The 72,089-nt window shown below is 37.3% G+C and overlaps 4 protein-coding genes across 4 annotated transcripts; 1 reads left to right on the forward strand and 3 right to left on the reverse strand.

Annotated features, from left to right (window-relative positions):
* Nucleotides 1–1,915: 1,915 nt before the first annotated feature.
* or90j1 (odorant receptor, family 90, subfamily J, member 1) lies at nucleotides 1,916–2,845 on the reverse strand (the record flags this gene model as incomplete). Its single annotated transcript, XM_084390264.1, has 1 exon — nucleotides 1,916–2,845. One exon carries the CDS (start codon nucleotides 2,843–2,845, stop codon nucleotides 1,916–1,918), a length of 930 nt encoding a protein of 309 aa, XP_084246390.1.
* Nucleotides 2,846–6,038: 3,193 nt separating this feature from the next.
* Nucleotides 6,039–12,843, reverse strand: fmodb (fibromodulin b). Its single transcript, XM_084390445.1, has 4 exons — nucleotides 12,685–12,843; nucleotides 12,446–12,502; nucleotides 8,892–9,844; nucleotides 6,039–7,718 (listed from the first exon to the last, which is right to left on the reverse strand). The coding sequence occupies exons 3-4, from the start codon at nucleotides 9,826–9,828 to the stop codon at nucleotides 7,567–7,569; spliced, it is 1,089 nt and encodes a 362-aa protein (XP_084246571.1). The 5' UTR covers nucleotides 9,829–9,844; nucleotides 12,446–12,502; nucleotides 12,685–12,843; the 3' UTR covers nucleotides 6,039–7,566.
* A 1,600-nt stretch (nucleotides 12,844–14,443) lies between these two features.
* Nucleotides 14,444–22,104, reverse strand: mapkapk2b (MAPK activated protein kinase 2b). The gene is made up of 10 exons (XM_084388382.1): nucleotides 21,809–22,104; nucleotides 19,984–20,123; nucleotides 19,349–19,413; nucleotides 19,173–19,252; nucleotides 18,254–18,380; nucleotides 17,979–18,054; nucleotides 15,743–15,867; nucleotides 15,571–15,656; nucleotides 15,299–15,379; nucleotides 14,444–14,932 (listed from the first exon to the last, which is right to left on the reverse strand). Exons 1-10 carry the CDS (start codon nucleotides 22,031–22,033, stop codon nucleotides 14,789–14,791), a joined length of 1,149 nt encoding a protein of 382 aa, XP_084244508.1. The 5' UTR covers nucleotides 22,034–22,104; the 3' UTR covers nucleotides 14,444–14,788.
* Nucleotides 22,105–22,542: 438 nt separating this feature from the next.
* Nucleotides 22,543–36,931, forward strand: eif2d (eukaryotic translation initiation factor 2D). The gene is made up of 15 exons (XM_084389470.1): nucleotides 22,543–22,797; nucleotides 23,442–23,632; nucleotides 23,714–23,797; nucleotides 23,868–23,958; nucleotides 24,802–24,909; nucleotides 29,209–29,468; nucleotides 29,551–29,668; nucleotides 30,487–30,532; nucleotides 30,627–30,733; nucleotides 30,917–31,072; nucleotides 31,172–31,261; nucleotides 32,252–32,347; nucleotides 34,397–34,517; nucleotides 36,402–36,576; nucleotides 36,668–36,931. The coding sequence occupies exons 1-15, from the start codon at nucleotides 22,742–22,744 to the stop codon at nucleotides 36,736–36,738; spliced, it is 1,770 nt and encodes a 589-aa protein (XP_084245596.1). The 5' UTR covers nucleotides 22,543–22,741; the 3' UTR covers nucleotides 36,739–36,931.
* Nucleotides 36,932–72,089: the final 35,158 nt, after the last annotated feature.

The raw sequence follows: 72,089 nt of genomic DNA on the forward strand, positions 1-72,089 counted from the left end.
CAGCTAGATGGTGGCATTACTTTCAGTTAGCTGTCATCCAAAAAATGTATTTAATTTTACTTTATTGTTCTTTAACTTCTTACTGCGCGTTTAATGTTATGTCTTTCAGTCTTCATTTATACTTATTGATTGTTTTCATTGGACTGATTGATTTGTTGCAATATATTAAGAAACTATCCTGAAATCGTAAGACATTTTCGTGGACAAATTTAAGTAGGCTACACAATGACAGCCATTAAACCATACGCACGCACGCACGCACACACACACACACACACACATTATGGGTGTTGTTCATAATCTGTTTTACACAACAAGCATATATTCCCATTGGGTTGTTGGGTTTTCATGTTTAATGGGAACTTTAGACATAATGATTTTTATACTGTACAAACTGTGTTATCCCCTAACTCTAATGTAACAGTTATGGGTAGGTCATCTACGGACATCTAATGTTACGGACATAGTACAGTTCAGCCTATTATTGACTTTTATCCAAAGAGATATTTGAACTATTTGCACTGTATTTATCAATGGGAAATACATCATGCTAAACTAATCTGTATGTCATATACTGTGGCTCACATCAAGCGAAAGCTTGCAAGAAGCAGCAGCACGAATTACGTGACCAGCAACATATTTCTGCTTCAAATATTGTGCGTAGTTAACAGTGAGTGGTGGTTTCAGACATTATTTTATTAAAGTGCATTTGTCAGTGCCGCACTCGTACTGACTCTTATTCTGCCTGGCAGAAAGAAAAGCTAGTAGCTTACTGAAGGCGGAGCGTTTTGACCAATCAGATGAAAGGGGCGTTTCAGCGCCGCCCACGTGTGCAAATGAAAGATCGAACCCATAAACCGATTTGTAAACCACAAACGAAAAATGATAAATCGAGCCAAAATCTCATTTTTCGTTTTTTAAACTAAACTAAAAAACGAATAAACGAGCTGGTTTTCATTTCTCGTTATTCCATTCCAAACAGGAAATGAAATGATCAAAAAGTACACGGACCGGGTTGCTTGGAGCAACTACCACTACCACCAACGAAGGGACAGACCACTTTCAGATTTCATTAAAATATCTTAATTTGTGTTTCAAAGATGAACGAAAGTCGTAGGCTACTGGTTTGGAGTGACATGAGGTTGTGTAAATGATGACAGAATTTTCATTTTTGGGTGAACTAACCGTTTAATGTGCACTTGCCTTCTTGCGATGGCCGCTGTGTTCATGCTTTTAAAGTCCACATAGTCGTAGGGTGCCCATTTGTCATTTTAGATAGACCAAAGACAGTATTTTGCAATACAGTTAATGTGATGAGCACACTTGAGGACCTACTTGAGAGCCTATAGTGGTAAAAACATATTACGGAGCCATCTAAATACCTTTTGGCTTCATCTCTATAGCTACATAGATACATCTATAAATAGTGTCATTAAAAAGCATTTATCCACAGTTAAAATGTAGAAAGTGATTGCAATAAATACTAAATATCAAAGCAAATTGCATTTATTTGATATAAGGCACTACACTACAGTCACTCTTTCCAAGCAAAACATTTAACAAAAAAAAAGTTTGTTTTAACTGATAGAACAATATAGATATACTCTTTAAAATTACAACAAAAAGTAATTGAAAACAATAAAAGGACATGCTCATAGTTAACATGATAAACTGCATCTGTGGTTACCTGCTTGAACTGAGGATACTTCATATAGTTCATCCAGTAAAACCATAGGCTATTACAAAATAGTACATATAAATACAATTTAAAATTTTTATGATTTGTGGATTTTATACAAAGTAACACTGGTTGAATGTCACTCACTATATAATCTACTCCATGTCTACGTTGAAATAAACATTATTTACAGAATTATAATTTTTTTGCAACTGCAGTCAGAAAATTCCTATTTTGCTAATCAGAAGGATCTATGGCTCTCTTGTTGGAGCCACACATCAGTGAACTCTTCATGTACTTCTTAAACTTTTGATCCCTCATGCCATATATGAGAGGACTCAGCAGACGTGGTAAAATGCTGGTGAGCGTGAAGGTGGTGAAGTAAATGACTGACTGATAGTTCGGAAAGAGAGCCGTTAAGGCCCCATCCAGGACCGTTGTAAACAGGGACAATGTACAGAGCAGTAACTGGACCCCATGCAGTAAAATTGTTCTCCTGGCCTTCTGGGCTTGAGCTGGTCCTGAAGCAGCTGCTTTAGCAGAGAACAGCACATTGAAATAAGTGTAGAAGAGCAGTACCCACACTGAGCACATGTAGCCAATGTTAAAAACAGCATGGCCTATTATATGGTACTCAGAATTGAACACATTTTGCTGGTAGCACATGCGACTAGTGGTAAAGAAGGAGAGTGGACGAAGAGCCAAAACGACAAAAAGGTCCACTATGCCAGGCAGAGCTCCCATCAGCCAGATGATGCCGATCAGGATTTTGGTGTTTTGGATGGTACATATTCGTGCATGATGTAGAGGGTAGCAGATGGCCACATAGCGCTCAATAGCCATGCCAGCCAGGTTTAGTGGCGTGTTCTTGTAGACGTTGCTTGCAATGAGGATTAAAATGCAGCAGATAGCAACATTCAAGTTTGGCACTAAGTATGTAAACACAAACAAAGTCACACATACTGTCAGTGTAATGATGTCATTGATGATCAGCTGCATGTAGAGGATATAGCGGGGCTCCTGAGCGAAGACTGGGTTCTTGAAGGCAGTATAAAGCAGCAAGCTATTGATAGAATTGATAATGACAGCAAATACAATCACAGTGAGGTTTTTGAGAACGGCTTCATCAAAAAAATCTTTGCGTTTGCTAAATTCTGAACTGTTCATTTCACAAAGATTTTTTTACTTAAATATCCCAGTAATAAAATGTCATATTGCTATAATGTAACAATTCAGTATGATTTAAGCTATAATTGGGAGAATCAGGCCTTGCACACTGCAGTATGATGCTAAGATGACATCAAATAATTCAAATGATTGGTCTGAGATCCTAAAATCTGCACGTCAAAGATATCAAATGTGTTTCTCAGGAATCTCTCTATAGTTCCTCTAGATGCCCTTAAATGAAATTTGGTCTTATATTATTGTTGAATATGCATTTTGAGGGTTGCCATATTCTCATGTGCTTTACTGAAATGTCATCATAGAGTCCCTCAAGTCAGGAAAAACAGGGAAGTTGAAGCAAACAACACTCAAGTTAAAAACAAATTAACCTTTTGGTTATTTTTAATCTTAATCAGGTGATACTGGGAGGATGATAATGATAAAAAAAAAGTCTGTTCATATCTAATGGGATATGTTAACCTGAGAAGGCTACTGTACAATATTGGAACGGTGATGTTTATTTTTTCTCCTCAAAAGAACATAAAGCTTCAGTACAGATTTTTTGGTAAAACAAATGTACAAAAAAAAATAAAAATACATTAAAAAAATTATATATAAATATATATAAACTCTGTCTTACTCTGAATCACAAAGGGCAGCTTAAGCAAAGCAAAAAGGGAAAGTATTGGACTGGCTTTTGAAAGAAGGTGATAATTCTTGAGATTTTAAACCATTTTAAACCCAAATGGTACTGTACTGTTTAAAACACCTCAACCCATCACATTCATCCGAGCTGTAGAGCTGAGCCGATGCCCAATTCTAATACCGGAGTGAACATGGCTGTGAACGACTTTTGCAGATTATGTGAAGTAAATCTACGCATCCACGGTACAATCAGTATCTACGTCACGGCTCTCAGCCCGCCCTCTGTTCGTTGATTGGCCGGCTGTTTTCAGGCCGGAGGAAAACGGAAAGCTATTACGCTGTCTCAGACTAAGTACAGAAGCGAAATGAAATTGAGCGGAAGTAAGAAGTCTGACGTAGTCAGGCTAGCCCAATTCACGTAATTACCAAAAACAATGTTCCTCCGCAAGTAACTTGTAACCTAAACCGCTGGATGGCGAAATCTTCCGTACTTATTTTTATATAAAAGAATAACTTTTATTGTATTAGTAATATTTCAAGATGAACACTCTCTGGACTGAAACTATTTCAAATAATTATTATTATTTATATATTTTTTGATAGAGCCCTGAAACTTATGTGCTCTCGTCCGCGTGCTTTGTTATTGTGTGGGACGTGGTGTTTGGATCGCAATACTCTTGTCAAGTTCGGTTTTGGTTCAGTGTAAGGTTTCGGAAATTCATGCTCCACATTTTGTCTTTTGTTGTGAGCGCACGGGTTGAGTTTCCGTTCACCTGCCGTGTGCTCTTGTCTCGTGTGTTTTTGTCGATCACCTGATTTTTGTGTTCATTGGTCAGGCATTCTTGCGTTGTGTTCTGTGTAGCTCATGTTTTTCATCGGTGTTATGATGAACCTGTGGGTTATCACCATGTGAACATCAGTGCACAGTGTTATTGGGTACATTGATTTATTGTTTAATGTTATGATTGTTTTCATATTGTTTACTTTTGATTAATTTAATTATTTGTGATTATGTTATCTGTTTAAATGCATATGTAAAAGCACTGACATTGAATGTTTTTCCGTTGTAATGGGAGTTAACCGACCCCTATTGTTGGTATGATCCGCTAGTGTTTGGTGGGAAGATATCATATACAAAGGAGTGAGGCTAGTTGAGCCAAGGGCCAGAGCTTGTGCAGCTAACATGCTGTAAGCTGTGAGTCGTCATTGTCAGAGGCTTATTCCTCGAGGCTAGATCTGATGCCTTGTTTTGCTGCTCCCAGCATGTATTATTTATGTTTTGTATCGTCTATTTGAGTATTTTTGATGATTTGTTTTGTTAATTTTGAACTTCCTTTGCAGGTGTGCAGAGACAGCTGTCCTAATAAATTCACTTGGACATAAATGATCACCTACATTGTGCTCAACTTATTCCATCTTTTCCCGGGCCTATCGGCAAACAAATTGACATTTCAACTCAGAGTGACTGTATACAACCAGCCCTCTGACAACTAGCCATTGTGGTTTTCTACATCAGGCGGTGGAGGTTGTAAAAGCATCCCGACAATCGGCCATATGTTTTGTGTGGACATGCAGTCGGAACTCTTATTGGCTGCATGTTTGTGTGAGCGGATGGCTTTGTTTTGTTTGTTTCTATGTGCCATGTGCTCCGCTATCTATTGTCTTTACCCTGCCCTTCTTGTTACCCGTTTATTGGTTCATTTACTACCTGTCCTCCCTCGTTACCTCCTCATTTCCTTCCCTATTTATTCCTTTTGTGTTGTCTGTCCTGTGCTGGTTTGTTTTGTTTCTCTATACTCATACTCCCATTGCTGGTTGCTTCCCAAGTCTTGACTTTGGAATCTTCTACCCATTTTTCCCTGTTATGTTTTATCATTTTTTGTGTTGCTTTTACATTTTTGTAAATTTTTTTGGGCTTCACTGGCTGTTCTTTGTTTAGGTTCTGTCTTCAAAAACCTGACAATGTTTATAGTACATCTCTCAACAATCATTGTATTGCATTGCATTACATGGTTTGCCCCCCACAATAGAAAATGTTATATTTTTGCTCAGTTTGGGCTTTTTTTGGGCAGTTTGTTTTTTTCCCCTCCTCAAATATGAGCTCCATATTCTCCTATATCATACTGTATGATCCATAAAAGCCTGATGTATCAAATATGATATGCAACAAAAACACAAATGCAAACTTTTGTTTCTTATTTTAAACATTTTGTCTAAAGGTTCAATAAAATAAAATAAAACATTTCTGACTATTATTTAATGTCAGGCTTTGCCGAGTTAAGAATCTCCAGTGGTTAAATATATATATATATATATATATATATATATATATTGCATAAATATGTATCTGCTCTGGTGATGTATAAAACAAAAAAAACATAATTACCTTTTAGTTTTGTTTTTCTCTGAGGCACAAGTGAATGTATTCAAGAATTATTCACATTTTGTACACCTCCTTGATAGCTAAACAAACACATACCAACAAGTATTTTTATATACAACTATATTTATTTCTTTTGGTTATGTGTATACATGCTCTGCACTTTTAGATTTTTGATGTTTATTTAATGCACAATTGCTCTGTTTCTGTCAGATGTTTAGTAATGGTGGACTGCAGTTTTAATATCATACACAGATTTTCAGTTACACTGACTTCAAATCAAATTCAAAAGGTTTATAGGGATTGGAGTTGAATGGTTGGGTGAAGTAGCTCTCTTTTGGAGTGACTGCTCAGAGACCCCAGTGCAAGACTTAAACTGAATGTTCATGTTTTACCAGGTTATGTTGACATTTCATCAGCTCCTTTGGGCAGTGTGTGACAAACTCATCTCCAGTAATTAATGTAAACACTGTCCTTGCGGATCTAGCTCCCTTTAGCTCTCAGTGAAGGTCAAGGCTGTTTATTAAGCCTAATGAATATGACTGGGATTAGCATGTTCTCAAGGGGAAACATTAAAGTTCATCTGATTAAAGATGGCTCAAAAAATTCCCAAGCAACAATGCATCACTATAAACATAGATGTACTGTGACAAGACAAGGTTTTTACAATATATGAAATTTTTTTTTTTTTTTTTTTTAAGAAATCCTCTATTATTTATCATGGGTTTTATTGTTATTATTAGATAAATGACAATGGCAGTGATGCAAGCTTTGATCAGGTTGTACAGTGTTGATAAACTGTTGTGGATCCAGATGGTATGTAAAGAGCTTCTCAAGGTCTTCATAACATTTTAAAGGAATTGAACTTCTAGAATCTAGATGTTTAACTTTCCCCAGTTTTCACACATTTATATTTTCTGGTCATCCTCATTAACTTCTCAAATGGTGATCTCAATGCAATTAACTTTCAGGCATACATTATTGTTCCACTGCCAGAAATCGTGACGTATAATTACAAAGCAAAGACCCAAAGTTTCCCAACAAACACCAGTAGTTGTACCATGCATTCACTAAAAGATACACACTGTTAACTATCAAATATATTTTAAAATAATAATAAAAAAATCATATGTCTATTGCTCCCAGTAGCCAAGTACACTGACTTCATGCAACTAACCAGCTAACAAAAAAAACCATTTTTTAGAACATTTTGCTAACACTGCCATTAAGTTATGAAAAAGTTATCTCTAAATGTTTAGGTTTTTTTTAGTGTTATCCGAAAGGTAAGGGAACAATCCATTTTTATCATTTTGTAATGCATAAATAAAGTTTTTGTGCTAACATCTTGATAACATTATTAAACAGATAACTGAACAAATGTTCTATTAACATTATTATAAGAATGTTTGATCATAACTTTGTTTAACATTCCTGTCCTGATTCAGAAGTAAAATGGATGCAAACAGAAATTCGCATTATAAAGGCTTGTTCATGCCTAAATAAATCAAATGGTTTCATAATGTTATAATCGTTATCCTAACATGTTCTGTTGATATTGGTAGGCTGGTTTCTTTATTAAAACACCCCAAAATCACATGACTATGAAATAGATAATACAAATGATAACTAAACTCTTATTTGTAAGATGTTGTCAATGGTCATGTGAGAAGAGGTTACTGTGGATGGCTTGTTGCCAGGCCTACAGGTCGATGTTGGTTGCCAGACGCAGACAGAGTACAGCTTCAGTGGGTATGTCTTGGGCGCTGATTTCATTGGCATCCAGGCGCAGTACACGCAGATTAGAGTAATTGTTTGTGTCCACAACTCTGCAAAAACTGCTCACTGAAAATTCTGAGAAATGTAGGGAAAGCAGTAAGTTATTGTCTTATCCAAGCACAAACAAAGCCTAAATAGGGACATGAATGATTTGCATTCGAATGATCATATGTACAAATGTCTACAAATCCCTGACAGTAAACTGATGCTGTTTTATTTATGACGTACTCCAATCGCTCGTGCTACTTCAAACGCGAAGAACAAATGGATTTGCAATGGTCGCTTTGTCGCATCCGGTGTAGACACGGTGTGTCACTGTCTACTACATGTGTCATTATTGTTTCCTGATGGAACTTGTTTTTGTTTTTATCTATTGTCATGTGATGTGCTAGAAGGATTACTATGAGGTTGGCTTCGACTTTGATATCACAAGAGACAATTGATATACATTTTTACACAGTAATCCATATTTTATTTACATTTTATTCACTTTACTGCTGTGAAAGTGAAAGCACTTATAAGAGTAAAAAAAGTAATAGAAGTTTAAAATTACTGTAAAGCAAATTAATTGTACTAAACATTTTTTATTTTATACAAAATATATATTTTACTAAATAATTTTTAATCTGAAAATGCTATCAAATCAAAGTCATGTCTAACTAATTTGTGTTCAAAATGTGAAGTTGATATCACAAAAAATTTTAGTCCCCATGAGATTTTGTTTAGGCACGTGATTGGAAAGGTCTGAGACTCAAGGTTCTATATTTGATGATTGTTTTTTTTACTGATATGTTTTGTCAAGATTAGAAAAGGTTTTGATTATAAAATAGTTTTGTAAATTTTGTAATATGAAACATGGCGCCACCCACTAGGGGGAGGAGCCCGCTGAAAGGAATTTAAGTACTGTTTCCATGGTAAAGCAATGTCTGATTTTAAAATGGTTTTCACGGATAAACACTGAGGATGTAAGCTTTCGAATGACACTTTAGGCCTAATTTATGATGACTAATATATGATAGTAAAAAAGGGCAATAAAAAAAGAGCACCAAGCATCCCTCTAGCGAGATGGTGAATTGAATTGCACCTTTTTTGTATATGGAAGCACATAAGCAATATACATTTCTAACAAATGACTGTTTTGAAGCGTGCCATAAGGACAGACTCATACTTTCAGGAGAAGATATGGAAATAAGCCTCTGGCATGCCTTATGGTCTTATGTGTAAGATTTTCAGGTGTTTTTTCTGTACCTTTGATCTTGTTGGCCTGGAGATACAGATTCTCCAGACTGGTGCTGATAGTGGGAATCCTCTCCAGTTTGTTGAAGGCCAGATCGAGTTCCACAAGTGTGCTGACATTGAAAGCGTTGGGTGGAATTCCTCCATTGGTGATCTGGTTGTGGGACAGCCGTACGAAGCGCAGCTCAGGCCGTTGGCTCAGGAAGTCAGCAGGAATGCTGGATATATGGTTGTACTCAAGGTAGAGTTGGCTCAGCTTTGGTGGCAGACTTTCTGGAATCTTCTTCAGTCGGTTTCCTCGCAAGTCTAACAGGGTCAAGGACAGCAGACCCTCAAGTGCGTTACCGAGGTCTTCAATGGCGTTCATTTGGAGATGCAGGGCCGTCAGGTTGCTCATTCCACGGAAAGAGTCACCCGGGACCACCGAAATATTGTTGTGGTTCATGTGTAGATCTCGAAGGGAACGTGGTAAACCCTGTGGAACACGGCTCAGGTTGTTGTTGTGTAAAAAGAGGCGCTCAAGGTTTGGTAGTTTAGCGAAGACTTTGTCAGCAATCTTGTCAGAGCTCAGTTTATTTGTCTGCATGCAGATCCAAGCTAAATTTGGAGCATTATCAAAGATGCCATTTGAGATTCCTGTGATCTGGTTATTTTGCAAGTATACATACTTAATATGAGATGGTACGAACGGCACGTGCTGTAGCCTGCGGGTGTTGCAGTACATTGCTTTGGGGTAGGTAGAAGGACAGTCGCACTCCAAAGGGCAGTCCAGGATAGAAGGCTCATCCTCTGTACTTAGAGAGGCGAGATTGTTATTGTGGCTACGACCATAACCATGACTGTAGGCTCGGTTGCGCAGATAACTTAGCCAGGTCAAAGAGTTGGTCTGTTGTGTCATGGAAAAATCGACAAGACTTGCCAGCAAAAGCAGAAAAATCCAGCCTCTCATTGTCACTACGAGTTGCCTGTCAAGACACAAATACCAGCCTGATCTCATGAAATGTGTCTCTAGCACGCATTGTATTTATCGAGCAATACGCGAAAATGAGTTTTTACATGTATTAGATACGCAGTTTTCGTGTGCATTTGATACGCACTTTATGCCGTGTAATTCACACGTACCCCACACCACTAATCCAACCCAAGGGGGTTACAGTGCGTATCATATGCACGTAAACACTCTTTTTAGCGTTTAAATTGCATGATAAATAATATGCATGCTATAGAGACGCATTTCATGAGTTAGGGTTGCAAATACATATGTAAATACTTTATCTTTATCATAAGAAATTATTTATAATCAATTCATGTTTTAAAAAATATATAAATTCTTTAAATTATCAAATTATCAAATAGTATTATTATTATTATTATTATTTACAATTTTTATAATTAAATAAGTATTGTTTCATTATAAATTATTCATAATTGTTCATTACATATAATTTAAATTATTATTCACATTATTAGTATTATTATTATTATTGATGATGATGATCAATAAAGAGCATATTGTGCATCAATGAAGAAAGAACATTCGACTGTCTGTATAAACAATCACATGATCAATGTAACACACATGATTAGTGACCCTGAAATTTCTTATTCATTTCATGTCAGAATATTTATTTATTCTACAAATGCTCATAAGTATAAAATCCCATATTTCCTAATTGGTCTCAGACTTTGGGACCCAACTGTATACAGTCAGTATAGACACATAACATTTCCTTGTGCTTCAGCAGTTTCAAAGAACATTATTACTGCTCACAAGCCTCAAGGATCAGACATGCATCTTAAATCTTCCTGAAAATAAACTATCATTACAAGAAATCATCATCATTATTTGCATGTGGTATGTTTAACAAGAGTTCTGGTTAAAACAGACATCATGAACATTCTCTCAGGTCTGGGCAAGTATGCCTCAAGTGATCTCATTTTTTCCTTTGTAAGAAAGCACAATGTTTAGGGGAGTTCTGCCTAAGGGAAGCTTTGGGACTGTTTACAGACATGATGATGGATAAATCCAGGTATTGTGTTATTAATTTGGTTCAGTGAGGGAGTGTTGTGTAACATGTTTATGAATTAAGCATATGTTTATGGATGTGTCTAAATGACTTACTAATTCATACTTTATATTAGCTGTCTTTAACTATTATGTACATCAAAAAAATTGTTAGGTACAATGTTGCAAAACACTTGCTGTTACGGGTACGGGTGAGGTTAGGTACAGGTTTGGTGGTATGGTTAAGTTTAAGGGTAGGGTAAGGAAAGGGTCAACAGTGTAATTACTGATGCAATTACAGGAATTAATTACAGATTAATACCAATACCATTAATTACAGTACCATAAAAAAATTAGTTTGCACACAATAAGTACATTGTATCAAATTATTCATTTTGATGTTAGTACATAGTAGTTTAAGAGACACTTTAGATTGGGACTGATTCATGTCTTTCTTCAAAACCCAATCAAAATCATAAAGACATTTGTTTATGTTGATGAGAAAGAACAATATACACTCTTAAAAAAAGGGTTCCTCTAGGTTCTATATAGAACCCTGGGGTTCAGTACTTGGCCAATAGAACCTTTTACCAAAAAAATGGTTCTATGTAGAACCCTTGCATAGCAAAGAACCTTTTTTTATTAAAATGGTTCTATAATTCATGTTTTATGACTGAAGTGTAAACTAAAGATTACACAACACATTCACAAAGCTTTTTGAGTCAAGACCCATGAGAATGACTGCTGTAGTCAAAAACAAGAGTAAACAAATATTAATATGAGCTGTACATTAGCATGAAACTTATATTTCCTAATATATTATAGTTTAACTTTTTGACAAATCATTTTGTGAAGAAAAAAATAAACTAACCAGGAGTTTTCTTTATTTTGTATACCATATTGTGATGGTTTTAATCTATCGAAGGGAACATTAAAAACAAATAATCGTAAAAATGCTCCCTGGTGGCGTACATGCGTTGCGTTCTGGATTGTTTATATTTTCTTATTTAATAATAACTCATTTAATTATAAAGAACCCTTAAATGGTTCTATTTAGAACCATCTAACTTGGATTCAAAGAACCATTCGGGGTTCTTTTTATGGAACCCTTTTAAATGGTTCTATATAGAACCATTTTGGAGTTCCATATATGAAGCAGGTGATAGAACCATTTCTGGTTCTAAATAGAACCATTTCTTTTAAGAGTGTATACTTTCTCTTCCATCATATTTGTGTTTTTCTTTTTTTTTTTTTTTTTTTTTATTACGGTTCAGGTTTCTGGTTTAAGAAGTAAACTTCCTTGAGGAAAATGGCAATAATCATGTAACATTAATACCCTTTAAGTTTAATAGAGCAGACTAAATTTACTTAATTAAAATGAGAGAAAGTTCAGAGAGGAAAAATAATAAATTCCCATTAAAGTCAAGTTATATATGAACTGCATGGACTAACACAAAAAAAATTTATCTTCTTCAGTAAAAAAACAAAACAAAAACAGTTTTTTTCAAAATGCATAGGTTTTCATCCAACATATCTGCAAAAATAAAGATTAAACACATACCTATGTTTGTAGACTTTGTGGTTTTTCAGTCTTGGTATTTTGTGTGTGCTTCAGTCGCTTTGGAATGAGAAAAGTGGAGAAAAGAGGTGGAGAGAGGGTAAAAAAAACAATCATGCTCCATGCAAATGATAAAATAATGAAAACGCTGTTCTAGCACATAATTAATGTTTGTATTACACACACACTCTAATTGTGAACTACATTTAGACATGCAGAAGAAAAAAAAACATTAACTGTACCTTGTATTATGTACCTCGCTTACAGTAGACACCATTCCAATAAACGGATACAGTTGCACAACCAGAGCCTTCAGTGCAAAGCCTTTACAGTGAACATTTGTCTAATGCCTCACTAACATGTTATGCTGTGTTTTGTGCCTGAGGCTTTGTGAATATGAGTGCCAAGTATGGGAAGGCAAAACATCTGCATTTTAACAGCATGGCTTCATAGATTCTGTCAGGATGGGACCCCTGCCTTATAATTATCCCTACACAGGATGAGCCTTTGTGTGCATGCATTTCTGGGGTATTTGACTTAATATGATCGGGCATGCTTTATCTTTAGTTTAAATTACAGTGGTTTTACAGGGTAACTTAACATTAAACCATACTGTGAACTCTATTCAAATACCTTGTAGTTAAAACATGACAGATTTGAGTGAAACCAATAAAACGAGACATGTCGACATAGCCCAACCGGATCTCTTGCAGTTAACATCTGGCTAGCAATAGTAAAAGCTAAAACATTGTTATATGAATGACAAAAATAGCACAGGCAATCCATAAATATCAAAAGGTTCCAATTAAGAACCCATTATGGACCATTGCAAGTGTTTTAAATGGTCTTAATGAATGGAAGGTGTTGTTACATGTGCAAACCATTTCCATCAAATGAGGAAATGCAGAATACTTGGAAATATTTATATAACCATATTTTTATTTTTTTTATGTTTATAAAACACCATGGTGCATTTGATTAAATCATGATGGCTGAACAAACATAATGAGGAAAGTACTCATATGGAGACAATTAGTCATTCATTCATTTGTCACAAGGGAATGTTTAACCACCAGCAATCACTTCTTGAGCTTAATTCAGATTAATTCATACTTTATTTAAATAATGCATACCGATGTGTATTATATAACATTGTGATGTAATGGTTTATTAGTTAGCAGGGTATAACCTAACACACTCCCCTGCGTATCAAGCACAGCAAGCATTACAAATCAAACATTAATGCTTGGTTAAAGTGAATGATAAAAAAGTGAATAAATGATAAACTGGAAACTATTTTCAAACAACATTTAAAAAAAACAGTATTGACTTGCTACAGTGTAAAAGGAAATGTGATACTTAGCCGACTTTCTGCAACAATGAAATAAACCAATATAGTGATTATACAGTACACTTCAAAAATTAGTCAGTAAGAAAAAATACTTTTTTCAGCAACATTAATTTGATCAAATGCGAAAGGAAAGGCATTTATATTGATACAACGTATTTCTTTTTCAAATAAATGCTGTTCTTTGGAAATTTCAGGAACACTTTATTTTACAGTGTCCTTGTTAAATGTTTTACATGTAGTTACTATAATAACTACAAATGATGCATAATTACATGCAATTAATCCTAAACCAAACCAAACCCTTATCCTGACCCTATACATGTAGTTAATTATTATTACTCAGTACTTGTGTAAATGTGTAATTACACTGTAACACATACACCTTAAAATAAAGTGTAACCCAAATTTCCATTCATCAAAGAATCTTAATATATTATATTATATTATATGTATATTTGTGTGCGTCACAGTTTTTCAACTTTTTTCAACCTTGATACTAATAATAAATGTTTCTTGAGCACCAAATCAGCATTTCTGAATGATCATGTGACAAGGAAGACTGTCTTTTTGCCATCTTAGGAACAAATTAAGTTTGACAATAAGTTAAAATAGAAAACAATTATTTTAAAATAATGATATTTCACAGTATTACGGTTTTTACTATATTTTGCCTTGGTGAGCATGAGAAACTTAAATCTTACCGATCCCAAACTTGTGTGTGCACAAAAGCCATTAAAAGGGTTCCAAGAACCAAAACTTAGAGAATCTGACTGAAAACACACATAATACACATAAAATAACTACTGCAGCACCTCAAACATCCTTCCAGACATTAACACAGATATTATTCAGGCTATAACTGCAAACATTGAATGATAAATGGAGAATAAATTAAAGGGTCCATTTTTTTCCCTCATTCTCCAATTATAATAAAGTGATCGTTCAGATTGTCAGTGTTCAAGACCTACGTATGAGTCCACTTGTGTATTTGTTTGTCACAGTCCTGATGCTTCTTTCATTGTAGCTGCCATTTTCTTTCTTCTCTTCATAAGAAGAGGATTGGACGAGTCCTCGATCGCTTTGATCTTTATTTGTTCGTAGTCCACTCTTATTGTTGCTAAGGCGTTAGTCATCTCTTCCTGTGCATTTACACACACAATATAACTTATCAAAGTATGATCATTGATTCTGATGCTCTATAGAGTTCAATAGTTTGGGGTTGGTAAGATTTTGTAATGATTTAAGAGATGTTAAGAATTCTCTTATGATCAGCAATTCAGTATTTACAGTATTTGATATAGAATACAGTAAAAACAGTAATATTGTGAAACATTACAATTTAAATGATAACATTTTTCAGGATTCAAAGGAACAGCATTTATAAATCTTTTGCAAAATTAGAAATTTCTTTACTGTCATTTTCAACCAATTTAAAGCATCCTTGCTGATGCTCATACTAAACCCAAACTTTTGAACTTTTTTCATATATGATACAGAAAACAGACCTTGACTTTATCCCAGACATCGCTCTCTTCCTTAAGAACCCGACTCGTGTGCAGATATGTTGGAGGAACCTTCATTGACTTCTGCATAGATCCCGAGAGAGAGAAAGAGAGAGACACACAAATTAAATATTCTTACTAAACTTTAAATGTAGAAATAACTTATATAAGAGCATAATTTATAATTTATCAATCATTGCCATTTGCTTAAAGGTGCTATTGATCTGCAAGGTCTTTGCATAGTCAAAGATTAAAAATCAAATGCTAATGCTCACATTGATCCAAGAATGGTTCATGAATTCTGCGATGGTCATTCTCTCTGTAGGATCTGTTTTCAGCAGTTGGCAAATGAGCTGCTTTGCTGCAGAATGAAGAAAAATGTTTTATCGCATCATGTATGTTTGTGATGTTGAACAAAATGCAGCATAATACGTGTTATAAAATTACCTTCCTCTGACACCTGTGACCATTCATTGTTTGGAAATTCATACTGGCCATTCCGTATCCGTTTTCTCATTCCCGGTGAGAGTTTTAAGCCATGGTTTGAGTAGAATGGTGGATATCCACACAATCTAAGAGCATACGTGTTGATTGTGAATTAAAGAGCAGTAACATACACTCTAAGAAATAAAGCTTCCAAAAGCGGGGTTTCTCAGGAATGCCAAATAAAAGAACCATGTTCTATCATGACGGCTCTCAGAGTGTTTGGCATGGTAATGGATATGACAATGTTAAAATGTTTGGTCCAGATCTGCTACGCTGCTGCTGTTATTGCTGCTCCTGCAGAGAAATGACAGGACTTGCTACTGCCAATGCATCCACATACACGCTTCTGTGAGAATTTTAAACATGCTTCTGCTGCACAATATAGTGTACATGAATTACCCATAGCTGATCTATACAGGTGGAGCTGAAAGTGCACTGCAACTCATTGGCTGCTAATGCAACAGGAACCAATCAGTTCTGTAGAGAATGATGTGATTTCTAGCAAATTGAGTTAAGGACCTCTCAGCCTGCGCCATCTAGAGTTTCATGACAGAACTTTGAATTTGGCTTCCCCAAAGAACCTTTTAAACGTACAATATGTAATTTTTTTCGCCGCTAGGGGTCGCTAACCTCTTACAATAACAAAGGCGTAGTTTGATGACGCAACATTTGCTAAGAATTATGGATCTTGTCGTCAACGTCAAGCCGACCGATCTAATAATGTTTATGGATGAGTAAATACATCAATGTTTTTATCATGACTGTGATATGAAGCAGGTCGGGATTGCTAAGAGACAGCTATCAGCTCCACACGCGACGCGAGTCCCGCGGATATAAAAGGAATATGGACATTTCATTCTACCGAACTACACGCAAGTGCAGAATTACAACTCACAGGTCAGTTTATTAGACAAATTAAACTTGTGAGGTAACGCAGCGCTGTTTCACTTGGCCTAACATTACACTATCACACTAAACTGCATTTGAATGTGTTGAAATTTATGTTATTCTATGTGTTAGTTTGTCTGTATGAGACTAGCAGTAAGCTAGATCAACATTAGAATAACATACAGATCATATTCTAACATTTTATCATTGTTGAACTATATAACATCGATTAGTTTTATGTAAATGTGCTCACCTATTTAATAAAGTACATGTAGGAGCGGTCGAAGTCTCGGATGTGGAGCTCTAGACATCTCGAAAACACCACGCTGATATTGATTCTCGTTTTAGTTCTCCTTTTTTATCTAAAGTCTGCTTGCCATGGTCCATAATGTTTGAACGAAACAACAACAGCGTGCATAATAGACATTACGAACTACACAGTTGTCCACGTCTATCGCCTTGGTTACTATCAGAGGGCTCTGGTTACTATGGCAGTACGAGCGGAAACCAGGGAGAACGCGCAAAACGGAAATAAAGAAACGGTACGTGTCTTCGAATTAAATTACAAATTTCTACTGGTTTGAAAGTTGTTGGAAACAGTCGGGATAATGTAAGTCCACAACTAAAAATATATATATATATATAACACAGATATAGTGTTTTTTGCTATTTTTAAAGCAAAAAAATTACATATTGTACCTTTTTTTTTCTTCAAGTGAAAATAATTTTTAGAATATAAACAACCTTTTCCACTATAAAGAAACTTTTTTGTTGTTGTTGTTAATGAAAAAGTTCCATGGATGTTAAATGTTCTTTATGGAACCATAAATGGCAATAAAGAACCTTTATTTTTAAGAGTGTATGAAGCAATGACTAGTTCTGTCATGAAACTCTAGATGGCGCAGGCTGAGAGGTCCTTAACTCAATTTGCTAGAAATCACATCATTCTCTACAGAACTGATTGGTTCCTATTGCATTAGCAGCCAATGAGTTGCAGTGCACTTTCAGCTCCACCTGTATAGATCAGCTATGGGTAATTCATGTACACTATTGTGCAGCAGCAGCATGTTTAACATTCACAGTTCACACAGAAGCGTGTAAGTGGATGTATTGGCAGTAGCAAGTCCAGCAGCAGCAGCAGCAATAATCTACAACAACAGCCATCAACAGCAGCAGCGTAGCAGATCTATTCAACCAAGACCAAAATACATTAACATTGTCATATCCATTACCATGCTAAAAATCTTCAGATGGTTGTCATAATAGAACCGATGTGATATTTTATAGCCATCAGAATGTTACCACTCACAGGATGTACATGATGACTCCTAATGACCACATGTCACATGACTTATCATATGTCTCTGGACCAAGTACCTCTGGGGCTGAAAGAGAAGGATTCGCTTTAATTTCATTGTTTATATATTGCACAAGTCATACATAGATGTTTATTCATTCATAACGTGCATGAACGAATAAAAAAAAAGGAACAGGAAGAAGAAAATCTTATGGTACCTGTCGCTTAATTGTATCATAATTGTATTATGATACCAAATGAAACTCAAAACGGACTTGTCTGCTTACCCACATAATAAGGTGTATAGCACGGGGTGGCCAAGCAGTTGTTGGATGTGGTCTCTTTGGCAAATCCGAAGTCTGTAAGCTTGAGCTGGGCATCCGGCCGTTTTGATGTGTATAGTAAATTCTCTGGCTGCCAATTAGGAGATGATTGAAAATGAAATATAAAAAGATATTTGTTTATATGTGTGGGAATTTAGCTTTATGATGTGTGTTGTAACTGTAAGCCCTACATCGTTACCTTTTAATATACGTATTTAGGTTCTAGAACCAATAAACTAATTTCTCACATAATTTCTAATGTCTTCTTTGATAATTTAACACTTTAGAACTCAACAAGTAATAAATGGGGAAATCTTCAGGAGGGTTTTTAAATGGTCTCAAATACTGTTCCACTTTTATATGATCATGTTGAGTTTCCTCTTGGCTTACAGCAGTGAGCCAGTATAAGATTGCAGAATGACTGTTCTTCCATAAATCTGTTGTAAAATGTATCTTTAGTTACATTATTTGCAAGGTTTATTGCAATGATTACATTGTCTTGTTCAATTAAAGTCAAAGAAATCTAACTGATAACATTTTAAGTTTGAATCCACTGCAGGATAACACATAGGATAGGCCAAATGTCCACAGGAATACAATCAATTTTACAAAGTGGGTATAATAAAGTTATGCCTTAATTATACTTCAACATAGTGAACCTCAGCCAGAGTTTAAACACTAGCCATTCAGCAATGTTTATGTGTCGTCTTTCTGTCATTTATCAAAAAGGTTTTAAATTCAAAGAATAACTTTGGTAAACCAGATATAAAAACTGTCTTGATCAAACGACCTAAAACACAGTAAAACTGTAATAACTTTTGAACAGTAATGTATAATATAATATAATGCAGTCTACTGATGCATAATAATGGCATTAGCTCACCTTGAGGTCTCTGTGAGCAATGTTAATACCATGCAGAAACTCGACAGCTTCTCCTATGCTTCTCATTATTTCTGAGGCTTCTACTCATTGTGTGGAGTGAAAGGGGGGAAAAGAACAACAGAATTAATAACTGGTTATGTTAAATGTGCATATGTGTTTGAAGAAAGGATCTGTACCTCTTTCAGTGAAAGCTTGATCCCCATGTTCCTGAATGTGGCGAAAGAGTTCTCCCCCCTCCATACTGTTTAAGGAACACAGTGGGAATGCAGTATCATGCTTCATTAATCTCACTTTTTTTTTTTTTTTTACAGACCTAAAATATTTTATATACCAGGCTAAAAAATGAAATACAATATCTCATAGTGGCAATAATAATTAATGTCTAATTATATATTTTCTGGTTTTTTTTTTTTTTTGCAAATTGTTTGCAAAAAAATCTAAGGCTCTTTGGATAAAACTACTTTCTTATAATACTTTAATCTGGTTTATTATAAATAGTATATTGGTATTATAACATTTTGATATAACTGTTAATTATGACTCATTAATCTCATTAATATTTATGTTATAGACTTGCATTAGAAATGAATAAATTAAATTAAATTAAAAACAATATTACAGAGTGACAATAATATCAATTAGTGTCCAATAATACATTTTCAGATTTTTTTTGTTGAGAAAAAACAAATCTTAAAAGCTCTTCGAAAAAATACTTTCTAAAAATAATTTCTGAAGGCACTTTCATCTGGCCTGTTATAATACCAATATACTATTTATAACAATTAGATTTAAGTGTGTTAACAAGCCCTACCACTCCATGACGAGAAGCAAACACTTTTTGCCTTGGTAGTAATTCTCAAAGACATCTTCAGCTCCAACGATATGTGGGCAGCTTGATGCCCTGCAGTGAAGCTCCACTTCCTGTCGAGCCTTAGGGGTGTCCCGCAATATCTGAAAGTGAGCGAAGAGCATCAAGAACAACCGACTTCACAGTCTAAATAACTAACGGGATTATTTTTGCTCATTTGCCTCCAATGAATTTATTGGAGCATCCTTGACCCCCTATTACTGTAAGTAAATTGGAGGGCCTGCAGTTTGTCCTGATATCTCAACCTCAGAGAGTCACTAGAATTCTATCTGTGGATAAACTTATACTCTCAGCAATGAATGTTACTCAGCACATATAAATGATTCTGTATTCTCTCAAAATGTACCCTCTGTATTTACTGCCCTGATTAAAAGCCCTGTTTACACCTGGTATTAAGATGCGTTTTGGTCGATCGGATCACAAGTAGACGAGGGAGACAGATTCCCGTTTACACCTGGTGTTTTAATCCTTCTCTTTTGTCCACTTTCAACCACTTCTGTCCTGATGTTTTCGAGGGGAGGGTCTATGGGTGTGTAAATGTATGGGCTTTTTCAGATCTTTCGATCTAATGGACAAAATAAGCTTGCGCAATTTACATATGAATGCGACCGGAGACAACGGAAAAACATACGGAGAGCAGCAGCTTTCGCTTGGTATGATTTTTGTCTTCAAACCAAACTTGGGTCTTCAGCCGACAAAGTTTCAAACCCGTCTGGCTAGCATGCTTCTCAAAACGTTCACGCATTAGGCCAGTAGGCGGAGAGTCTTGTGGCTGTTTGAAACCATTCGACCACATGAGCATTGGTCGGAGATGGTCGGAAATTGACAAGCTCAAAATCTTTTAGACCCTGTTTACACCTATATTTAGCATTGTGATCCGATCAACCAAAACGCATCTTAATACCATGGTATAAACAAGGCTTGACACTCTTAAAAATAAAGGTTCTCTAGTGGCATCATGGTTCCATGAAGAACCTCAGTGGAAGCTTTCCATTGCACAATAGGTTCTTTATAGTAGAAAAAACGTATAGATTATTAAAAATGTTCTGTAGACAGAAAATTATGGTTCTTTTAAGAATTTTTTTTTTTTTTAAGGATGCCAAACTGGATCTTCTACGGCATTGTTGTGGGGAAAAAAAAGCTTTTGGATTCTTTATTTTTAAGAGTGTAAGATTTAATCTGGGTAAAAAAAAAAAGATAATTGAGCTTATATGGGGTTCCTCAAATTACCACACTGGCATAGCCTCTGGAGAATGTCTTGCCATTTTTCAAAGGAACTTACAAAGTCGAGCTTAAGTGCTTAATGGATCCCATGCGTTTGGGAGACCTGAAAATACCGTTAATAGCTCCTCCAGTAACTAATGGAACATGTTTTGAGGCACCTGAAATATTCAAAGTTCCTTGAGTAGCCTACACAATAAGATATCTGAGGTAGGCTACCTTTAGTTTTTATAGTGTGAACATTATTTTTATTTTTTTTAGGAATACCAATTCCCCTTTACTAAAAAGCCTTGTAGAAACATAGCCTAGCCTTAAACACTTCAATATTTACTGACTTGGACTCAAAAGGGCCAAAAAGTCAATATTTACTGACTTTGACTCACTTGGACTGGTCTTATCAATCCACAGTAACAAATACAGTAACAACCAAGACTTTAACAAACATTATTGACACTGGTGAAGAAACATTCACCCTTTTTACCTCATTCGCTTCAATATTAGTTTAGGTAAGCTGTCAATATATATATATAACAAAATAGATAGCTACCTTTAAGGCATAGTGTTTGCCGTTTTTCTTCTGGAAAATTTCCCAGACCTTGCCATTGATGCCTATCCCGAGCACTTGTCCTGCAAGCTTATACTCCTCAGTTATTACTTTCTTCTTTATCTTCAGTGTGGATTTCAGTGCAGGCACAATGCAAATCTGATGCCGACCCTCTTGGAGCTCACCGGAAAGCACTGAATCATTTTTATTTTCTGTATTATCTAACATAGTGGTAGAGTAGACTGTGTTCCTCTCTGTCTGTGCCGCAGTGAAGACATTAGCAGCTTAAAGGATTTTAAAAGGATCCAATTAACCGTGCTGGTTTGAATATCTTTAACTGAATGGAATGAGTCTTCACGCAGACACAAACATATCTAAATCAACAAACAATAAATAAATAAATGTAATTTTTATCTCACTGTTATGACTTTTCTCTCTCATGCGGCTGTATCATGGCTGTATCACGCGATTCTGACTTTTCCCCTCAGAATTGGGATTTGTTTTTTATCTCAAAAAAAGTTAAAAGTCCGAATTGAGAGATAACTCGCAATTGATCGTCTTTTTATGTTATAGTCTACGGATCGAGGTTTGGAAAAATATGGTGATTATTTTTATTTATAAAAAAAAAATCATAATCAAAATGTACAAATCACATTGCGTTTGTATTTTCTTTAAAAATACAACAATCAGCTAAAAGTTTGAATGATATGATATTACTTTCAGAAGTCACTGGTCTGGAGGCCACTTTAACATACAGCGATAATTTCCAGTCGGACATGTTTCGGCGCTGCACGCGCATGCCGCTCACTGTGCTGCTCAAAGCACAGCAGATGAATACTCTAATAATCTCGCTTTTATATTATGTGGAAATAGAGAAGTGTTGATAGTTAGGTGATTTTAAGGGGCTTCTTGTAAAAACTTATTTAGAATACCGAGATGTTTGCAAAAGCGTTTCGTGTGAAATCAAACACCGTTATCAAGGGATCTGACAGGTATTCAAACAGTTACATTTTTAAAGATAAGTTGAAAGAAATACTCTTGCTTGGTAAATCTGTCATCAACTGTGTAGACAAATTCAGTTTCATTGAACTCTGCTTCGTGCACATTGTTTTTTAGGAATCATTGTCAGATTTAATATTGAATAATGTGTGGCTTATGTCATGATTGTCATAACTGTAATTGTGTGTATGTTTTCTTTTTACTTATTCAAGATCATCTACTGTATCTTTACATAAAGTGTTTTACTGAGATATTATGTTTCTGGGTGATTTCATACCCTTTTATAATTGTTGTGTCACTCTTGATAGTGCATTGTTTACTTTCTTTACATCATTATATCTTGGTAAAACCCTGTGATTTTTTTTTCCCTTTGGTAATATCTGTTAATACATGGGAATATTGAAAGTTTTAAACTCAAGATAAATTTGTGTAGTTGTTAAAAGAGACAACTTTAGAAAAGGGTGGACTAACAATTATAAGCAGTATTTCTCACATGATTTTTAGATAATTATGTAAATGTCAAGATGTTAAATGTGCATATAGCACTTTCCTCTGATTATTCAGAATCGTAGAATCTTTTTTACTTACTGAATTTTTTTTGTATGCCTTATCATTGTGATCCTTTCTGCCCATACAGGAGGAAGCTGAGAGCAGATATTGCTGCTGCTTTCCCTTCTCTGTCAGTGGAGGAACTAAATGAGCTCATCCCAAACAAAGAAGAGCTGAATATAGTGAAGATTTACGCACATAAAGGAGATGCAGTCACTCTGTACGTCCTCCATAAAAATCCCGTATTCTTTCAGCTGGAGAAACAGGTGTTCCCAACAGGTGAGTCTGCAGGTCACCATCAGTCTTTGTTGAGAATGCTGATGAAGTTTCTGCTCATTTTGGGTTTTTGGTTGTTCTCAGTGTACACACTGTGGAGATGTCCCACCATGGTACCAGCATTCGCCACGTGGCCGCCTGTTCTGCAGAAGTTATCTGGTGGAGCAGGTCAGCACCTGTTTGCTAGTGTGCACGTGTGTTTCCCAGAGAACATGTCTGACTGATTTCTCTCCTGCAGATCTCATGTTGCCTGGTGTAGTGGTATCCGCTAGTGGCCTTCCTGAGGTAGACCAAGGCGATTGTTGTGCGGTCACTCTAGTGATGAACAGGTAACGCTGCCCGTGCCCACCACATTTCACTCTTAGGCCCTGTTTACACCTGGTATTAAGATGCCTTTTGGTCGATCGGATAACTTGTAGTCAACGAGGGAGACACATACCCATTTACACCTGGTGTCTCTTTTGTCCACTTTCAACCACTTCTCTCTTGATTTCTTTGAGGGAGGGTCTATGGGTGGATAAATGTATGTGTTGTCATATGAAAAACATACGGAGAGCAGCAGCTTTGGTTTCTGCTCTGAAAGCCACAAGACCGCGCCAAACACTGTGAGTGCGTGTTAGAAATCAGGAATGGTGAAAGAAAATTGTGCTTGGTACTTTTTTCGTCTTCATACCAAACTTGGGTCTTCAGATGACAAAGTTTAAATCCCGTCTGGCTAGTGTGCTTCTCACAATGTTTACACGTTAGGTCAGTAGGCGGAGTGTAGGCCGTCTTTTGAGGCTGTTTGAACATTTTTGACCACATGAGTGACTACACTACGAAAGCAATCAATTCGAATGCGTTTTCAACTACCTCTGAAAGTGGACAAGCTCAAAACATTTTAGACCTGCATTTAGCGTCGTCCACTTGTGATCCGACCAGGATCTTAATAATCTTAATACCAGGTGTAAACAGGGCCTAACAGATTATTCATATTGGACTTAAAATCTTGAATCATGTGGAAGATAGATACCACAACTGGGTAAAGATTTGGCAAAACTCATCAGCGTCTGTAGCATTTTGAATGATGTTGAGATGTGGAGCCTTCATTATTAAAAATGCTTGTAAATAATGGTCTCTTATCAGTAACATGCATGAAAACATGGTTATTTTGTGGCTTTTTGGTTTTTAAGTGCACCAGTGGCTGTTGGGACAGCAGCTGTGTCGAGCGCTAAGATGAGGGACGGTGGAATGAAGGGGAAAGGAGTGAATATTTTACACGCATACATGGACCAGCTGTGGTGAGCTTTGCATTACAGCATTAATTTGTCTTTATGTTCATCCATTTCCGACCACTTTGTCATGTCAAATTTGTTTGTATAGCACTATTCACTAGGGTTGTGCCGATGGACGATATCATCTGTTTTTTTTTTCTTTTTCGTGATGGTCAACACGATTCCGTAGCATTAAGAGCGACTACGGTAGCGAGTAGTATGAAAGGCTGAAAATCCAGTTGGTTGGGGTGGTGGATGGGTCAAACAGCACAGGACTTTCACCCAGGAGATCGGAGATCGTGTCCCGCGTGTCAAGTTTCCTAAACCCAACCGTCCCGTTCTTTTTTTCCTAAACCTAACCGTCCCGTTGTCCTTTTACTAAACCCAACCGTCCTGTTCTTCTTTTCCTACACCCAACCGTCCCATTGTTGTCCCGTGTGTCATGGAAACATAAGCCCACCCACAACCTTTTCCTTAACTTGAGGGGCCATGTTCATTTCACGGAATTCTTTCGTGGGCTCATCACGGAATTTTCGGCGATTCTTGCAAAGCTGTATACAGCTTCTCTGCTGCAGCCGACTGGCAGAAAGAATCGTGCAACTTTTTTTCCCCCCTTACGTGCAACCTATTGGAAAGCCCGGATGAGAAATTAGTTGGGTTAGTAAAATAACAAAATTATAGTTTTTAAGTAGAAAACAATATTTGTGTAAAGAGATACAGTAAAATGAAAAGTGCTCCCTCCCCCAACGACGATATCATCGTCCATCGCGATGTTTTACTGTAAACATCGTCAACTGCCAATTTAGGGGACATCGCCCAACCCTACTGTTCACAATACACATCATCTCAAAACAGCTTTACTGAAAATCATGACATTTAATGTTTTACCTTAATATCTTCATGCCTAGTAGTCGCATATAGCAACATGGTTGGTGTTTTGCGACAAAACAAGCAATCAAGCATTAGAGATATGCAATGCATTATATATCGCCTTATGTGAATATACTGTATGTATGCGGATAAAGTTGGACATACTTATTTATCCAACTTAATTCAAAGAGATGGGTGATAATATATAGTATATGTATAATGTATGTACGGACCAGGCCCCACGGTTCATCACGCTTGTGTTTTGCGGATTAATTGCTAAGTTTCACCATCATTTCGTTATTCCGCATACTGTTATCAGTGCGCACAGAGAGACGCGTTTCAGCGAATTGATTCCTCTTTTGCATCTCCGTGCACTGGAATGGACAGATAGGCACAAAATGATGTCAAAATACCAGTCTCGGCAAGTATTCTAGTAAACACAGTCTTCACGATGTACGTAAAGAGTTGAGAAAGAAATGTGATGTATATCATATTGGATCCGTATTGCATTTGGTCTTAAAGTGAAAGCAGCCTATAAATACAGTGCTATGCATAAGTTTAGACACCCATGCTAAAGTTGACTAAAAAGAGGAATAAAAAATCATCTTTTGTAAATTGAACTTAATGCCTTAATTAAAAAAATTTGGAAAAATCCAACCTTTAAGGACACCAATTTTCTTTGTGAATGAATAATGTATCGTAAATAAATAAATGTTCTTCCTTAAAATACAGGGTGCATAAGTTTGGACACCCCTATGTTAAATTCCCATAGAGGCAGGCAGATTTTTATTTTTAAAGGCCAGTTACTTCATGGATCCAGTATACTATGCATCTTGATAAAGTTCCCTTGGCCTTTGGAATTAAAATAGCCCCACATCATCACATAGCCTTCACCATACCTAGAGATTGGCATGGAGAACTTTCCATAAGATCATCTCTCAATGCAAATCAAACCAGCTATTAGACTAACTGAAATAAAACCATGCCAATCTCTAGGTATGGTGAAGGCTATGTGATGATGTGGGGCTATTTTAATTTCAAACGCCAAGGGAACTTTATCAGGATGCATAGTATCCTGGATCCATGAAGTAACTGGCCTTTAAAAACAAAAATCTGCCTCTATGGGAATTTAACATAGGGGTGTCCAAACTTATGCACCCTGTATTTTAAGGAAGAACATTTATTTATTTACGATACATTATTCATTCACAAAGAAAATTGGTGTCCTTAAAGGTTGGATTTTTTCTAATTTTTTTAATTAAGGCATTAAGTTCAATTTACAAAAGATGATTTTTTATTCCTCTTTTTAGTCAACTTTAGCATGGGTGTCTAAACTTATGCATAGCACTGTACTTGCTGCTAAGTCATTAATGGTAATCAAACCATTGATCAGCTTTAACAAAGATTGATGTACATTTAATTTATACAGTGAACACTAGTGTCATTTTACATTTAGGCCTAATTATTGCATGTCAGTTACTCTACAGTTAGACTTTACTTTATCTGAAACGTTGTTATTCTGTAGGCCTATTTATCTATGCTTGTAATTAGTGTATTTGATCGTTTCGATCGATTGTTAGTGCAGCGCGAGCCGTTCTTGATCAAGCGACACTGTTACTACACAGCGCTAAGAGATCCAATAAAGAAAGCACTTTAGCATTTGAATTCGCCATTGAAGTAATAACGTCACTGCGAGATCTGGTGAGAAGCATTCAAATTTCTCCGTTATTAATTGTAGATCTCTATTAGATCAAACAGAGCTGATGTGGAAACCTGGAGAAACATTGTGCCATGAATGAACTAACGTTAGTTATAGAAATTATCCCTGCAGCATTTAGTGGTGACACTCATCTTTCTGAGAAAAAAATAACTTAAACATTTTGTAAAAACACACTGAGTTCCTTATAAAAACTCCTTGTTTTATATGCTGCTAAGAAGACACCCCAGAAGATGGGTCAAGTATAGCTCCATCATTGTTCAAAGTAAAAAAAGATCATGCATACTTTATAATGTTAGTTTTAATAAATATATATATATTTTTTTAAATCAAGTAAAATTCTCTGGCATTTCTTTCTTTTTGCTGTATCAAAAACGTACCGAACCGTGACACCACTGTATCGTATCGAACCAAACCGTGAATTTTGTGAACCGTTAAAACCATTGGAAAAAAAAAAGTGTAACCTTTGTTTCATATCAAAAGTAACAAAGCACAAAACATTATTTATTGAATGGGAGACATGCTACAAATAATGTTTGGTGAAGTTTTGTTCACGCATCAACTGAAAACAGCATAGACCAAAAAATGTAAAAATCTGTATGAGTTAAAGGGGTCATATAATGGTACATGCACTTTTACAAGTTGATTGTACTGAAATGTGTGTTGGCAGTGCCTGTACACAACCATCATAAAATGATAAAAGTCCATCCAGTGGTTTATTTTTTAATCTTATGTTTTCCCCCATCTCAAATCAAGCCGTTCGATTTTGTGACGTCACAAAATCGACGCCCCTCCCACGATTGTTGATTGACAGCAGCGTTTCAATCATAGTCCGCGCGGACCGGCACATTCATTGTTGATACGCTGGAGCACTGTCTATGAGCAGTATGGCTTCTAAGCGATTGTGGTGTTCTGTTCTTGGGTGCAATAAGGAACACAGCAGTCATTTTGATGCTCCTAAATCCGAACCGCTGAAGACGCAGTGGCTGAGTTTTGTTTTCGAAGGGAATATTCCCCACGATCAACATCAATGCTTTCATGTTTGCGCGAATCCTTTCACACACCAGACTGCTTTACAAATGGTCAGTATAAAGCTGGTTTTGCTAAGAAGCTGCTCCTGAAAAAAGGATCGGTACCAACTATTCGTGTTCCTGCTGTACCTCCAGAATAACTGAAGTGAGTGTAACGTTTTATTAACCTTTATATTAATATTTATATTAATCTTTGCAAATCGCTTGCACGCTTCATGATGAATGCGGCTGTTTACACTCAGGGTACATTACGGCATGTTTTCTATGTACGACGTTCTCAATATAATTCATAATCCCACGTTTATAATGAACAACGCGTTATGGTTATTGTGTTATTGTGTTACGGTGTACGCACAGAACAGAGGGGCGGGGTGTGCAAAGCTCATTATCATTTAAAGACACATGCACTTAAACGGCGTGCTGAAAACAGAGCTGTTTTTGACCAGGTAAAATTAGTGTTTTCTTACAATACTAATAAGAATTTTTAATTAAAGTATATTACAAACTTTTAATTTAGACCCTAAAGAATCATATTAGCTTGTACAAAAATGGCATTATATGACCCCTTTAATCAAAATGAGAATCAATCAAAATTGAAAAAAAATATTTTTTCAACCCAGCCCTAATCACTGAGCGATAATATATAGTTTAACATCAATTATGCATCAGATTAACTTACTACAGACATCTTCCTCAAATTCTCTGCAGGGCGTTTGGTGATAAGACGCATCCTCCGGTTATACCGGTCACTAACTGTCCAGCACCGGAGGAAAGAGAAACAGATGGAGAGGAATGCGAGGAGGAAGAGGGGAGGGACAGCTCTACACCAGCTGCAGTGAAAACATCCTGTCGGAGCATGCAGGAGCTGAGGCTGGATGAGCACGAGGTGTTGAAGGAAGAACAACTGAATGAGGATAAAGAGGGAAAAGACACTGATGGAGAAGAGGATGATTCTAGATCTCCACAGGGTGAAATGTCTTTGACTTCCTGTCATGTATCCATTTTGTAGGTGTTTATTGTATCTTGACGTTCATGTCTATTTTATTACAGAGCAGATGGATGAGTTATTGCTGCAATGTTTTCTCCATGCACTCAAGACTAAAGTCAAAAAGTCCGACCTCCCACTACTGACCAGCACCTTCCTGAGCAAGCACATGGTGTCCTCCTGGTAATTTAGCCTCTGTTCTTAATCTTCTGATGTTTTACCTTTATTTCCTAAGCTCAACCTTTTACTTTATGGCAAATTTTGGTCTTTATAACTCAGTCAAACACTGAGACATCAGAGATGTTTGACAAATAAATGCGTTTAATATAAATGGTTTGAGCAAGAATGCACATTAACTGGATCACCCAATGGCCCAAAGTTTGTATACAGTATCATTCAAACATTTTGGATCACTATTATATTGATACTTTTATTCTGCAAGGACAAATTAAATTGATCAGAAATTACAGTAGAGACATTTATCAGGTTACAAATGATTTCTATTTAAAAAAAAAAAAAAGCTATTCATCAAAGGATCCTGATGAAAATGTATTATGGTTTCCACAAAGAAATATTAAGCAGCACAACGGTTTTCAACATTTATAAAAAATAATAAATGTTTCTTGAGCAGCAAATCAGAAGATTTGTGACACTGAAGACTGGAGTAATGATGCTGAAAATTCAGCTTTGCGTCACAGGAATAAATTACATCTTAAAATATATTAAAAGAGAAATGGTTATATTAAATTGTAATAATATTGTACAATATAATTTTTTAACAATTACTTGAAACATTTATATTTGTATAACATATTTTTATATTTAATTTTTGTTATTTATATTATTATATTTTCAGGCTGATTTGCACTAAAGAAGCTTTAATTTAATTTAATTTGGTCAAATTGTTTTGGGGGTTTCTGAAATTATCCTGGATACATTGTGTTATTGTAGCTTGGTCAAGTTTGAAAGGTTTTTTTTTTTTGTTGTTTTTTTTTTCACAGTCCTAGAGGAAAGCAACTAGATATCAAGAAATCAAGTTACAAAAAGGTACACAGTTCACAGATTGGGAGGTTTTAGTAAATATCAAGTGTAGCCATATCTTTGCTTTAGTAGATCACAACTTTTCTCTCTTCTTTTCCAGCTGTCTAAGTTTCTGTTGTGCATGCAGAGAGATCACAGTCTGGTTCAGGTGAAGGAGCTGAGTAAAGGTGTGGAGAGCATTGTGGAAGTTGACTGGAGGAACCCTGAGTATGCAGTCAAACCATCTACTATTAATATCTTGTTCAAAAACGTAAAACATATTTTAATACAATTTATATAGTCATAACGCATAATTTTTATTTTATTTTATATTTGTTGATATCCAGCAAGTGTTCTTGGTTTTTAGGGAAGTGGCTGTTTTCTTGAACAACTTGCTCTACTTTTTTTCAGGTTGTGTTCCTTCAGGGCACCAAAGGACTGTGGCCCGGAGAAAGAGTCTGTGGAGGGGGGCGGGGCTTGTGAGGTCCCATACCAGACCCCTGAAATCACACAACTCTATGGGGTCACTGCACGCCTGGAGCCTCTTTTTCAGGACGCCAGGAAAAGGTTAACGAGTGGAAACATTTTGTTGTGTGAATTATTTTTTTTTTTTTTTAAGTGTGTTAGTGGGAGTGCTGAGGTTTTGAGCATGTGACTGTGTTTCAGAAAGGGGACGCCTCTAAAGGCCAGTGAAGTAAGGAATGTCATCACGGATTATGTGAAGAAAAATGAACTCATCCATGAAACCAACAAAAAGTGAGCTTATGTACTTTTTCTTCTAAGTCAAATGTACACCACTGTTCATATCTGTTCAGTTTTTTTTTTTTTTTTTTTTTAGTCCCTTACTGTGCGTTCACACTGCCGCCGGCGAGAGCGCCAAAATTCGTTCTCGCCGCCCTGCTAACAACGCCGTAGAAAGATTTGTGGACGCTATGATCGAATGCTTGGTCTTTTTTTAAACTTTATTTAAAGGGGCCGCAAAGTGAACAAGCATGTTGATCGTTATTTGTGCAGACTGACCACAAGTAGGGTATAAGTTAAACTCATGAAATCTTTTAAATGTGAAAGTAAGAAATTGATCGATGGAAAGAACTTAACAATTATAGTGACATAGTGTGACATAGTGTATAGTGACGAAATAAACCAATTAAAAGCCATTTGTGTGGTGTGGCTTTTGTGTTCATGGTTAAGTGCTAGTCTAATTTGCATTCCCGCTGAAAAACAAGCGTTCTAGCACGAAAATGTTGCCTATAAATAGTGCTGCACACCTTCTTATCAAATTCACATGATCAACATCTCCTCCATTTTGCATGGGAACTAATGTGGTCGGAACCAAAGTTTACAGGACTGCGTTCTCTGGAATCCTCTCAAGCGGAGGACTTTTTCCAATTCCGATTGGTTGCCGCTGATCCCTATCATAGCTCATTACCATAAAGTTGGCCTGACTTTAACTCTCCTCAACGCCCACATCGTCCAAGAAGCACCTCGCCGGAGCTCGACATTGAAAATTAATGACTGACTTTGATGCTCTCGGCGGCGACGGTGTGAACGCACAGTTATGCTCACCAAGGCTGCATTTATTTGATCAAAAATACAGTGTAACGGTAATCTTACTCACCCCAAACCTTTGAACAGTAGTCTATGTCTTTATGGATCTATGCAAACTACTGCATGGTTTAAGTACTGTGCTAGTGCAGATTTCACAAGGTTTGGATTAAAGTGACTTCCTCTCTTCTCATTCATCAGTTATGTTAACATTAACCCAACACTTTGTGACTGTTTGCTGGAGAAGTCCGAGTACCATGAAGTGGAGACACTGAAATGGGATGACCTCTTTAGCAGGTAAAAATGCATAAAATATATTATTAAATTGTGTTTTTAAAAAAGATTTTTTTTTACAAGAAGCACATAATTGTCTTAACAGGAGCAGTATTAAAGGTGGGGTATGTGATTTGCAAAACGGCCGGCAGATTTTGAAAATACACAACTCAAATGGTCCTACCTTCTTTCCTTTGACTCCACCCATTCAAAGAACATGGACATGGATGGGGGGAGGGGGGGATGGTACGATCGTTTGATTGACGCACTTACTGTCCAATGATTCTAGGTGGTCTTGGAAATGATTGGCTGGAGTTTTCGAGTCCTGCCCATTCCACAGATGATTAAATTGCTTAATTTTTATTTCAGTGCTTCTAACTCAGTGGCTGTAAGTGGGTTAGGAATAGGATTTTAAGTGATTTTGAAAAAATGGCCAAAAAAGAGAATTACATACCCCACCTTTAAGAAAAATAATGTACATTTCTCAGCTGTATTTAATGGCAGCTGCTTATATTGTCAATTTACAATCCTGCTTTGTGTAATCACCAATGGTTTCACTTAAAACTAAAATTTGTATTTTGACATAACGCTATATTGACAGTATGTGCGGATCGCGGTTATATCCGTGGACACTGAGGATAATCCGCGGGCCAAGTAATAAAAAAATAACATTCCAATTCATTGCTGGCGGGACAATAAGAGATAAATCATTAATCTGTTGGTTTTAATAAAAACACGGAACTCTAATTTCATGGTAAAACGCAACAAACGTGCTTCACTCTGTTACTTTCCTTTTTAAACAACAATGTGTATCTCTTCAAGGAAAACATATGCTTTGAGCATCTCCTAGTTGTCAATGTATAATATACACAAATAAAAAAACCTACATGATTGCTTCAAATATACACAAGCTTAACAGAAATTATTCTAGTAAGTATTTTTTTCCAACATAATGATGGAAATATTAATGTGTTTAAAGCTTAATTTTTCATCAGGCAAATAGTTAAATAAATAGTTAACCAGGGAGATTTTAAATGATGGGTATGTGATATGTAACTGCTGTGAAGCGCTGTATCTATATGACAATAAACTCATAAAGTCTATCCTGCCTGAACGTATTTAATATCTTGTGTGTGTGTTCTGGAAGTTGCAGTGACGGAAACAATGACAATATATGTTTGAAGGGAGCAAAGCATGTGTTTAGTCTATTTGGGGAATGCACAGGCTTTTCAGAATCATCATTGCGTTTCGATGCTTCCCCAAGTTATTTTTTGTCACTAAAGTTTTAACAAGGCTATAATCGGGTAAGTAAAATACTCTTTCACTTGCCCCTTCATAAAATACACTAGTCCCGGACAAGCTTTAATGTTGAGCTCTGTAGTTACTTCCTTTTTAAACCATATGTTAGTGATAGTTGGGAGGGTTACTTTAAAAATGTATTCCGTTACAGTTACAAATTACTTCATAAAAAAAGTATTCAGTCATTTTTAACTGTAAAGGATAATATTTTTAAAGTAACCCTCCCAACTATCACTTGCATATTGTTTAGAAAGGAAGTAACTACAGGGCTCCCTACTGTGACGTCACAGTAGGGGGAAAAGCGTATTATTTGCAAAAAAGTTGATTCTCAAAGATGGATCAATACCAACTGTTTATGATTAAACTTCATATCCAGAACACTTAAGTATCGCACTTTATATTTTGTGAATGTTTGCAAATCGCCTCTCTGAATGTGCTTGAATCTTGAATGTGCTGTACAGATAATGTGGCCAAAGTTACCATTGTCTCTGACTGTATTCACAGAGTCCGTAGCTATGTGGTTAGTTTTATTTTCAACCCGAAAATGCTCACCATCTGTATAATTCATAAACTCAACTTAATATCTCTGGTTTCTGTGAATACAGTCAGAGACAATGGTAACTTTAGCCACATTAGCTGTACAGCATGCTAACAAGCACATTCAGAAAGGTGATTTGCAAACAACATTCCTGTGAGTTAAAAGGCTGCTGAAAACGTTTTGTTATGCAATATCTGAATTGCCAAATTTCGCTGAATGACCATATGATCCTGCAGGACTCTCATCAGAATGCAGGCGTGCCATGAGGTGCTGTTTCCAGGTCAGCCTCCTGTGGTTAAGAAAGGACAGATGGAGTGCATAGACATCACTGTAGCCTCCAGGGGATCCAACAAGAAGGTATGAAGCCATTATAAAACCTTGGCTATAAATAGTGGCCCCAAAAAGTATTTGGATGCTTAAGCCACATATCTATGGTTATGATTTATTACATAACATAATATTGTATCTGATATTATCTGCAAACAAATTCTGGGCAAGATTTTCTCAGAACTAACTTCACTTTTCTCAGCCAGTTTGACTTTTAACCAACTGGTGTCAAGGTGTTTTTAGTGGATATATGAAGTCAGTTTTCTGAAGTGTCCTATCAGTGAAACCACGTGTAGTTCTAAAAGTAACAAAGTATTAATTTATTTTCTTTCTTTTTTTTGGTAGTGTTTGGTAGTGTATCTGTTGTTTTTAAATCTTAATGGCTATTTAATGAGGGCTTTCAACGTTAATGTATGCGATTAATTTACATTTCTTAACGCGTTAAAATAATTGTATGCAAATACCTTTCTGAAGCATGTGAAATTGCGTCATTAATGTGATTTACATCACGCAGTTAGATGATCTTAAAGGGATGGTTCGGAGTAAAATCAACATAGGGTCCTTTGCACCATGACCTCAAGCCAAACACCCCCCCCAGAAGCCTTTTTTCCCTTGGTTGAACATTAATAAAGTTAGAGCTTATTTAGAGATATCAGCCGAATGGCTTAGTGTAGGCGGATGTACTCCAAGGATGTATCTCGTAAGTTACCCCACTAATAATGCCCAGAATGGCACCAAACTTCTACAGTAATACATAAAACTCTGTACTCATAAAACGAGGCATTGGAAAATTTGTAAGTACATCAGGAGTTTATTTAAATAACACTTGCCTGATGGCTTATGCTAAAAAAGAAAAAAACTAACCTGCTAACCCGCACGTCGAGGTCACTTTAGTGATTAGGGAAAAGCACGTAAAAGTCCTGGCAGAAAGCCAGTATATCCAACTTTTTTTTTTCTTTTTTTTTTTTAAAGTGTTGACAACTTAGTGTTAACTGATAATTGTTGCAAACTGGTACTACCAACAAAATATTAGTGTATTCCTGGAACTGGGCGTCGTTACACTACATCCTTATGCATCTCTTTCTGCTGCTTTTTTTTTTTTTTTTTTTTTTCAGAAAATGAAACATTTGTGAGAATCCCACTTCAATCTGAAGGTTTACTTTGCTGCATATAGCAAATGATGACAAAATGAACGTGTTAAAAAAGAAATGGTGTATGTTTCATGTCATAAGTGTGCAATTAATCGTTATTAATCTCGCACAAGGGTGCTATTAATCGCAATTTAATTTTTTTTTATCTATTGACAGTCCTACTTTTTGTCCTTAAGAGAAATGTAATGACCGTCACACTTTTTTAAATGTGAAAATACATCTTGTGGCCATTGGAAATGGCCCTTTTTATTTTCAATATTATTAGAAACAGACTTGTCAAAAAGTATCGAATTCGGTACTGAAATGTTAACAATGTGACACTTTGAGCGCTGTTGGGCGGAATCGTAAACACGATTGCCCATTGTACTTAAGCGCTCATCGGATATGGCTGTGATGGTCTACAATGATCAGCGCTTCAAAAACATGTTGTAAATATACATCAATGACGCTCTTCACCGAGCGCTTGCACAGATGGGAACGTTTGGAAGACGGACCGGTCCGCTGATAGACGCCTGCTTGCGCTTTCAAACGCTCCCGCTCCCATTTCTTTAATTACTTTCAAACTCTTCCGTGTGCTCTCAAACGCGCTCGTGTGTTGATCATTGTAGCCAATCACAGACACATCCGATGAGTGCATGAACACAGTGGCCAATCAGAGGTGTTTACTTTTCCGAGGTCGGTACTTTTGGACAACTCTAAAACAGATTGTATTTTGTGTCTAATGTAAAATACAGTTTTGTCACTCATTCTTCCGTTTATTAAGGTTACAGTAATTAAGAATCTGGAGGCGTTTGGTTTAGACCCAGCTGTGGTAGCAGACTCTCTGCAGCATCAGGTTCAGGCCAGCTGTGTCCTCCTGGATTCCCCTGGGGCCAAAAACAGAGTCCTGGTGCAGATCCAGGGAAACCAGGTCCAACATGTTGGCAAACTGCTGCTAGGTACAGTATAGTACAGTGTAATATAACAGCTTATATCTGTACCTGCAATCTTTTGCTTATGTGTGAGTGCAGTTTTTTGCTTTTATTACAGATCGTTATCAGATCCCACGGAAATATATACAAGGTCTTGATAAAGCTCCCAAACCAGGCAAGAAGAAATAACAGATGACAGATCTCCTCAGAAGAGCCATATGTTGCTGCGACATTTTAAATAACTAGTCCAACTTAACATAACATCATCTCTGAAATAAAACACATCTGATTTCATTGTGAATGATCTCTTAAATGAATCTCATACTCTGCATAATGTTGCCTCAATAAAGTCCCTGCAATGCACAGGTTCATTCAGAGCTTGACATGTCGACAGTCCCTGAAGCACTAGTTTGCCAAACTGATTTGCATGTAACAGATGGAAGTAACCACACCTCCCTCTCTTGATTGTCATCTTCATAATATTGCCAAATATCTATAGAAGAAAATTGTACACCGTCTCAGGCAGTGAGTTGTAGCTGAACTTTAAGGAATGATGACCAGAAGTCAACTTGTTGACTTAAAATTTTAAAGCACACAATGGTTTAAAAAATTTGAGGTAGGACTGTTATTTATTAATTCTAATAAAACCCATTAGAAATTGGAGCCCGCTCTATGTGCCACCTTCAGAAACATGAGATACGAACACTCTGGACATTATCAAGTTAAAATTATCGCCAAAAGAGTGACCATATACAAGAGATTCAGCGTTTACTGTCTGTGAGTAATTTAAAGTAATTGAGTATTCATTTAAAAACATGGTAAACATACAGTGCTGCTTAAAATCTCTATTTAATATCTGAAACAGTGACATACAGACTAGATCAGTCTCTTTCCTAACCTTATTTAGCTCAGTGAAAGATCTTTTTTTTATTATTATTATCTCTTAATATGAATTAGATGAGACATGACAGGCAAAAACAGTTTTTGTGTGTGTGTGTTTGTGTGTTTTTAATGCACTGGTCAATTTTGAGATTTGGTTTTCTAGCTTCTCATAATGTCTTTTTCTGGCTATTGGAAAGAAAACATCCAAAGTACACTTTTAAGTGTTTCATTACACTTTATCTGTTTGCATCTGTAGATTTCCAAGGACAATTAAGCGGTTTTCTCAAAATGACTTTTTTTTCCTGCACTGACTCTTTTAAGGCCTGATATTGTGTGGAACTAACTCAAAATGCTCTTAACAATTATTCATTTAGATTTTTCTGTGTTATTTGATACTGTATATAACATTTCGTCATATCATTATATCGATCTCCTTCATATCTCATTTTAAAACACATGCAATGTATTCAAATGCTACTCCTGCTACTCTCCTGCTGATTTTATATACTGAAAAGTCAGTAATTACCCATTAAGTATGTGATGTTCAACAGAAACTTTCTGTGATATAAATCAGGATATAGATGACTTTATGGTGTCTTTAATAACATAGAACCAATGACTGGGATGTTCACGCTAACCGTCATCTTGACGTATGAGGTTTGAACTCTTTTTATTGGACTGATTCTTGGTATCTATCCTAATTATTGTTTGTATATACTTTGTCAGAATGTACATACAAATTGGCACGAGTAACAGTGCAAATATTTTCATAATGCAAAGTTTTATTCATTTCATAATGCTCATTAGTGTAATACATTTAATAAGAAAGGCTGGAATTAGCATTGATTAGAATATTATGATTAAAGAATCAAAATTTTAAACACTGTCTGTTCACTAAAGGGCAGAAATGATCAGATAATAAGAACACACACCACAAATATTGGCACCCTTGGTAAATATGAGCAAACTGACTGTGAAAATTTGTATTTACAATTCCTCCTCTTAGGCTTTCATTCAAAACATTCACAAAAATTGAATCTTTAAAGTCGAATCATAAAAAAAAATTCTTATTTCTGATGTACAGCCCATTGTAGAAGGTACGTATAAAATGAAGTTTAGTAGCAAAAGAAATCAATGTGAACTGTGAAAGCACTTCATTCAATAAATCTTTTTTGAGTAAAACTGTGTTTGTGTTGATCCTTGTTATTCTGTCAACACACTAATGCTGCCAGCAGCCTCTTCATTCCCTGGATCCGATATAGTTTTTACCTGTGAAATCAGTAAGAAACCAGATGAATCACAGAACGTAAAAAGAAAAAGAGCTGTTGATGGTGGTAACACAATGTTTCGTCTACACAAAAACAAATATACCGGAGGTTAGGTATATGCTCATGTGCTGTACAATGTGCTTATTTGCAATATCACTATCTAGAGATTTTTTGTTAAACTTCTTACTAATGAAAACATTATAGTTTAAACATGAACTTACTGCCTTAAATAATGATCTCGGTCACTTTAATGAATCTTCAGCCTAAAAACCTTAACTGAATTTGAACTATACTAATAATAATAACATAATGTTTATACACTTACTAATTGAAACTGATTTATTTAATCTATTTCTTGAGGTTTCTGTCAAAATAAATCTAAAATCTTAAAAACTGCTTCATTTGAATCTTAGTTATTTTAAACAGCTGCAAATAAATATATATATATATATATATATATATATATATATATATATATTTCATGATTAGATACATTCACATTCACCATATTGACTGTTAAACTGGAACTGTTCTCAGAAAGTAGATGTAAATAAAACCATGATTACACTGAAGGGCTTGAGCTACTCACCGCTGACAAACATTCTGAATCTTGTGTGTGAGGTCTCATTGCTGATGATGACCTTTAGTGTATAAAGTCCAGTGTCTGTGGTTCTGGTTTGTGGGATGGTCAGTTCTCCAGAGTGACGGTTCAGCTGCAGTCTGTCTCTGAATCTCCCATCAGGACTGTCATAATATGTGTCTGCTCTGTTGAGCTTAGCTATGATGATGCCTTCAGCTCCAAACCTCCACTGGATCTCATCATGTCTCTGGATTTCAGCATTAGTAGTTTGTAGAGTGACTGAATCTCCCTCAAACAGTGACAGTGTGATCACTTCATCTGTCTCACCAAACGCATCTGGAGATCATAAAGAAACAGATCTGACTGAGGTGACTGATGCTTGTCTAATAAATAATGTCTTCATACTGTCAAAGTTTCATTTCTACAATATCTTCTACACCAACTCTGGTGAACTAAAGTCGCATTGGAATTTAATTACAGTTATTATATAACACATAAAATACAGTTTGGCATTTACAGAAACAACAACCGTTACTGACATAATTACTGTTGCTGTCCACGCAATATCATGAACCCAAATTTATATGTTATATGTGTTAACTGTAATATCACTATATCACTGGAAATCAAATAAAAAATGGTGTTAAAAAAAAAAAATCATCCTATTATCTCCTCCACTACACTAAAAATGTATATTAATTTCTGATTGATTTAGAAAATTTGGAAACCATTGTGTGAAGTTTCACAAGCATTTACTGAAGACTTTGTAAGCTATAAATGTGTTTGCAGGTTGGACACAAATTAGCATTTAAATTATTAACCTAAGCTTTATAAATCCAAAAATGTTTCTCAGAATGGATTTTCCATTTTTATATAGTTTGGGCAATGGTGTTATATTGCTCCCATTTAAACATAACGCAAAGTTTACAAATGGCCACATACTTAATACACTCCTCTTCCAGAGGTGAAAACGGTACCTGAAAACCATACTTGACTGAAAGTAGAAATACTTTGCTGCGAAAATAATAAGTCACCAATTCCACTACCACTTGAGTAAACGTCTTATCTATTTTAACAGTAGAAGTATTTAGGACATTAAAGTAACATTAAATTAATTAAAAGCTCTTACCTATGGGAATCAAGCTGGCGAATCAATATTATATTGATATCTGGGTCAAGCTACGATATTATATAGATTCTAGTGCATTGTGATACTTAAAACTATGATATATTCAACATATTCAAACTATGAACTAAGTATACATCTTTTTCATAAGGGCTGTTTCTCTCTGTACAGATATTCTCTTTCTCTGAGACAGATTAATGGATGAGGAAAATGCATTTAAATACTGGGAGTGAGATGGGAGCTCTGTAGATACTTTGTAGAAACAACAACAGACCAGTTCCTTATGTAACATTCCTCAAGTGTGTTGTAATGTGTGTTGGGCATGGGGGATTAAGTGGGGTGGGTTCCAGATGTGAGAGCCTCTGTTTTTTCAAGAGGTCTAATAAAGGTTCAAGAATTCATAGGACATGGCTTTTTCAGTCTGTGTGTTTGTGTGCTCTTAAGATAATGAGGTTGTTTGGAAAGCCCTGGTTTTTTTTTTACAATGTGAGCACAGGTCTGATTTTAATATCACATAAAATGACATAAAATAGGGATGTACATTAAACAATTGAACATTATAAAATCGTGCCTGAACACGGCTGACATAGATCAGCAAGGATGAGATGTTTTAGTCTGGTTTCTGATTTGTTATTATAGACTTTCTGATGGGATTGTTCGCCACACAGCTGTAGGGGTTGTTATCCTGATATTTCACCTCCAGAGGTAAAGAGAGGGTGGTGATGAGATCAGAGGCACTGATGGAGGAGAGTAAACTGTTTCCTTTGTACCAAGAGAGAGTCATATGTGTCACATTCAGCACTGAACACAGTAACACACATCTGGAGCTTTCAGATGATGAAGAACATTGTGGAGAGTCACTGGTGATGACAGGAATTGGAAGAGGAGCTGGAAAAAAAATAGTAAACAAATAAAATTGAACAGAACATAAAGGAAAGGAGAAATTTCACTTTAACACACAACTCACCATGAACAGTAACATTGAATATCTTGCTTGTCTCCTTATCACCCAGCATGACACTAAGTTTATGAAGTCCAGTGTGCTCAGTGCTGGTGTTTGTGATGGTGAGAGATCCAGTCTGATGATCCAGCTGCAGTCTGTCTCTGAATCTCTCATCAAGACCATCATACTGTATGTTGACAAGACACTGATCACTCTCCTGATTCTAGCTATGCGAGTACCTTTATCTCCAAACCTCCACTCTATTTCATCACCTCTCAGTATTTCCCTATCAGTGTTTAGTGACTGAATCTCCCTCCATCACTGACACTGTCATTGAATCTCCACCCATAACTGACACTCCATCTGCACCAAACACACCTGGAGAACAAGATTAAATGACAGTTAATGTAAATCCTCTAACTGAATAAAACAGTTCATTATTAGTACTAAAACTGAAATCATAAAACACATAACTCACCAACCAGACACAAGAAGCAAAAGAACAAAACAAACACATGAATCATTTTCTTCAATAGTTTGAGATGAAATCCCTCTACAAGTCTGAAAAGAGATAAACTCAACACACTCACAAACCCCTCCGTCCTTACTATGAGAGCGCATGAGTGCAGTACATGAACGCGCTTGTGTTTGTGAACGTGCCTCGACCTCTGATTAGTCGCGTGTTACTCCGATTAGTCTATGGGTGTTTCTCAATATGCGTTCTTCAGCGATCTTGCGTCCTTATGTTCTCGTTTTACGTCATCTTTAACCGTCGAAGTTCAGACCCAATTCTCAAGAACGCAAGTACAGAGGACGCATGAAAGAACCCGGATGTGTTCTTGAAAAAGGTTTTATTTACCTTTTACCTTTCAATATTTTAAACTGCTGCGTGAACTCCGGCAACAACATTTGTCAAACCTATGTGCTTAAAAAACGAATGCTTAAGATTTAATATTGACCTCACAATATCTATTCTATTCAATATCTGACTTGGCATTTGCAAAAGGAATTTATTTAGTGTTAAAGAGAGTGAAAGAGAGTTTGTGTGTGAACGAGAATGATGTTTTTCTTTTAATCATATACAGTAAATATAATTTACTTGTTATTTTGTGGTTTCAAAATTGTGTTGTAAATAAATGTTAATATAGTGTATTTGTTCATTGTTAATAAAAACCCTTAATCTTTTTAAATGGTTTAATTTGTGTTTCACTGCCGGTTTCTGGGCCACATCTGGCCCGGGGACCCAGTCGACTCTCAGCCAGATCTGTCTTACAGTGCCTGGGCCAGACCTGGGCCATATCAATAAATAATAGTCATTTTACAGGGTGTGGGCCACATCTGGGCCAAAGGAAGTTGTTTGAGTCCGTTTTCAGTGTGTTGGGCCAGTTTTGGGCTGGGTACCCAGCCAGAACTGGGACAGAATTGAAGCAAGGATGAGGCCCAGAGGTGGCCCAGACAAATTTTGCTATCTGGGATTTCATAATTAGCCACATTTTATTGTCTTTGAAATGTGGTTGGTGTGTATAATTCATATAGAATTAGACATATAATTTCAATTGAAAATGTATTTACAAATACCCGTCACTGGGTAACACATTTGCCTAATGACCAATCAGAGGAGAGTAGCACGCGGAAAGGAGGGATTTAGAGAGACTGAATCACTGGATGAGTCATTTGATAATCATTGAAAATTGTGGTGATGTGCAATGTATATTACAGTTTTCTGAATTGCTAAAACACATTTCTTGAACCCATCACTTACTTTCTCAAAACCCTCAACACAAAACCAAATTTTCAAACCACATTCAGAGAACCTCTGACTCTTCTGACAAAATCAAACAATTGCCTCAAAACCATTTTATCTGTGCTCAAAATAAAACAATGCTTGAAACAATGATCATACACACAGCGAGTCAATGTTATAAACACCACAGATCATTCGTTAGACACTACATCAAAAAATGGAGAACACAGAATTCAAAGCATGCAGTTACAGAAAAAAAAGTAAAAAAAGAGTGATTTATTCGACAAATCGGTTTAGACTATTGAGAATTTGGTTCAGAGAATGGGGTTTAGTGTTTTAGCAAGAAAAAGTGAAAAAAAATCAATGCATGTAAACCTGTTATAGGAGACCTCCAAAACCAAATAGGAGCCTTTAAAATAGCATTAAAGGAGCACTTTAGAACACGACAAAAGATTATAAAAAAATTACAAAATAAAAAGTACTTACGGTAAAACTTTTCGGTAACACTACGGCCCAATTCTCACTATGCACTAGTTGCTGATTAGCATGCATATTACAGGATATTAGCTTTAGATTAGTACTTATAAAGCACATATTAATGCCTTATTCTGCATGACCATATTCCCTTAATCCCAGTACCTAAACTTAACAACTACCTTACTAACTATTAATACGCAGTAATTAGGAGCTTATTGAGGCAAAGGTCGTAGTTAATAGTTAGTTAATAGAGAGAATTGGACCTTAATCTAAAGTGTGACCAACTTTTAATTTGACATATGACAAGTGCACTTTTTAAAAGTGTACTTAAGTGTGCTTAAATGTATTTCATTGATATTATCTATAGTTTTTTTAAGAGTGACAGCACCTTTAAAATCTTCAAATCTTTCAAAGTTCACGCCTGCAGAGGGAGACATTTCCAGCTGCACTGTGTACCACAAAGCTCTCAAGAACAATTCTGAAACTAAAACATGGGGTGAGGCACTGTTTTTGTGCAGATTCTATGGATTTAAAATTTATATTCTGTGACATAGTGCTGACATGCATTCAAAATGTCATGAACCTGTTCCTGTGTGTTTCAGAAGTGCATGTTGCCGTGCCACGTGTTGGTCCAGCAGTGTTCTGTGGAGTGGGTCTGACTCTTGGACTGCTGGGAGTTGCTGCTGGAACATTTTTCCTCAATAAAGGAAGCAACTGAAACTGACAGTTCGGATTAATAATAAAATATATTGATGAAAAGCCCTTTTTGGGGTATTGAAGAAGATAAAAAATAGTCAGCTATCAATGGTATTTTTACAGAATGTTTGGATAGATTAAACCTTTACTTATATTCCACAATAAATGTTTATATTCCAATATCTTCTTAACTTTAATGCTGACTTTTATCTATATCATAATTGTAAATTTGGATTTATCAATAATACATTTTTAAATTTTTTATTATTTGACTTTACCCTAAATAATTTTCTCTTTGAATCTTTCATTCCAAAATGATGTAATATTTTTAAGATACTACAGTGCTATGCATAAGTTTAGACACCCATGCTAAAGTTGACTAAAAAGAGGAATAAAAAATCATCTTTTGGAAATTGAACTTAATGCCTTAATTTAAAAAATTAGGAAAAATCCAACCTTTAAGGACACCAATTTTCTTTGTGAACGAATAATGTATCGTAAATAAATAAATGTTCTTCCTTAAAATACAGGGTGCATAAGTTTGGACACCCCTATGTTAAATTCCCATAGAGGCAGGCAGATTTTTATTTTTAAGTATTTAAAAAAAAAAAAAATTTGGATACTATGCATCCTGATAAAGTTCCCTTGGCCTTTGGAATTAAAATAGCCCCACATCATCACATAGCCTTCACCATACCTAGAGATTGGCATGGGGTACTTTCCATAAGATCATCTCTCAATGCAAATCAAACTAGCTATTAGGCTAACTGAAATAAAACCATGCCAATCTCTAGGTATGGTGAAGGCAATGTGATGATGTGGGGCTATTTTAATTCCAAAGGCCAAGGGAACTTTATCAGGATGCATAGTATCCTGGGTCCATGAAGTAACTGGCCTTTAAAAATAAAAATCTGCCTGCCTCTATGGGAATTTAACATAGGGGTGTCCAAACTTATGCACCCTGTATTTTAAGGAAGAACATTTATTTATTTACGATGCATTATTCATTCACAAAGAAAATTGGTGTCCTTAAAGGTTGGATTTTTCCTATTTTTTTAAATTAAGGCATTAAGTTCAGTTTCCAAAAGATGATTTTTTATTCCTCTTTTTAGTCAACTTTAGTATGGGTGTCTAAACTTATGCATAGCACTGTATATTCTGATAATGTGTGTGTGTGTGTGTGTGTGTGTGTGTGTGTGTGTGTGTGTGTGTGTGTGTGTGTGTGTGTGTGTGTGTGTGGTTCAGATAAACCTGAGGTAATGGGGACAAAATACCCCCACAAAGATGGCAATATGTTAAATCCTTGACCTTGTGGGGAAATGTTTTGGTCCCATGAGGAAAACAGCTTATAAATCATACTAAGTTATGTTTTTTTGAAAATGTAAAAGTGCAGAAAGTTTTCTGTGATGGGTAGCTTAGGGTTAGGGGGTAGAATATACAGTTTGTACAATATAAAAACCATTATGTCTATATGGAATGTCCCCATAAAACATGAAAACGCAACGTGTGTGTGTGTGTGTGTGTGTGTGCGGTGTGCGCGTGTGTGTGTGTGTGTGTGTGTGTGTGTGTGTGTGTGTGTGTGTGTGTGTGTGTGTGTGTGTGTGTTTGTGTGAGTGAGTGAGTGAAAACTCTTATAGACTAGTACCTTAGTTTTTGTAAATAGAAATGAAATACTATAAAACCCCTTCAAACAGAAGAAATGTAAAATATGGCAACTCGTGGTCACTAAAGTTGCCACTTAATATACGGAGACAAACAATTTGTTGACGTTCTCAAAACATTGCTGCATTTCAATATTGAATATATATTAAAAAAAAAAGTTCTGGGGCAGGACTATGAAAGAATCTACAAGATATCTTGTCTTATCAAGACATTCTCTATCTAAATGCATAGCTTAGGCCTTACAAAACCTGAGCCTCGTCTGAAAGGCAAAGGGGGAGGTGTTGCTGTAATTTATAGTAATATCTTCAGAATTACTGAGAAGTCTTGTTTCAAATATAATTATTTGTGTTGGCGTTTAACCCATTTGTGCCCAAATTTTTCTGAATGGTTTCATGCATATAGTTGTGTTAATAGTGTCCTATGTGAACATGTTCTGCATTTATTTTCCCCAGGTTTTCTTTTCTTTCTTTTTTTTTGAAAATCGTATTTGAATGTGCGGCAACTATCGTTGCCGGTGGGCAAATATGTTGTATGCATCCCCTCAATGTCAAATATGAATAGGAGGAGAACATTTGGCATCTATCTCAAAATAACTGCTTTCAACAGATCAATCTTTATTCATAAACAAATTTATAAAGTCGAAGAACATTTGATGCGAACCCAAAAAAGCTGCATCTATCTTATCATCTCTTGAATATGAAAACACAACAAACAACAAATCCTTTTTTTTTTTTTTTACCCCTGTGCGCTGTTCAGGGTCTTTTTGACCCACATTTCTAACTTTCATTCATGGGGATAACATGGATAATTTGACATGGTTTAGTGAAATATTTTTGCCCATCTTTTGGAAAATGCAGTTTTAAAAGTAACAAATTATGACTTTAACCAGTAGATGGCTGCAGAGCTCCACTATTTACTATATGACTAACTGAAATACATCTTTTCACAAGGTTTTCCAGTTGTATTCATATCTACATAATGAAATCACAATTATAACAATAAAAGTTACTTTTTGTCAAAGTTTAGGCATTTTTTGTACTGGAAAAAAAATCTGTTATATTTGATTAGTGTTATATTATATTTGATTAGTGTTAAATGTTATATTATCACTTCTGCCACTGAAGATTGCTTTATTAATAACATTCCTGATCAGTTTCATCTCCTCAGCATCCCAGATAGCTTAGAAGAACTCAATATTGCAACATAAACTTTTGACTCTTTTCCAGCACTTCAGACACAGTTGCTCCTTTGAGCTTAAAGAAGATTAAAGAAAATAGTCCAACGCCGTGGTACAACGAGCACACTCGGGCCCTTAAGAGAGCAGCCAGAAAAATGGAGCGCAACTGGAAGAAAACAAAACTAGAGGTATTTCGGATTTCATGGAAAGAGCACAATTGCGTACAGAGAGGCCTTAAAAACTGCTAGATCTGCTTATTTTTCAACCCTATTAGAATAAAATAAACAAAACCCTAGGTATTTATTTGAAACAGTGGCTAAATTAACGAAAAATAAAGCTTCAAACCCAGATGTTTCCAAGCAGCACAGCAGTAATGACTTTATGAACTTCTGAACTTACAAGATTGATAATATCAGGGAGAAAATTATAACTATGTAACCGTCTACTACAGTATTGCATCAGACAGTGCATTGTAGTCTCCCTAAGGAAAAATTCCATTCATTCATTGCTATAGGAGAGGAAGAATTTTCTAAACTCGTTAAATCATCAAAATCGACAACATGTATGTTAGACCCTGTACCGACTAAGCTATTGAAAGAGATGCCATAGATCCTACTCTTAATATCATTAATTCATCTTTGTCAAAAACCAAAAACTTTTAAGCTGGCTATGATTAAACCGCTTGTTAAAACAATGCAACTTGATCCTACAGAATTAGTCAATTACAGGCCGATCTCGAATCTACTGTTTCTGTCAAAGATTCTAGAAAAAGCAGTATCCTCACAACTGTTCTTTTTTAGAAAGAAATGATATCTGCAAGAATTTCCATTCAGGATTTAGACTTTACCATAGTACTGAGACAGCTCTCATTAGAGTCACAAATGATTTGCTCTTATCATCCGATCGTGGTTGTATCTCTCTATTAGTGTTACTCGATCTTAGTGCTGCATTTGATACTATTGACCAGAACATTCTTTTAAATAGACTCAAACATTATATTAGCATAAGTGGAATTGCATTAGCATGGTTTAAATCATGCTTATCTGACCGTTATCAGTTTGTAGCAGTAAATGAAGAGATGTCTTATCGTTCACAAGTTCAGTATGGCGTACCACAAGGCTCAGTACTAGGACCATTGCTGTTCACTCTGTACATGCTACCCTTGGGAGATATCATTAGGAAGCATGGCATTAGTTTTCACTGTTATGCTGATGATACTCAGCTCTATATTTCTTCAAACCCTGATGAAACTTACCAATTCACAAAATTAACCAGTGCTCGAATTGAATCAAGTCTTATGGGGGGTCCCCACCATAAAAAAGAATTTCACCATAAAATGTTTTTGTTGTTTAGTTGGTTAGTCTCGCAATATACAATTTATACAAAATATACAATCATAATATGCATAAATATGTACTATTTATTAAAAACTGTTTATAAAGAGTAAATACATAGGCCTACATTTGTTATCAGTCCAATGTTATATAACAAAGAGAGATAAACTACTATTCTTCTTTTAAATTGCTTACTAAAGTAATACTGGATTTAGAGGGTGACAAAGCAGCAGACCCAAAAGGGCAACTATGGCAAATATATCAGGGCACTTCATATAAGGCACCTGAAGATCCGTAAAAGCATGTGACTTCAAAATACACTGAAATGTCTCAAAAGCAGTAGAAAATAATCAGATGGCACAGTGGCAAACAGTGGCACAGGAATAATTATTTCATAATGTCTCAGAAAGCAGTGATAAAGGAGCAGTCAGTAACTTCAAAAGTATATCTATCTTCAAAAGTTGTTTATTACTTAAACAGTAGCAAAAGGATGGAAAATACTATTAGGCTGTAATTATACTGTAGATATGAGATTAGGTATGAACCCAGGTGCGGGAGCTTTACTCAAAGAGTGCAGGACAACTGGGCAAACACGATGCAGTCTTTGGAATAGTTCATAAATTTAACATAGGCATGTCCAGGAGATTCTCAAAAGTCAACTCAGCATTCATCCATAACAGCCATCAAGGTAATTTCAGGATCCAGTGGGTGAAGACATAAACCAAAACTCAGGACAGGTGAGTATTCACTGGTATGCATAACATTTCTTCACAAGCAGGGATAACGAAAATCTCAAATGAGAAATGAAACTCAAACGGAAATGTATACTCAGTATATTCAGTACAACTGAAATGGAGAACTGAACATAACTATATATAATGTGTAACATAGAAACATAGAAAACACGTATCTCACGTAAATAACATCCAGGAAAACGCAAGACGAAGAGTCCTTCCATGAGTGCACAGAGAGTAAGTATTTACAACATTCAAGTCAGACAAAGACTGATTGTCACTGCAGTATTTTTTAAAGCACACCAAATACTGCACTAACAAGAATCATGTGTTGCTCTTTAATGCTCTGGGAAGCGCAAGCAAGCAAACGAGGTAGATGGCAGAGCAAAGTCCTGAGTGCACATGTGACAGGCAATGTCGGTGAAAGAATAAATGTTAATCTGTAACTTTTCCACCTAGAACAGACCACAGTGGTCAAATTGTGACAAAACAGGCTGTCAGTCTGTGTGTTGGTGGGGATTTTTCAACGATTTCAGTACATAACATTTTTTTACATAGTTACGTCCAGTAGGTGGCAGCAAAGGACTGTTATGAGTGGGTAAGTCAGTCAGCAGACTATTCAACCATTTCAGTGAAAAAGTATATATATATGTATATGCATATAATATATATATGGAACCTATTTCAAGGTTTGCATTCTCAAGCCACCAGGCACTGTTGTTGTGCGAATGAGCGGGCCGCCTAAATGAATAACTAATGATCTTTGCAACGTGAATCGATCAAAACTAACTTTAGCTGGACAATAACTTTATCCTAGAGCTGCTGTAAAACCAAAACAATCTCTGTTACTTTAATTTCCTATTATCACTGTAAAGCTGCTTTGAAACAATCCATATTGTTAAAATCACTATAAATGAAGGTGACTTGACTTGACTTGACTATATTCTGGGTTCAAGGAAAAGACACCCATCCTGCAACAGCCACATGTGTGCATCTGTTATCAAGACTATCAAGTCCAGTTTTGCCACAGGCACTAATCTATCAGAAAAGATCATTTCTGGCACCGGCCCTCTGTGTCTCCCTAAGAAGCTTAGCCTGAAACATTGACTCTTGGAATGGTTTCGCTTGTAATCCGCGTCATCAGATATTCCTGACCGTGAAAAAAGATCAAGGTTTTGTTTTGCCTGTGGGATAAAAACCGATGCTTGGCTAAAATCAAGCCAGCAGGTGAAATGAAATCCAGTCAAGCTATTTCTTTAAATCTGAGAACTACACACTATCTCTGCGAAACAGTCCATTGAATGTATTAGCAAAAACTATTTGCATACAGATATTTGCATATCTGTCACAGCATTTGATTTAATTGAATCTGCATGATTTTGATCAATTAATGAGTTGAGATTTTCTGAATTATATGAATTGCAACGGATCATCATTCAGAACATTAACCAGCAGGTGGCGCTCTTTGAAAGTATTATATGATTTTGGCTAGAGGGTGATCAAAGGACTCGGCACACAAAGAGGATAATGGAACAGACAACCAGGCAGTGGAGGATTTGAATGTTCACAGACATTGAGGCCCAGTACACAAAATGTCATATCAACAAGTAAAGGGATCAGATATCAACTGCAAGGCTGTGAGTTGATCTCATAACTGAGTTCAATGCTTTGATGCATTCTGTAAAATAATTGTCAAAGAAATACCTATATATAGGCTATAGGCTACTTTTGGCAGACGTTGCAAGAAAAAGATCCATTTCATTGACCAATAGTGAATGAAATGGGGTAAGTTGTCACCAATCATTAGGCTACTCCTGTATATATTCTTTCGTCTTGAGCCAAGGATTCCAATGTTAATATGAAATACTATAATACTATATTACTATATGTCACAACAGGCCTATATTTATGCAGTTTATTGTGTGACACTGAGATATTCTCTGGAGTCACTTTCACCAATAGCTATAGAGAGAGAGAGGGGCGGGGGGGGGGGGGGGGGGGGGTATTCTGATTGGTATTCTGTGCGCGTGCGGATGCGCTGCAGTTTTCCTCAGCTCGAGCAGCACTCCGTCGGTCAGCTGATGCGCTAAATGACCCCATGCGCGCGCTAATATGGGGTTTGTGCGCGAGGGAATTCCATTCAGTGATAGTACCTCTGGGACACTCGCTGTCCTCGTGGATGCTGCTGCTGCATAGCCACATGGCATACGCACTTACAATAGACCTGCCCACATACACAATTACTACTACAAAAATATGCTTCTTATATTTTTATTCTAAAATTCTATCATGGTTATTTGTCTTTTACATCTAGCTACCACACAACAACCCTCCATAGGAGCTAAGACAGTAGGCTATAGCTCTATATTCGTTCTACAGATTTCAAATGCGTAAAATCATGCTGCTTGAATCTTAAAATAATCTGAGGGGCAGTGAAGGCTGGCCAAAAAAAGAAATAACATGTAGAGCCTACTAGCAAGAGTAGGCTAAAAGAATAGGCCTACTTTAGGGCAAATATAATTCGAATAGAATAGAACAGAATTTTCGGACACTTCATCGCATGTTACCATATTCAATTAGCCTAATGAAAATGTATTAGGCTAGCCAGGCTAATATGCATTTAATGTTTTTTTTGTTTGTTTTTTTTTTGTTTGTTTTTTACCTACTTAAAACTTAAATAGGCTCTTTTTTATGCTATATAATTTCATAATTTACTTCTTTGAAATGTACTGGCGGATCTAGCCTACCTGAGTGGCAGCATGCGCACTAAACGATTGCCACCACATCTGCCAACAAAGAAGTAGCCTACTAACTCTTTTTTTAAAGATGTTCTTCCTTTTCACAATGGAGGCCAATGTAGTCGGCTTCGTTAACAAATGACTCTGATTCTATTTGGTGAGTCAAAACAGTGCACACCAACTCACAAAAAATGAATTGTTACTTCTGTTGGTTCGTGAATCTGAAAGCTACTGCTTTTCGGAATTCAGCTAACTCAGAAGTCCTCTGAGAAATCAAACCGGAGTATGTTTGGGATTTCGGTATTATTTTTCCCACAACGTTTTTCCTCGTTTTGTTTCGCGGAATCGCGGATTCTTTCATCATGGATAAACAGACCCTATTACATCTGACGAAAAAAGGCAGAGTTTGGTAAGAATCTATCTTTCATTAACTAGATTAAAACATCTAAAAGCTTTTATGTTGGCTTGAAAGAGTCTTCTCAGAATGTTAAAGATATATATATATATATATATATATATATATATATATATATATATAGGCTAGATGCTAATTGATAAGTGGTTGCTAGGGTAGTTTGGATGGTTGCTAGGATGTTGCTATGCAGAATACTTGCCACACACCCTATAAATAATTTTCTAGATCTGCCTCTGATTGACAAGTATTTATGGCAGGCTAAACTAAATATACTTTTTTTGCCATTTCTATTGAAGCATGTATGATGCCAAGATATTTGTAATTGCACATTTGTAATGATGAATCTGCCATTTAGTACATTTAAAATATAGTTACTTCAAATAGAACATCTAAGTTATAATCAAGCACTTTACATGTGCTTTGTTGGTCAACATCGTAAGTGTACTTAAAGCATGACAGCATAAAGCATAACGATTTTAAAACATGATTTAGCCTAAAATACACTTTAAAAGTAAAACTTTTAATTTGACATACATGCAAAGTGCATTTTTAAAAAGTGTACTTAAGTGTGTTAAGAAAAATAGTCATGAAACAGTGCTCTTTTTAAGTTAACTTAAGTGGCCTTTTATTTCATTATTTTTATCTGCAAGTACAGTTTTTTAAAAAATATATACTTTTAGGATTCTAGTTGGAGCACCAGCACATAAACATCCAAAACACATGTTGGTGACTAGCAATGCCGACGTTTTCAACTGGAATAAGAGAGTCACAGTGAGGTAAAGAGATATACACACAAACTCTCATCCATCCAGCAGATTATGCTTGTGGTGCTGAGAGGATTGCTAGACAGAATGGATTACAACATTTATGTTTTTCCCCTTGTTTTTTTTCTCTGTTTCCCAAAACTGCTTAAATGATTTTGTAAAAAATGGAGGGAGGGAGAGAGAGAGTCAAATCAAATGGCTAAAGCAAAGAAGAGATCAGGTTTTGGGCCCCTGTGGTGTTTGGATTTGTGCTCTTGAGTCACAAATAATTCATGTCGGCTGGACAGCCATCCATACCAGATGTGCGTGAGGGATAGTGTGACAACACTGTTATTATGTAGCTTTGTTTTAACTCCAGACATAAAGATCAGTGATATTTAAAATAGTTGCTTTGAGCTTTCAATCATATCCTCTTTAGCTTTTAATCATATCCTCTTTTAATTTTCCTCATTTTGCCTGACAGAAATCTTCAGGGAAGTTTCTGTGCATGAAATGAATCTGAAAGTCTGATACTTTTAAAACATACTTTTTCACCTTTATCTGGTATGAGTAAAACATTTTAAAAGCAGTTACTGTAAACCTATCTCACCCACTGCACTGTAAGCCATTTTTATTCATTTTGAATTAAATGTTTTATTTATTTATTTAATGGTCTGAAATTATGTTAAAACAGATCAGGCTAGTTCCGGACCTTCATGCCGACTGGTCAAAAGTCACAGTAAAGACATGTTTAATGTCACAAATATTTATATTTCAGATAAATGCTGTTATTTTGAACTTTTTATACAGCACAACTGTTTTGAGATGTGCTTTTTTAGCAGCAAATCATTAGAATGATTTCCGAAGGATCATGTGACACCAAAGAAATACTGAAGATTCAGCTTTGCCATTACATGAATCAATTTTTTTTTTTAAATATAGGCCTATTAAAATAGAAAACAGTTAATTGAAATTGTAATCATATATTTTTTTTTTACTGTATCTTGACCAAATAAACTATTTTATTCGGTGAGCACAAGACACTTATTTTAAAAACATAAGAAATCTTACAAGACTCCAATGGTAGAGTATACTTTCCAAATGTATAATTTGTAATAAAAAAAGCTAAATCCAATCAAATTCTCCAAAACATCTAGTACATTCTTGTTTTAGAGTTTTTAAAGTTCAGTTGATGTCAAGCTCATGTGGGTGGGTACTGGGTAGTGAAAGTGTCTACCATAAAACTGCAAATAAACACACAATAAGCACACAAATACAAAGCTCTAGAAAAGAAACAGAATTGTTGTATGTGTTATAGCCTTAAAGTCCCCCTGTGGTGAAAATCAAGCTTTTGATTTTGTTTATATGTCTCTGTGGTGTTTTTAATATGCTATAAGACAAACCATGTACAAATTCATGAGTCAGCTCCATTACTGAGTATTTTCTCCCTAAAACTGCAGTGAACCAAAGACAGTCTCAAAAACGTTTCTGACGTCACAACCTGCCTTGTAACCAATCACGTCAACGTGTGATAGTCAAGGAGTGGATCTCTGAGCTGGTGTGAGTGAGTGGAGGTGGGGCTAATTTGCATATTCATAGAACCTCCTATACTGAATGAGGCATGTGTGTACAGTTCCATTCAAGCTATTTTAAGGCATGAAGAATTTTTTTTCAAGGAAAAATCTTTTAAATATGTAATTTTGGTGATCAAAGATGAGTTTTAAGGTATACAATTATTGACTACAGGGGAACTTCAAATGCAGAGGTGTGTGTTTGTGCATGTGGAGAGGTGTGAAGTCGTGGTGCAGTGTTCATGGGTCATGAATGATTCATTTAAAAGGCCCCTGGCGGTGTCCTCCATAAAGATCTACATGGCTTGAGGGGAAGTCAGTTCTCCTCAGCTCGCACGTGTCGGCCCTGAGGCTGCGGTGGCTACCTTTTGAAATGCCTCCCCACCCATTCAAAGTGAAGCCCATGCTCTGTTACCGAATGCCTTATAGTAACTGTTCTGCCATGTGTTCATCAGTGATGTGGATGGTATAATTTTGCAGGCATAAGACCCTGTGACAGCCACGATAACTAATGTGTGTTCTTGCACTGCAGCAGTTCCAGATGATGGATGCAGTTCACCTTTGTACACATGTGCCTGGACCTGTCAGCTCATTCTTACTGAGTGAGGGGAATCTGACAGAGATGGAGGGCTTTTGGATGAATGCTGCATCAACAGTCTTCCTACTACTATGAGGTGAATTCAATTGCATCGCGTTTTGCAACACGTAGTATTTAAAGGTACAATATGCAAGAATTTTGCATTAAAATATCCCATAATCTCAAGGCCAGTGTTATATATTTTGTTAAGTTGATTACTTACAATATCCCAAATGTTTCCAACTATTTTTAAATCGTGAGAAAATTGCGATTTTAACCAAGGAAACGGGGCGTTAGAGCAGGGGGGAGCTGGGAGTCGCCAGTCAATGGCGTCATATCCGCGTTACCCTCGGTTTCCGCTCGTACTGCGTGGAGTCCTGGACAAATGCGGAAGTTGTAGTTGTAGCGTCTATCAAGCAACAAACGTTAGCTTGTTTCTTGCAGTCGTTATGGAACACAATTATTCTTTACCGATTGCAGCTGGTTCTGTCGACAAAGCATGCTTAATTTTATATTTTCCAAATGTAGCATTCGGTAATAGTTATGTTTATGTAAGGGAAGTATTATTGCTTTAGATTTGTGTTATTGACATTGTTTATCACGTCTGGTGTTTATGGCCATGTAAATAAATATAGCATGTGTTATATATAAAGATTAATCAGTATTTTGGCAAATGATTGTGGGTATGTTCGAATGTACTTTTACAACAATTGTTTAGAACACGTAAAACTGCGCCGCGTTATCACAACAATGAATTCGACATACAGTAACATCTATGATAACCAATTTAGTATTAAACCTTACTTTTCTTGCGGTTAATTCATTTTAATGAAATAAAAGTGTGATGAGGTTCAAGAGTCAGGAAGGAAGAAGACAGGGGTCGGCGTGACTGGAACTCGTACTTTATTAAAATAAAGCAAAACAAACAAAAGTCGTGCACAACGCGCGTTCACCGTGGCAACCGCGACGGCATAAAACAGTTCAAAAATGAGAGCTCGGATCCACCGGTTTTCTTTCTCTGCGTCCAATTTTCTCTCCAGTCTCTCTCTCGTTCCAGCGCGCGGCTTATAAGCGGTCTCTCCACGCGGATCACAGCAATAAGACACAGGTGTTCGTCATTTGCACTTGACCTACTTGCTCGTCTCTTCTCTCTCCCATTACAGACCGCGCTGAACCACGCCCCCCTCGCCACAAAAAGCATGTCATTATAAAAAAAGAACTTAGCCTCATCCATGAACATGATTTTTCGATTCCCGTCTGACTGATTTACATCCACGGTGGAGTTTAAAACGACAGTTCCCATCATTCCACGCTCCTTCACATCGTCATCAAGCTACGCCGTTGTTGTTGTTGTTTGGAATGTAGCGCCCTCTAGCGGCAGAAAATTCTTGCATATTGTAGCTTTAAGCTCAAAATCCTGCTAAATGGTCTAAAAGTCTGTCATTCTTTTTCAGTGCATACACACATACACGCCTCTCTCTTTATTCAGATAGATGTAAAAAACTTCATTATAACTGTAGAAAGCTATTTGAAATTACATTTCAAAGTATGCTGAAATGTAGTTCTTTTTTTTTAAAGGGTAGATTAAGCTAGCATACTATGCTATCAGTATGCTAAGATAGTACGCGGAGTAGCTAGCTTGCAAAACACAAGCTGAGAAATGTTTACTTTCCTGATCTGTAGCTTTAGAAATACTATTAACATAATTTCATACACATGGTTGTTTAACATGGTTCAAACCACATGCATCATAAAGGAATTATGATTTAATCAGGCTCTGAATATTGTACCCAAAGTTATTTGAGCCAATGGATGCACTCGAATCAAAGGGCACACCAAATTGTTTTTTTAACCAGATTTTGGCCAGATGAATGTCAGTTCAGCTACAGATCATGGTCAGTGTGAACGCCTTGCCCTCAGCCCTCATGTTTTGCAGCTTGTAAAGTGAATATTTATGGCCATTAATTAAAGTGTGTTCCTATAGATTTTACTTGCTTTATTTATGAGTACTTGCCACCCATTGTGATTAAGGGTGTTAATTTAGCTTTGTGATTATGCCAGTCTGAACACATCTGAATCACAACATACATTAAATAGCTTTAGTGATGGTTTGTTTTATAAGTGGTAATGTAAAAGGTTGTTAATGAACCTTTTTTTTTTTATTATTATTATACTGAATAATGAGAATTTGCTAGGAGCTGTTTCGCCTGACGAGAGTGAGCAAGCATTGTTTTGCTGTTGCCACTATTCTCACAGACTCACACACACACGCACACAAAGAGTCAGTGGGATTTTCTGCAGTGATGCAATGGGTATAATCTTTACAGGATCATTATAAGGTTGCATGATATACATGGACATATGTGCAATTCATATGAATTGCAGGATCCGTAAAGACTACCAGCCTTCCTGGTAATGACATAAAAATTCACAAATGAGGCATGCAACATTCACATGCAATATTCATGCTCAACGTGACTGCAGTAGAGAGGAAGAAAAAAAGTGGTCCTTATCCTAATTCAGGATCTGACCCTTAGAATTACTAGATAAAGAGAAAGAAAGAGTGTAAGAAAAATATTTTTTCTTCTTCTTTTTTTACCATTTCAATCACTTTTTTGCCTTCACTAGTTTATTTCAAATGAACTAAACCTGCAAGCTGGCAACTTTTTAAAAGTATATATTCTATATTGTCTCTCATTTTATCGAGATTATAAAACTGCATGCATCACAATTATATAAAAATATGTGCAGTACCTTCAAAACATTATTTATGCCTGACCTAACTAAATAACTTTTTTTGTGTGTGTGTAATCCAATATACAGTATTCAGGTTGTTTCAGTTATATTAATGATATTTCTGACTTGAATACAATAAGGTAATTTTTAAATTTGACCACATGAAGCACATTGTTTTAGGTTACATGATGACATTGTTACAGTGCACACTGCAGGACATGCCTTGTGAAAAAGAAGTTATCTTAATAGAATTGAGTAGAATTGAGTGAATTGAGTGTACTTGAAAGTCTTAAAAGTATTTTTTTTTTTTAAAAATACTTTCAGATAATATAAAGTTAATGATAAAAGGTCACTTAAGTGTGCTTGAAGTATACTTTCATGACTGTTTCTTAACACACTTAAGTACACTTTTAAAATTGTACTTTGCAATGTCAAATTAAAGGTTTTACTTTAAAGAACATTCTAAATCAGGGGTGCCCAATCCTGTTCCTGGAGATGAAGCACATGAAGCACCCTGATGAACACAACTGAACCATCTAATTAAAGGTACAATATGTAAGAGTTTTGTATCAAAATATCCAAAAACCACTTGCACGTTGTTATATATTTATTTATATTGTGTACTTATATTATCCTAAATGTTTCCAAGAATTTGTAAATTCAGAGAAATTCAAAATTTAAATAAATCCCTTGTCACTTGTCGCCTGTCAATAGCCCTATTCGGACGGGACTAGTTTAATATGGAGAAGTGGGGTAAAGTAATAATTACCAGAGCTTCTCTGTGATTTTAGTCCCGTCTGAATGTGCCATCTCAGTACAATGTCAGTAAAGATTACGGTGACTTTTACCTTCAGTAAAAATGTCCGGAAAAATTACCTCAGGTAAAACTAATCCCGTGCGAATAGACCCGCTGTAAAAATGTACGTAAATATTTCGTAATTTCGTGTTTAAAAGTAGTTTTCTGCGGTTTTTCAAGGATGGAGACGCTTGAAAAAAGCATTCAGTTGCGTCCTAGACGCTGGGAGAAGTCTCTGGGAAAACTTGAGTGTTTTCCACACACCATTCAGATCAGAAAGAAGATCGAAAGCACTTGTTAGAGGCACGAAACATCTTTTAGCGTTAGGTAAGTGCCTTTTACCAACACAATCCAATCTGAAGTTAATTAATACATCGTTCGACCGGACATAACTGTTTTAGATATATAAATATAGGTTATATGTTTTTGTGCACATGATATCAGGAAGCAACGTAATACGTTGCGCAAATCGAGTTACCCCTCCCACTTCTGCTAGTTTTACTGAGATATCTTATCCTGTGCGATTTGGCCATTAATATTACAGACGTCCTGTGGTAAAATTACATTACTCCATCTACGCTTGTAAAGTTAATCCCGTCCGAATAGGGCTAATGACGTAATATCCACGTTGTCCCTGGTTTCCGCTTGTACTGCCATAGTTACCATGGCGACAGACGTGGACAACTGCGTTACGTCTAGCGGCACGCTCACGCTGTTGTTGTCTCGTTCAAACATTATGGACCATGGCAAGCAGACTTTGGGACAAAAGGAGAAATAAAACGAGGATCAATATCGGCGTGGGTTTTCGAGATGCTGTTCGCGACAAACTTCAACTTGACAAAGCTTCACGACTTGACAGAGACTCCGCTTTTGCATGTACTTTATTAGACAGGTGAGCAAATGTACATAAAAAGAATCAATGTTACATAGCTCAACATGATGAAATGTTAGAATATGATCAGTATGTTATTCTAATGTTGATCTAGCTTACTGCTTGGCTCATACAGCCAACAAACTAATACATAGAATAACATTATAACTTTCAACACACTCAAATGCAGTTTAGTATGATAGTGTAGACCAAGTGAAGCAATGCTGCGTTACCTCACAAGTTTAATTTGTTACATAAACTGACCAGTTTGAGTATTAATGCAGCACTTGCGGTTAGTTTGGTAGAATGAAATGTCCTCATTCCAATATCCGCGGGACTCGCGTGTGGCGCTGATATCTGTCTCTCATTAGCAATCGCGACCTGCTTCATACCACAGTCATGTTAATGTATTCACTCTATTTATTCACTTCACATTATTTCCCATAAACATTATTAGATCCATTCGCATGACGATAAGTTCCATGATCCCCCCCTTAGTCACTGTGTCATCAATCTACGCCTTTGTGTGTTTTCTCAATATTGCAACATTGCATATCTAATCAACTCCTAACCACAATTATTATTTGAATTATCACTCAGTGAGTCATTTAACCATGAATTACTGTCTTTGGAAGGCTTTTGTCTTTTACACATTAAACGTAAAATGTTCACTTTAAAATGTACAAATTCACGTCATCAGGGATTCCCCACTTTTTTTTTTTTTTTTGTCAGCTGAACCTCTTTGCCCTAATATATTTACTTGAAGTAAGCCATTAGATTGTAAGTTAAGTCAACAATAATAAATAATAATACAATAAAACGAAGTTCACGGTTCTCTGATGTCGGTTAATGGTAACATGACATGCATAAAAAAAAAAAAAACATTTTTTAGTAAATGTTTATTTTGATAATATATATTTTAATAAAAAAGTATTTTTATACTTAATTGCTTTTCATTAAACTCACAAACCCCTGCAGTTCCATCACAAACCCCAGTCTGGGAAACCCTGACTTAATATAATATTTAATGCACTTAATTTTGTTGATATCAAAGAACAGAATATATTTTCTTTCTCTTTCTATTTTTATATCAATATGATACAAGATTATCCTATTCAAGAGTTAGGTCAAAAGTAATCAAAAAGTAGTGATGGGATGGTTGATACCGAGGCTCCGATGCTCTGAAGCAGTTTTCAAAGCTCTATTGTATCACACACTGTACTGATGCTTGTATTGAAATGACAGTACCACGTGATGGATGACGTTTGAAGCTTCGAACGTCATGCAGCATCACAAGGTCGGGACAGCTGTTTCAATTGGCGCTTCGCAACATCTGATGCATAAAAAGGGAAATGATTTTCGAGGCGGCATTTTTTAGGTGATTTAACACTACATTTCCCTATAACATAAATTAAATATTTTTTAAAAACCGAACACCCAAAATATTTTTTTTCAATTGCTATTACTATAATTATGATCACATACTTGTATATTTTATATTATTGATCAATATATGAATCCGTTGACCAGGCTACACATGATTTTCAATTTAGATGAGATTAGATAGAACTGTATTGATTCCACTCTTGTATGTCACAGACTTCCGAAGCTTTGTTTGGTCACATGCTTATTCTGCTCTGCTGTGATTTGTCAGATATGGTGGAGAAAACAAGCGTGACCACCAGATGTCACTAATGCGCATTGTGTTAAAAGCTTCGAGTAATTAACCTTTTTTCGGCACAGTTTGACGAAAGCCTCTAATGCTTCAGAAAGCCTTGGTTTCCCATCACTATCAAAAAGTAGTCCGAATACATTACCTAAAATGAGTAATCTAGATTACATTACTACTTAATTTTTGTCATGTAATTTGGAATCAGTTACTGACTACAATTTGTAAGTAATCTACCCAGCACTGATTACGAATGTAAAATTACAAATCTATTTAAATATATGACATAGAAGTTTCAATAGAAATGATTAAGTATATTTTAGTTTATCATAAATGCTTGTCAGTGTCACGAAGTCTAAGCGTTGGTGTAGGGCGACAACCGGACGATGAAGATGAATACAAAATAAACTTTATTACAATGAAAGCTAACCATAACCAAACTCAGGACATGCATTAAAGAGAACCAACAAAGAAGGACTGAAACAAGGGAACTTATATACACTGACACACAAGGAGAACTAATTAGACCACAGCTGAACTATGAATAATCAAATGAGTAAATATGGTGAACTAACTCAGGTGAGGAGGCTGTGAAAACAGAAAGCAAAGACAAAACAAAGTCCAAACACAATAGAATTGTGACAGTCAGTGTATTAAACCATATTTCACAATAGAAGTTATTATGAAATTAGTATAATGATGTACTTAAGCCCCAAGTAAGTGGGTCAAAAAGGCAACTAATTGCATTTAATATAAAGTTATACTATGATACGTTCTAATTTAATTACAGTTAATATGCAAATAAGTGTCCTGAAAGCATTACATCCAGTTCACACTTAAGCATATTCTTTTGAACTATATTATAAAATCTTTTATACTATAATATAAAAGTATAATAAAGTGTACTATTTTCAGAAGGGATGTTTGCTTCCCAAAAGTAGTTCCAGTCAAATGCCCATTTAAATGTGAGATGTCACACTTGCTGGTGTGTTAGTCAACATGTACAATAACTAGTTCAAAGACTTTAATAAATAAACCAAAATGCATGAGATCGCAGGAGAATACACAGGAGTATAAACAAGCAGTAACACGCACAAGATAAAGATGATAACCGACAAAGACAACCGAACACAGGGTTATACCAAGACAAACACAGGTTTAATCATAGATAACCACAGTAACAAACAAGGACCTAATAAGTAACCAAGGGACTAAACTGTAATGAAGCACAAGAAACACAAACAGACAACTAAATTATGCACAATTACATGCAATTAACCCTAAACCAAAAAAGTACATGTAGTTAATTAATATTACAAAGTACGTAAATGTATAATTACAGTGAAACAAGGACATCTAAAATAAAGTTTTATATTATTTTATTGTAAGTTTTATCATTTTTTTAATGTTATTTAAAGTACATTATGATAACTACTTTGCTTGTTATATATACATGCAGCATTTCAGTCATTAACAAATTATTAATGTAAGCTATATGTCTAGTGATGTATGTTCATGTTGAAATATAATTAAATAATGACATCTATAAAAAATAAATAAAAAACATCTATTGCGTGTCATTATGTGTGGTGAGTTGGCTCACATGATTTATGTTTCGTCCTGCAGAACTTCCATTAAGGGGACATAGTGAGCATCGCTGCTCCCTGGTTTTCACTGTGTATTGTGGGACTTTTTAGGGAGCTAATGTTTCGGTGCACTGGAATAGTTTTGCAATTGAGACAGCTGGCTGACTCCCTGATCAGTGCATGCTTTAGTATTTCATATCCTGAACTGCTGTATGTTATCTATATACTGTATACATTATGACTGAGGAAGAACCTGCATGCATTTCTGTTCTTAATTGGTCCCTAAATTTTAAGGAATGGCCTTTCACTTCAGGACTTCGGTTCCTACAAAAAAGTATTTTAAATCTCATAGAGACACATTTAGGGTGTTTGTTGGATGTGGACATAATTGTCATCCTGAATATGCCTCAGCTCCCCACTGCATAATTTATTTGCCAGGACTCCTTCCTTCCTTGATCTATTTATAAACACCAGTCTTTGTTCATTACTCAACTCTCTTGCGCACACACACACACACAGGCACACGCACGCACACACTGTCTTTCTCTTAGACATCCAACCTTTCTTTCTGTCTTTAAAAATCACAGGCTGTAATTACCTGTAATCACTAGAGCGCAACAGTGCCCGCCCACTTTTTCAGGGGCCTTGGTTCCCATTCATTTTTCCCATAGGTATTTTTTAAAAGTCTTAATTAAAAGATTATAAGCCACACACTTTGATTTGAAGCTAAACGTATTTGAAAATCAGACAAAAAGACAAAGATTCAGAACTGTGTACTTAAAGGCTTTAATGAGGGAACAAACTGCAATCCCATAAGGCATTGTGAATGACATAATCAGATAGAAAATGTCATGACAGATACAAATAAAAGCATTGATTTAAAGATGTTGATTTTGTTTATATAAAAACGACATATTTAAAGGGGTGGTATAATGCCCCTTTACACAAGATGGAAAATAAGTCTCTGATGTCCCCAGAGTGTGTATGTGAAGTTTTAGCTGAAAATGCCCCACAGATTATTTTTTACAGCATGTCAAAATTGTCCCTTTTTGAGGGTGAGCAAAAACGTGTCATTTTGTGTGTGTCCCTTTAAATGCAAATAAGCTGCTGCTCCCGGCACAGAAGGCGGAGCTTCAAGAGTTTGTGTGTGTTAGCAGCTCCGATTTCCTCAGGTAGACAAGCACTAAAATGTCAGAAACTGTTCTGCCTTTTATGTTTAAACTGGAGTCCGACAATGGTGGAGAGACTCAAGAAGAAGTGACAACATCTAGAATGCAACAGGATGTTTCTGAATGGTTAGTTGATGAATTTATGTTGCTGATGTGGAGTTAACTATCTTCAAGATTTTGATTAGCATATTCTGCATATCGCATATTTAGCCTAATATCGCTCGTGTGGGAACTGTTGTAAGATGCCTACAGAGTTACATGCTCTTGCATTTGTGTTACGTACTGTATTGCATGTGAAAAGACGGATGCGACAGCTTGGGAAGATTCACAAATGTGCTCTACTACAACAACTCTTCCTCTTCTCAACATGGACATGGTGAACATGGTTCACGGAGGCGGGTTTATGTGTGATGTCACTAACCCGGGAGGAATCTCGTGTAGTCCCTACCAGCCGTTTGTTGTAGTCCTTAAAAAATTATTTATTTAAAAGCAAATATCTTCCTTTGCTTTGAACTTTGAGCATTGTAACTTTGCAGATGTTGTTTATGCTCAAACAGCAACATTGCACTCTAACTAAAGTTAGAAAAGTGAAATCATAATCAACCATGCCTTTAACGGTATATGTGTGTGTGTAAATGTACTTTATTTATATAGCGCTTTATAGAATACAGTTTGTTTCAAAGCAGCTTTAAAGTGATAAACAGGAAAATAATGATTCACTGATTCAAACAGAATCCAACTCTTCTGTAAAGCAGCTCTAAAAAGACAATAGTAAACAGTCATTATTCATCTGAAATCAGTTCATTGTGAATTCATTTTGGTTCAATAACTGTGTAAAGTACAATTATGTAAATAAAAATGTAAATGTAATGTAAGTAAAAATGAGTTCAGTTCAGTGATAAAGCAGCTCTGCAGAAAACAGTGATGTCATCATTCAGCTCAGTTGAGTTCTCATCCAATAGTGTCAGTGCAGTCAAATTAATAATATTGCTGAATACTAAGCAAGCCAGGGAGGCAACAGTGGCAAGGAACTCAAACTTAATCAAGTGACAGAAATGAAGAATGGAAATGGAAATGGCCAACGAATGAACACGGTGTCATTATGATTCAGGCTGCATCACAGAAGTCAGAAGTCAGATTGTGGATCGGTAGCATTTAAAGCATTTCAGCATATTTAAGTAGTCTCAAGACGTTATCCGCAGTGCTTCATTGGAGTGGACAGGCTCTACAGAGCTCTTTTTTTCGGCATGATTTGCATATTGTGATTGGTGGTACATATCTTTGCAGAATCATGGGTAATGTGGTTTTGGTAACACTTTATTTTACAGTGTCCTTGTTACACGTCACATGTAGTTACTGTAATAATAACTATAAATGATGCATAATTACTGTACATGCAACTAACCCTAAACCAACCCCTATTCCTAATCTTAACCCTATAGTAAGTACATGTAGTTAATTATTATTACTAAGTACGTATTACACTGTAACATGGACACCTTAAAATAAAGTGTAACAGTAGTTCTCTTACGAGAGATACTCTCGTACTGCGTAGAATACGCTAGGGGAAAATCCTTTTCCACGAGAATACTGAAGCCAAAAAATTATCCTTAATTTTGTATTAATGTAAAACGCGTTGCGGCAGCATACAGACATAGGCGAGGCAGCTCGCGCGCCTATTGGCTGGTCTGCTGGCAACTGCTTAAGCCTATCGAGCGAGACCTAGAGTGACGTCAGACCCAATGAGGGCGCTTTGCGCCCTCTGCGTCACGTCCCGCCGAAACGGGCGTGGCTTAGGTCTATAAATACCGCTCGCAGGCTTGATATCTCTGATTTTTCATCCTTCAGCGAAGCAACTCACATCGCTGGATCCGAGAAGAAGCCGCGCTGTTGAAAAGGCACTTCAGCGGGACGAGTCGACGAAGCTGCTGGCCGCGCCGCCTTCATCGCCTTCCTGCTGCGCTATCCAGCGCCTATATCCTTTCTCTGCATTGTGTGTGTGTTCGCCGGCGCGACACAAACTGTCTAAAAGAGCGGCGTCTTTTTTAAGATGCCTTCCTGCGGCTCGTGCAGAGCCACACTCAGCGACGGGGACCGCCATGTCATATGCGCTTCCTGCCTGGGTCAAGATCACGCAGCTCTCGCGCTCGCTGACGGCGGCTGCCCTCACTGCGAACTGTTGCCATTAGCGACTCTGAGGACTCGCTTGGCACTATTCAACGAGACTGCGCCCACACCTGCTGTTGTGCCGCGCCGTAAAAAGCGCCGCGCTCAGCGAATCCCGGAGCCCTCTCCCAGCCGTCAAAGCTCGCCGGTGCGCCCGCCTGCTTCTCCGGTTTCATCAGCATCACTTCCTGACGGACAACGGCCGCGGTCTGCCGCCACTTCCGTCGACGACGCTGATGAGATCGACGCGCTGCTGCGAGAGGGGGATTCCTGCTCTCTCTTAGCATCAGGCAGTGAGGATTGGGCGAGCTCTGAGGATCTCGCCCCCTCTGCCCGTGCTTCAACGGGAAAGAGAGCGAGCATTGAGGCGGAGCTCATGCGCGTTCTCACTCAGGCCACGGCGAGCCTCGGCCTCGAGTGGATTACGCCCGAGCAGCCTGCTCACAACCGGCTGGACGGCTACTTCCTGCCTGGGGAGCGCACTTCACCTGCATCCAAGCCAGCGCCCTTTCTTCCTAAGCTTCATAAAGAAGTCGCTAAGTCTTGGGGCTTCCCTTTTTCTGCCAGGACACGATCCTCTGTTTCTTTGGCATTCTCCGCTGTCGATGACGCAAAGAACAGAGGCTACCACTCCCTGCCGCCGGTCGAAGAGGCTATTGCAGCGCACTTATGCCCGCCCTCCGCTGACGCAATCTGCGTGCCGGACCTGAGAAGCGCTACAGACTTCGCTCTCCGCGCTACCAAGTCAGCGGCACAGGCCATTGGACGGAGCATGGCCTCGCTCACCGTGTCTGAAAGAAATCTGTGGCTGACGCTCTCGGACATGTCTGAGTCAGAGCGCACCGCGTTCCTCGACGCGCCGCTTTCCCCTGCCGGCCTCTTCGGAACCTCGGTCAAAGATTTCGCCGATAGGTTCGCTGAGGTGCAGAAAGCGACCCAGGCCATGAAGCACTTCCTCCCGAAGCGCTCCAGTTCTGCAGCAGGCCGTGCGAAACCGCCTGCTCAGAGCTCACAGCCTAAGCCTCCGTCCACTGCCTCCTCTTCACAACGCCGCCAGACCCAGAGCTCGAGACCGCGCTCTCGCTCATCCAGCCGCCGCCCCGCCCCGCGCGGCCCGCGGCCAAAGGTTGCGTTGAAGCCAGAGGCCCCGAAATCGTCCTAGCACGCCTAGGAAAGCGACGGTGTCCAAGTCCCGCTGCGGCCGGACTTCCACCAAAGCTTGCCGCTCGTCCAGTTCCAGGAAGTGTGACTGGTCCAGCGTATTTAGCAGCCAACAAGCCGGTTCCATTGCCCGCTTGCCTGCACAAAAAAGCCGTTTTTATGGCTACCCAGATAAATCCCTTAAAGAGTGTATTTTCTGGTGTCCCGGCCACGGCCGACGGTGTTTCATGTGTAGAAAAAATGCCCACTACTCAGTGCCCATTCCTACACACAAGCACAGCCCTTCACACAGGGCTCGCGCACATAAAATCGACTCAGATCGATTGCGCATTAAACGTAGCAAACGTGCCCACTACCCAGTGCCCACAAACGCTACTTCCCACATGTCTCACGGTCTCTGTAAATACGAGACCAGTATGCATACGCTCTGCTCACGCGAGCAATGCTGTAAAAGTGGTGTATGTGCCCGCTGCTCTGCGCCCACGCCCACACACAGACATGGAACTAGCCCAGCCCTCCCCCTCTCAGTTAAACACTACAGAGGAGTCGAGCGCGGGCATTCTGCCCGCTGTTATCAGCGCGCCCCCTGCCTCAGATGTCATGAGCGCGACGCTTATGTCACAGCACACCGAAGCCGCTGTATCGCGAGCCGATCAGAGCGTGCTTCGCATCCAGCCCCTAGCTACTCGCGCACTTGCGTGGGAAAAGCTTCCCGGGGTTTCGAGATGGGTGCTGAACATCATAAAAGAAGGCTATTCGCTGCAGTTTTGCCGGCGTCCGCGCCGCTACATAGCGCGCGTCGAGACCACGGTAGAATCGAAAGTAGCTCATCTACTTTGAGCCGAGATTCTGAAACTGTTGAGCAAAGGGGCTATAGAACCCCTATCTCAAGCTCAAAGTGAAGGGGGGCTTTACAGCAGATACTTCCTGGTGCCCAAGAAAGACGGGGGTCTCAGACCCATACTAGATCTGCGGCAGCTGAACAGAGCGCTTGTGAAGCACCAGTTCAGGATGCTCACGACCGGAAAAATCCTCGCGCATGTCCGCCGAGGGGACTGGTTTGTGTCAATAGATCTAAAGGACGCGTATTTTCAAATACAGATAGCGTCACGTCACAGGCGATTTTTGAGATTCGCCTTCGAGGGCCAGGCATATCAGTACACAGTCCTGCCTTTCGGCTTGTCCCTGGCACCCCGTACATTTACGAAGTGCATGGACGCAGCGCTCGCACCCCTCAGACTGCGGGGCATACGAGTGCTGAACTATTTGGACGACTGGCTGATTCTAGCCCAATCTCACTCGGAGCTCGTGGAGCACAGGACCATTTTACTCGATCACCTCGAGAATCTCGGTCTCGCAGTGAACTGGGAAAAGAGCTCGCTATTCCCCAGACAGATTATATCTTTTCTGGGAATAGAACTGAACTCGCTGCTAATGACAGCACGCCTGTCATCTCAGCGCACACTGGACATTCGGCGCGCATTCGGACATTCCCTGACTCTGTACAGGCTAACCAGGCGCCTCCTGTTATGGGCTCGCAGCAACCTGCTCTCACTGAGACGTCTACGCGACGTCTCTATGCCTCCAAATGGTCGGTGTTTTCTGGCTGGTGCACAGCTCGTGGTGTGTCACCCCTACATTGCGGTGTGACGGAGGTTCTCTCCTTCCTACAGGAGCTGTTGGATAAGGGCAGGTCCCCTTCCACGCTCAAAGTCTATGTGGCAGCCATAGCAGTGTTCTCTTTGACCACGCTTGGCCAGTCTATTGGAAGGAACGATTTAGTCATTCGCTTCCTCAGAGGAGCTAAGAGACTGAATCCTCCCAGACCTCCCACAGTCCCTATATGGGACCTTTCTACGGTACTGGAAGCCATGAAAGGTCATCCATTCGAGCCCTTGCAGAAGATTGATCTTAAACACCTGTCTTTCAAGACGGCGTTTCTTCTGGCTCTCGCTTCAGTGAAGCGCATAGGGGACTTACACGCGCTCTCAGTAAGCGCGACGTGCATGGAATTTGGGCCTAATGACTCTAGGGTTATACTCAAACCTAAGCACGGTTATGTTCCTAAATCCCTCAATACACCGTTCAGAGCACAGGTCATCTCCCTGTCTGCCCTGCCGGTCACTGAAGGGAACATGGACGAAAGCTCCCTTTGCCCAGTCAGGGCATTAAGAGCTTATGTGTCTCGCTCGTCTGTTTTCAGACAGACGGAGCAGCTCTTTGTTTCATTCAGCGGGCGTTCTAAGGGACTAGCCGCTTCGAAACAAACCCTATCCAGATGGATAGTGGACGCAATAGCGCTAGCTTACACAACCAGGGGCATGCAGTGCCCACTGGGTGTCAGGGCGCACTCCACGAGAAGCATGGCTTCATCGTGGGCCTGGTCAAGTGGGATTGCCTTGCAAGATATTTGTATGGCGGCAGGCTGGGCCTCTCCGTCTACATTTATAAGGTTTTACAACCTAGAGGTTCCCGCACTACAGGCCAGACTACTGTCGGTCTAGTGCGGCCAAATCTCATACACTGACACTGTCAGTTATGCAGCTATTGAGTATTGCAGTGCTGCTCTATGCTGCCATGTAGGAAGATAGTGGCTAAGCCCCTCCTCTTCCAGGATTCCCTGTGAGTCCCCTGGGTGATTGTGTACTGTATGAACTCCGGGCTGTCGCCCTTGAGTCTATAGTATCAGATCCCAGCACGCACGGCGTTTTACAGTAGGTTCCCCTAGCGTATTCTACACAGTACGAGAGTATCTCTCGTAAGAGAACGTACTCGGTTACTAACGTAACCTCGGTTCTCTCTAGAGAGAGGAACGAGTACTGCGTATCCTGCCGTGCATGCACACGCTCTGGTTGCTTCGACTATGAAAAACCAGAGATATCAAGCCTGCGAGCGGTATTTATAGACCTAAGCCACGCCCGTTTCGGCGGGACGTGACGCAGAGGGCGCGAAGCGCCCTCATTGGGTCTGACGTCACTCTAGGTCTCGCTCGATAGGCTTAAGCAGTTGCCAGCAGACCAGCCAATAGGCGCGCGAGCTGCCTCGCCTATGTCTGTATGCTGCCGCAACGCGTTTTACATTAATACAAAATTAAGGATAATTTTTTGGCTTCAGTATTCTCGTGGAAAAGGATTTTCCCCTAGCGTATTCTACGCAGTACTCGTTCCTCTCTCTAGAGAGAACCGAGGTTACGTTAGTAACCGAGTACGTTTTTTACCCTAAATTAACTGTATAGTATAGTAATTATAATGGTTATTAAACAACAGATTCTTAAAGGGGTCCTATTATGCTTTTTCGCTTTTTTAAACTTTAGTTAGTCTGTAATTTTGCTATTTAAGCATAAAAAAGATCTGCAAGGTTACAGAGCTCAAAGTACACTCCAAAGGGAGATATTTTATTTAACAGAATCCACTTCAAGAACTACAACGAATGACTCGTTTTGGTCTACAACACGTCTTTTCCGTATCTCATGAAGTCACAATATTACAAATTGAAATAATCCCCGTCCACGGAATATGCGAAAAAAGGAGACGAGGCCTGGTTGAGCTGCATTAGAGAAGACAGTGTTGTCGCTATGTCAAAGAGACTCTGTTTGTCAACCCCATTTCCAAAACTCATTTGTTTGACCTCATTTCATACTAAATTCTCATACTAAAAGCCAAAAACTTTAATTTTGAATTCATGGGGACTTTAAGTCTGAATCAGAATTGAATTGGTTTGAAATTTACGCCTGAGTACTAGAGCTTGCATTTATAGTAAGGTAGTCAGTGTCTTATAGTATACATTTCCCGAACGCACTAAGCGGTGCCAATCACAAAACACTGGGCCAGCTAACCAATCACAGCACATTTCGTATTTCGGAAGGAGGGGCTTAATCTAAACAGGAAATAAATGACACGCTCGGGCCAGGCAGGGGAAAGAGGTTTTGTAATAATGTAAAATAGGTGCAACATTTTGTTTTTGAACAATCAAGCATTAATGCATATTCTAGTACAATTCAAAAACAAAATCAAAACTTCGTAAAAGGGTATAATAGGACGTCTTTAAATGTTTACATTTGGCCTCCTTTTTAACTTTTAGTTACATCCTTGATTACACCATAAATAATAAGGCAAACTCAACTTTAGACAAATGTAGACTTGGATATATTGTCCAGATCACACTGAAATATATATTTTTCATATTATAAATATAAAATGATGCTATATCATCATAGAATAATCTGAACTGGCATCACATCAGTCCTATAAGCAAGGTATACAGTTAGAGCCACATTTCCCAAAACAGCTTTTTAAAACCCCACTGTGAGTCAGTGACATAATGTGTAATGTTTTGGTTTATGTATGCCGGTTCATTGCTGCTAGATTATATGCATGCATGTTTTTTTCATACTGTAACTTTCAATCTGCCTCTGTGCTTTATCTTTTTTTTCCCTCTGTTTGTAGGTTTTGTGTGAATATTCATTTCTCTGTTTATGATTTATACATGCATTGTTAATGATTTAAGCCTGCACTCTGTCTATCCTCCACTACAGTTAAAATATACAGAGGTCTTCTGTTGAGGGGTGATATAACTCTCGGGGAAACCGAAAGCCTTTTTTTCTTGCAATTTTGAGTTTATATCTCACAATTCTGACTTTTTTTTATAATTGTGAGATCGCAATTACAGAAAAAAAGTAAAAAAAATGTGAGATAGAAAGTCGCAATTACCTTTTAACAT

The sequence above is a fragment of the Rutilus rutilus genome, assembly GCF_951802725.1.
Source record: "Rutilus rutilus genome assembly, chromosome: 19".
Lineage (NCBI taxonomy): Eukaryota > Metazoa > Chordata > Actinopteri > Cypriniformes > Leuciscidae > Rutilus > Rutilus rutilus.

Bases quoted from the DNA above. Each gene is read 5' to 3' on its own strand.
- fmodb (XM_084390445.1), bottom strand. From the start codon at position 9,828: ATGAGAGGCTGGATTTTTCTGCTTTTGCTGGCAAGTCTTGTCGATTTT. The intron at 7,719-8,891 runs GTACAGAAAAAA...TACATTTCTCAG, and splicing joins CCAGGCCAACAAGATCAAAG to AATTTTCAGTGAGCAGTTTT.
- mapkapk2b (XM_084388382.1), bottom strand. From the start codon at position 22,033: ATGTTAGATAATACAGAAAATAAAAATGATTCAGTGCTTTCCGGTGAG. The intron at 18,055-18,253 runs GTAAGCAGACAA...CTTCTCTTTCAG, and splicing joins CTATACACCTTATTATGTGG to CCCCAGAGGTACTTGGTCCA. The intron at 14,933-15,298 runs GTCTGTTTTCTG...GTAAATGCACAG, and splicing joins ATGTCTGGGATAAAGTCAAG to GAAGAGATGACTAACGCCTT.
- eif2d (XM_084389470.1), top strand. From the start codon at position 22,742: ATGTTTGCAAAAGCGTTTCGTGTGAAATCAAACACCGTTATCAAGGGA. The intron at 30,533-30,626 runs GTACACAGTTCA...CTTCTTTTCCAG, and splicing joins AGAAATCAAGTTACAAAAAG to CTGTCTAAGTTTCTGTTGTG. The intron at 31,073-31,171 runs GTTAACGAGTGG...ACTGTGTTTCAG, and splicing joins TTTCAGGACGCCAGGAAAAG to AAAGGGGACGCCTCTAAAGG.